The 69,010-nt window shown below is 47.5% G+C and overlaps 2 protein-coding genes and 3 long non-coding RNA genes across 11 annotated transcripts in view; 2 read left to right on the plus strand and 3 right to left on the minus strand.

Moving 5' to 3' along the window:
- Positions 1 to 4,480: 4,480 nt before the first annotated feature.
- Positions 4,481 to 39,121, plus strand: MTMR9 (myotubularin related protein 9). Of its 5 annotated transcripts, none has more exons than XM_075086541.1 (12): positions 4,482 to 5,075; positions 8,591 to 8,699; positions 9,283 to 9,408; positions 16,255 to 16,428; positions 18,974 to 19,191; positions 20,812 to 20,973; positions 23,468 to 23,609; positions 24,185 to 24,405; positions 26,480 to 26,631; positions 27,348 to 27,445; positions 35,812 to 35,926; positions 39,015 to 39,121. In XM_075086541.1, the coding sequence occupies exons 1-12, from the start codon at positions 4,891 to 4,893 to the stop codon at positions 39,104 to 39,106; spliced, it is 1,794 nt and encodes a 597-aa protein (XP_074942642.1). In that variant the 5' UTR covers positions 4,482 to 4,890; the 3' UTR covers positions 39,107 to 39,121. The 5 variants fall into 5 exon arrangements, with proteins under 5 accessions (XP_074942641.1, XP_074942642.1, XP_074942643.1 ...); XM_075086542.1 differs by lacking the exon at positions 39,015 to 39,121 and adding an exon at positions 36,140 to 37,343; XM_075086540.1 differs by lacking the exon at positions 39,015 to 39,121 and having other exon boundaries at positions 4,481 to 5,075; positions 35,812 to 36,102.
- LOC142054247 (uncharacterized) lies at positions 6,314 to 8,658 on the minus strand. The gene is made up of 3 exons (XR_012659467.1): positions 8,542 to 8,658; positions 7,608 to 7,701; positions 6,314 to 6,958 (listed from the first exon to the last, which is right to left on the minus strand). It is a non-coding gene; the product is annotated as an uncharacterized LOC142054247 (long non-coding RNA).
- An 8,458-nt stretch (positions 39,122 to 47,579) lies between the features above and the next one.
- Positions 47,580 to 50,936, minus strand: LOC142054246 (uncharacterized). Its single transcript, XR_012659466.1, has 2 exons — positions 50,335 to 50,936; positions 47,580 to 49,980 (listed from the first exon to the last, which is right to left on the minus strand). It is a non-coding gene; the product is annotated as an uncharacterized LOC142054246 (long non-coding RNA).
- A 3,591-nt stretch (positions 50,937 to 54,527) lies between these two features.
- LOC142054244 (L-threonine 3-dehydrogenase, mitochondrial-like) lies at positions 54,528 to 66,802 on the plus strand. 3 transcript variants are annotated; one of them, XM_075086546.1, is made up of 10 exons: positions 54,556 to 54,619; positions 56,538 to 56,649; positions 59,040 to 59,241; positions 59,597 to 59,639; positions 61,077 to 61,147; positions 61,898 to 62,047; positions 62,137 to 62,309; positions 62,835 to 62,925; positions 63,377 to 63,646; positions 63,874 to 66,802. In XM_075086546.1, the coding sequence occupies exons 3-10, from the start codon at positions 59,058 to 59,060 to the stop codon at positions 64,011 to 64,013; spliced, it is 1,122 nt and encodes a 373-aa protein (XP_074942647.1). In that variant the 5' UTR covers positions 54,556 to 54,619; positions 56,538 to 56,649; positions 59,040 to 59,057; the 3' UTR covers positions 64,014 to 66,802. The 3 variants fall into 3 exon arrangements, with proteins under 3 accessions (XP_074942646.1, XP_074942647.1, XP_074942648.1); XM_075086545.1 differs by lacking the exon at positions 56,538 to 56,649 and having other exon boundaries at positions 54,528 to 54,619; XM_075086547.1 differs by lacking the exon at positions 54,556 to 54,619 and having other exon boundaries at positions 56,630 to 56,675.
- The window catches only part of LOC142054245 (uncharacterized), an 8,371-nt gene continuing 2,821 nt past the window's right edge, over positions 63,461 to 69,010 (minus strand). The window contains exon 2 of the long non-coding RNA XR_012659465.1: positions 63,461 to 69,010. This exon is cut by the window's right edge and continues 1,176 nt beyond it. This is a non-coding gene — a long non-coding RNA (uncharacterized LOC142054245).

Raw genomic sequence — 69,010 nt, forward strand, 5'->3', positions numbered from 1 at the left:
TCCCTGCTGCCCATGGGGCTGAAGCCTTTGCCCTTTCTCCCAAGGGCGGCGAGGCCCTGCAGAGGGGTCTGGACCCACCGCAGAGCTGGGCAATCACCAGCCCTATGGAGTTTAACAAGGGCAAGTGCCGGGTTTTGCCCCTGGGGCAGGGCAGCCCCGGCTGTACAGACGCCTGGGGAGCGAGGGGCTGGGGAGCAGCTCCCCAGGGAGGGACCGGGGGGCTCTGGCCGACGGCAGGTTGAACACGAGCCACCAGCGTGCCCTGGCAGCCAAGGGGCCAACCGCGCCCTGGGGGGCACCGAGCCCTGCATCGCAGCCGGGCGGGGGGGGGGATTGTCCCGCTCTACCCCACGCTGGGGCGGCCTCACCCCGAGTGCTGTGGGCAGCGTTGGGCGCCGCAGGACATTGGGGGTATAAAGGTACTGGAGAGTGTCCCGAGGGGGCCGCGGGGCTGGGGAAGGGTTTAGAGGGGAAACCGTACGAGGAGCGGCTGGAGTCCCTTGGGTTGTTCAGCTGGAGCAGAGGAGGCCGAGGGCAGCCCCATGGCGCTCTGCAGCTCCCTCCCGAGGGCAGGAGGAGGGGCAGGGCTGGTCTCTGCTCTCTGGTGCCCAACGCCAGGGCCCGAGGGAACGGCAGGGAGATGTGCCAGGGGAGGGTGAGGCTGGGCATTAGGGGAAGGTCCTTCCCCCAGAGGGTGGTGGAGCCCTGGCACAGGCTCCCCAGGGAGGCATCACGGCACCAGCCTGGTGATATTCAAGAATCACTTGGACATGGCCCTCAGAGACCTGGTGTGAATTTGGGGTGTCCTGTGCAGGGACAGGAGCTGGGCTCGATGGTCCTTGTGGGTCCCGCCCAGCTCAGGGCATTCTATGACACTCTTCAGCTGAGTATGCCCCATCCCTGGAAACATTTAAGGTCAGGCTGGACGGGGCTCTGAGCAACCTGATCTGGTTGAAGATGTCCCTGCTCATGGTAGTGGGGTTGGACTAGATGATCTTTAAACAGTCCTTCCAACCGAAACCATTCTATGATTCCATGGATCTGCTGAGGATGCTTTTAATAAATATAACTCCCTACAGCACCTTCAGCGAGATGGAGGCCACCCCTCTGAGAAAGCATCTGCCACTTGGTCTGTGGGGTCTGGTGGTTCTTTGTGAGGATGGGGGCTTTGGGGGCCATGGGGACGGAAGGGGTGAACATGTGAGAGCCCAGGCAGTGTCTCTGAGGAGGTCCAGGATGGGTAATACCCATAAGTTGATTGCAAGGCAGAGGGAGATGTATGGAGACCCCAGGCTCCTCTCCTGAAGCTGAGGATATCCCCAAAGCACCAGACGTCCCTATGCAATCGCAGAGGGATCTCCAGCACCACTGTGCATGGTGAAGGACTGTGAAACAGCTTTTCTTCTTGAGCCAGGATAAACTGCACAGGTCAGCAGCACTTTAACAGTCCTGCTCATGTCCTGAGGTGGGTGTTTGTGTTTAGCTCTGGATTCATACCAAAGGCTTCCAAGTCTGTACAGTAAAATGCAGAGAGGATTAGTCCTGTGCTGCCTCCAGGTCATCTCAGCACTGGACTGAAAGCAGCAGTGTAGACATGTTTGTATTTTAAGTTACCCATATGACTCCCATGCCCTGGTAGCTCCAGACCTAGGAGAGACCCCTCTTTTTTGGACGGATTGATGATGTGGATCAGTGCAAACCACTGTAAGGGGAGAATTAATCTTCCTTATTATGAACCTTTGCATATATCTATGAGAAGAAAATGTCATTAATTAGACTTTCAAATGATTCTCAGGTACTAAAATCACCCAAACTGCCAGCATTAATAAGACGTGCAAGTAACAGCCTGGACAATCTCAGAATGAACTCACCACCAGAGGTGAGTATAAAAATTCAGGTCACTGTGTCTAAACACCTATGCAATCCTTCTCATGTGCAATTGCCTAGAACAGGCTGTCATCAAAAGCTGCCTGTTTGCATCTGCACAGATAGTTCCAGCCTGTTTCCATCATGCAGGGACTGAATAACCTTGAACTTGCTCCACCAAAGCAATCATGGGCAGGATGGTACCAAACAGCTATTCACCTCCTCCAAAGAGAGCCCTAGAAATGTCCAATGACCTGATTTTCATGCTTTGTTCTTCTTCAGAGATAAAGCAGATGGAGGCTAAGGAATCGGAGTGAGCAAGACCTGTGGTTCTGCATCAGAGCCCGCATCCAGCATCCGCTCTTGGGGAGCGGCCGTGGCCAACGCAGCTGGCAGAGCCCCTCTTCAGGAGATGTCTGGTATTTGCTGCCAGCGTGAAGAGTCCTTCAGCTTCTTACCACTGCTTAGAGGTTCGCTTTTGCTTGGAAGCACAGGGGTTTGAGCCCTTCTCAGTCTCACAAATACTCTCAGGGTAAATGCTGGATTTCAGGGTTACTCACCTCCGATTTGGGTTTGAGTCTTGCTAGCTTACTGGTTTTGGTGAAACCCCCCGCTAGTGAATCAATCCAGGCCAAAAGGTCCCCTCTGGACCTCAGGCTTAGCCTGGCCACATCAAAATTAAGACTTTTGTGGCCTCCAAAACGGATTTTGCTCGACCCCTGAGCTGCTCCCTGGCATTGCCTGGGTCGGCACTAGCCGGTGCTGACCACATCCCTGCCCACACCTCTGCCACCAAATTCAGTGTGGACTTTTGAATTTCAGCTGTGCCCAAGCTCTCTGGCTTTCCTAAGAAGGATGTACTTTACAGTGATAACCCAGGGAAAAGCACTCGAGCTGATGCATGCCTGACACTCTGCATCCTCACCACCAGCTGTAGGGTGTTGGCAGTGTCACGGGCTGCACCACGCTGTAAAGGAGCAGCTACAGTCCACAGCCGTCCCCTTTGACAAGGCAAAAGTTTCGGGATGATGTCCAGGATGATATTACCGGGGGGGTCTGTCCTGTCTGAGGAGCGCAGGCGTCAGGAAAGCTCAGATTGCAGCAGAGGTTGGGACTCAATGCTTAGAATTAAAAATGGTTATAGCCCAAAACAGGGGGTTGCGCTGGCATGTTTGCTTCTGCCCTGTCCTCCGTGCAGGCAGCAGAGCCTGGAAATCAGAAGCCCTAATTATCACAGAGTTGCAGCCAAAGCAATGGGGAACCTGAGAGCGGGAATAATAAAGCAGCAGAGGAAGGGCAGGGTCAGCTGTGCGGGGGCCTTCGAAGGGCCAGGAGGGGCTGTGAAAGCTCCTTCTGGGCTGGGTAACAGGGATGTGCAGGCTTGGAAATGTCCAAAACTGACACATAATGTCATATAATGTAACTGAGTGTCGAGGGTGCTAGGGCTGGGGATTTGGGCATGTGGGGAGAAGGGTTGAAGTGTTCCTGAGAGGTGTGTGGGGAAGATGGTGACCTAAAGACTGGACCTTATGCAATGTAAGGAGCGTGTCCAGAGAAGGGCAGCGGGGCTGGGGCAGGGTCTGGAGCACAAGTGTGCTGGGGGGCGGCTGAGGGAGCTGGGGGGGTTTAGCCTGGAGAAGAGGGGGCTGAGGGGAGCCCTTCTCGCTCTCTGCAGCTGCCTGAGAGGGGCTGGAGTGAGGGGGGGGTTGGTCCTTTCTGCCAAGTAACAAGTGATATGTCAAGGGGAACTGACCTCAAGTTGTGCCAGGGGAGGTTTAGGTTGGATATTAAGAAAAATGTTTTCACAGAGCGGTCAGGCATTGGAAGAGGCTGCCCAGAGAGGTGGGGGAGTCACCGCCCCTGGGGCGGTTCAAACACCGTGCAGCCGTGGCACTTGGGGCCATGGTTTAGGAGGCCTGGGGGTGTTGGGTTGGGGGTTGGACCTGATGACCCTAGAGGTCTTTTCCAAGCTGAATGGTTCTGTGATCCCATGAACGCACAGGGAGCAGCTCCAGCGGAGGGAAGGAGCAGCCGTGCAGGCGGATCCTCAGTGCGCTGCTGAGCCTCCCCCAGGGCGCGGAGCTGCCTCCCGTCACCCGCTGCGCTCCCCAAAACCAAAACTCCCGGGTGACGACCCGGGACGGAGCAGGGCTCTGCTGGGGAAGGCGCCTGCGGAGCGGGCAGCGGGCAGCGGCAGGGGGCCGGGCTGCCGCGGCCGGCGGGCTCGGCGAGGAGCTGCGTGAGCACCCCAGGGGTATTTCCAAAAATGCAACTGTTGGCGTTATGTCTCAGTTTTTGGACTTTTCGATAAGAAAATGCCCGCTCCCCGTGCCCGCTCCCCGTGCCCGCTCCCCATCGCCCCGCCCCCCTGTCCCCACCTCCACCCCGCTTCCCTTCCCTATTGGCTCCCCTCCAGCAAACCCCGCCCTTTTCTGCCCCGCCCACCTCCGCCCCGCCCACCTCCCTTAAATAACCCGCCTTGTGACGCTGCGGAACGCTTATCATGGTGCCGTGTGGGTACTCCGGACCCCTCGCAGCAACACCGTTACCGGTAAGGGCAGGATTTCCGCCCTTAGAGTGAGAACGCGGGCGGTGATTGGGCCAGACGAATCACGTGAGGCCCAAACATCCGGGGAAGGCGCCCGTCAGTTTCCGTCCGGTGCCGCTCCGCCGGGCGGGGCCCCGGGGTTGCAGGGAGGGCTGGGCCGCGCCGCGCCCCCGCCAGGCACCGAGCACCCTCCCTCCCCCACCGGCCGCCCCCGGCACCCCCCGGTCCGGCCCCGTCCCGTCCCCCCTCACAGCGGGGTTGGGGGACCCCCCCGCCCCTCCCCGCCTCGCCCCATCCCTCCGCGGCCTTCCCGGGGCCGGGCCGGCCTCCCGGAGCGCCGGGTTATGCCCCCGCCGCCTGCGGGCCGTGTCCCGGCTCCCCCGCCGCGTCCCCGCCGCCCTCGGTGCGGTTAAACCCTCCTCTCCCCGCCGCCTCCCTGTGGCCCAGGCCTCCCCGCGGCCGCCTTCCCGGCGAACATGGAGTTCGCGGAGCTGATCAAGACCCCCCGGGCGGACAACGTCGCTCTGCACCGCCCTTTCCACCTGGCCGTGGAGGGCACGCTCTGTTTGACTGGCCATCACCTCATTTTTTCTTCGCGGCGTCAAGATAACGCTGAGGAGCTGTGGCTGCTGCACTCCAACATTGATTCCATTGAAAAAAGGTACGCCTCCCAGTCTTCCCTGCCTGCCCGCGCCTAACTGCGGCTCATCGTGGGTTGCGAAGCGGTTGGCGAGAGCGGCTCCCACCTCGGCCTCTACAAATCCAGGTCTGGAGAGGAGAAAGGGTGCTCAGAGCACGGGGCAGAGTGTTGGCACGGGCAGGTTGATTCTCATTCTGTTTGGATATTGATATTTGGCTCTTGTGTCTTAAGGTTTTTATTTTTTGTCGTATATAGAGTGGCATTTTTATGTTTAAACATCTTTGCCAGCACTACGCTGTGATAATTGTTCAGTGGATTTCATTCACTCTTGAAACACTTTATCAAGGATGCATCTGTACCACCATTCAACAGAGATGGAAGCCGAGGCACTGGTGAAGTGATTTGCCTCAAATCACCCAGCAAAACTGGCATTAGAAGCGGACTATGGACTTTCTCAGCCCCCAGCTCAGTCTTCTACTGCTCGATGGCATCATCCCTGTACTTCCCCAAACTGCTTACAGAAACCAGCAATGCTTCTAACAGCACACCCTTTGTGGGAATGACGTGGTAGAGCTGAGTTGTAGCTGCAGTGCTCCATTTTCTTCTTGTCCATCCCCTTTTGTTGCAGGGACTTGAGGGATTAATCTTCTCACCCTCCTTTCTGGCTGTTTTCAGTATTCCTCTGCCCCACCACGCTCCCCTCATTGAATGGCAGTCCTGTCTCACCTGGTCATTGTCTTCTGCTTCGTCATCCTGGGCCTTTTTTCATTTTGCTCATAATACCTTATTTTTTTGTTAATTACAAAGTCAATCCCCTGTTTTCCTTGCCTCTTAAGGAAATCTGGAAGAACAGATTTCCTTTCTGCCAGCAAGACTGCAGAAGTTGAGCAGCCGCAATTAAAAATACCAGGTTGCCTCAGAATCTGAGAACGGGTGAAGTGCTGGTCGCTGATTAAGTTTGTTCCCATGTTCCTGATTTCTCTGAGCCTTTCTGAGAAATGCTGCATCTTGGCCTGAGGGTGGAGAGGAACAGAGCGATGGAAACATCAGGAAATCTGTTCCCATCTACTATTGCTCATTCATCGGGGCGGTTTGGCCTCATCCTCCCTACTGCTGGTACTAAAGCAGCCATAGCTCAGTTTGGAAAATCGCTATAGACAAGCTTTTCTTTCTTTCTTTTTTTAAATGAGCTTAGTTACTTTTACAGTGTGACTTAAATCTAAATGAGCAAGAAACTCTTTAAGTTATGGCAAGGGAGCAGCACGTTGCTAGTTAGCTACATCTGAGGATGTTGGCAGCCCTTGCTGCCAGCCCTAGTTTCTAGAAGGTCTCTGGAGTAGCCCTCTTCCTCCCTGTGAGCAGCTCTGTGTGACTGTAACCACACTGAAACTGCCATGTAAAAGGATGAGAGTATATTCTCGGTGCTGGGTGGAATGGAATAACAGGACTCTTAAACCAATAGAGATTGTAGAAAGGTTCAGTTTCAGGTTATTAGTGCACAGCTGTGACATTGTGCCAGGTTCATAAAATCTCTTCTGCTTTCGTGATACGAGTGTCTTTTGTACAAAACAATGCTTTCCCTAATTATCAGGTGGTCATCAAATGGCTTCTTAAATTTTTGTAGCTTTTTAAGCAACTTCAGTATGACCTGTAGGGTTTGAGAAGTGGAACAAGCTCTAGCCATCTCCAGTAGTCTTTCTGCTTAAAGAAACGTGGGAAAGAAACACGGCCCTGGTGATGCGTCGTAGCTGCGCTGTGTTACTACGCTGGAGATCTGTGAAGCAGCGCTGCAACGAGGGCGAGCGAGGTGCAGATTGGAGCTGCAGAACTTTTCTGTCAAAACGCCTGTAGTTCTTCCTTCAGCGCTACCCAAATTACAGTTGGTTCTGCATGCTAACCTCTGTCTGTGCAGAAGAAAGAGATAATAACCTTTCAGCTGTAATAATAATTCTAAAATAAAATACAGGCACCTTTTGTAGCACAGGTGAGGCAGCCCAAAGCTTAGCAACAGGTCTTGTGGAGCGTGCACAACTCTGCCCGTGTGCAAGCGTGGCCTGGCTGAGGGCTAGACCGCGAGGGACTGAAACTTGGTCCTTCGGGTGTTGCCTGCGTCCGCTGCTTGCGTTGCCCTTGGCTGCTGCCAGCGCTCCTGTGGTGCGCGAGGAGCTGCAGCTGCTCTTCCTTAGTTTGCTGCTGTGTGAACTAAAATCCACAGTGTTCCTGTGGACACTCCAGGCTAATTAACATAAAGAAAACACTCGGTTTCTGTTCGGGCATCGTCCTTCTCTCAGGTACGTAACGAAGACTGGAGAGGGCGTCTGTGAGCTGCGTTTGTTTTGTAAGGTAGAGCTTTTCTGGGGTTGTAACCAGTGGTGGTAAGACACTAACCTCTCTGAGGTCTGCAGAGCAAATAGCTCCGTGGCATTGCAGGTATAAGAAAACAAACTTTCTTGTTAAAGACAAGGGAGCGTAACGAGCCAGACTGAAATGTTATTTTAAAAATTAAATTGAACTCAAGTATTTTTAGCAATCACCGAAGTTTCAGTGCCTTACTTTAATGAAATTGGAACTTCCAAGCTGAAGCTTCCAGTGTGTCGTGGTTTAGCCCCGTCAGCAACTGAGACCCACGCAGCCACTCGCTCGCTGCCTGCTGGTGGGATGGGGGAGAGAATCAGAAGGGCAAAACTGAGAAAACTCATGTGTTGAGATAAAGACAGTTTAACAGGGAAAGCAAAATAGTAATAACAATAATATAATGAAAAGGAAAAGCAAAGCCATGAACACAAGCAAAGCAAGGAATTCATTCACCCCTTCCCGTGGTCAGGTGGGTGCTCAGCCATCTCCAGGAAAGCAGGGCTCCATCACGCATAACAGTGACTTGGGGGGACAAATGCCATCACTCTGAACGTCTCCGCCTTCCTCTTTCTTCCCCCACCTCTATATGCTGAGCATGACGCTGTATGATATGGAATATCCCTTTGGCCAGTTTGGATCAGCTGCCTTGGCTGTGCCCCCTCCCCTCCTGGCTCCTTGTGCACCCGGCAGAGCCTGGGAAGCTGGAAAAGTCCTTGACTAACGTAAACACTACCCAGCAACAACAAAAAACATCTCAGTGTTATCAACATTATTCTCATACTAAATCCAAAGTACAGCACTACACCAGCTACAGTGAAGAAAATTAACTCTGTCCCAGCCAAAACCAGGACACAGTACTGTCGGAAAATACCTGAACACACCTTTTCTCTTTTGTGACTTAAAAGCTGGGAGGAAAACCTTCTCTTTATCCAGTAATACTTATACTTCCACTCACTGCTGCATCACAAGTATGGAATTAAAAAAAAAGGAGACCACGACGTGCAAATACCAAATAAAGAGGTGGTTTTGTTAGTTTATTTTTTTGAAATATGATATTGCAGCCAAATTACTACTAACGGAATTTTGTCATGAAGGCTTATGTTGCGGGAAGAGGTCTGATACCTCGTCATACCTTAGGAGATCCTGTTCTTAAGAGACTTTTTCTTCATATCTTGCTGTAGGTTTGTGGGCTCATTGGGTACCATCGTTATAAAATGCAAAGATCTGCGAATTATTCAGCTGGATATACCTGGAATGGAGGAGTGTTTGAACATTGCTAGCTCTATTGAGGTAAGAACTCATAATTATAAGTAGCACTTACCTTTTCTGGTCTTGATCTGACCTCGACCTTAACAGCTGTTTTTCCCAGTTAGGAAGGTTGTCATTGATATTCTGGAAGGCAAATGAGAATGGTGGGATATGTCCTTTCAGTTGTTAAAATATTGTTTGTTGCCTGTAGGTTTGGGGGGTTTTTAAAGAAAAAAAACTAAAACAACCCTACTTTTCTTGAGCAAATATCTTGCTGTAGCATTTGGGAAAATGAGGCTCAGCTTCAGCGTGCACCTTTCTCGTCCTGTGGTGCGCCACTACATAGCGTAGCCTGCAGAAATGATACACTGCACAAATCCCCAGTGCAGTTGGATTGTCTGTTATCACCTGCTTTTGTTCGTGCTACTGTTTTTTATGTATGTTAAACTACCCTGCAGGTAGTATTTCAAGCTTAGTGGCTGTATACTTTTGGGTGGCTTAAGTTTACATCACTAATATTAAAGAAAAACCACTATTTCCTGGATGTTCAGGTTGGTTTTTTTTTTTTGCGTAGAATGGGAGTGTGAATGAATTAAGTAGCTCTTTATTTCTCTCACCCGCACAGGCGCTTTCCACCTTGGATTCTGTCACTCTCATGTATCCCTTCTTCTACCGGCCCATGTTTGAAATCGTTGAAGATGGCTGGCGCTCTTTTCTGCCTGACCAAGAATTTGAGCTCCTCAGCTCCGTGGTAAGTTGGATCTTGAGGATTTGCACAGGTACTCAGATCTGCTAGAGCAAGTAGCTTGTGAAGTATTTCACCTGGTGGTGTCTGGAGTGGAAGCTCGGGGTGGTTAAAAATAGGCGTTCCATGCCTGGGTGGAAAGTGAGTGTTGTTCAAATATTTGCTCTGCAAACATCAGGCATTTCTGTTTGCGCTAAATACTCCTGTTGAGTGCTTACGTTTTACCTTGCACAACTGGAGTTTTGAGGCTTATTTAAAGATTACCTGGGACAATAGGAAGGTAGGAAATGTTCTTGTCCTTTGGAGGTGGACCCCCCTGTGGTAAGAACAAATGCAAGACCTTTGGCCTGGGTTTCTTCTAGCTAACTCTGCATCTGCAGTGGGGTGGGACGAAACTTTGTCAACCCCTTAATTGACATGAGGCTGTTTTAAAAAAAATAATTCTAAGGATTTCATAGCTGTCTGGGAAGATGACAGTAGTTACAGATGGCCAATTTGAAATACCCTTTGCTGTAGTCTGTGCTGGGGAAATACTGGGAGTGTTCAGCCAGCAGGGAATTTCCAGTCATATTCTTGCAGGTACCATGAGCACATGTTGATATTATTTTGGTACCTGTAGAAGAGGAGTTGTTCTTGTGGCATTGCCTGTGGTATCTGTTGTTCAAACTTCATTTTAGAATGCTGAATTTGATATAGTGGGAACGCGCTTGGTTGCAGGAGCCTACCTGTTCTAGTAGTGCCTTGGGTTAGCATCTCTGTGTTCCAGATCTTTGTTTCATGTTAAATATGTACACTTGCTGCATCATCGTAGGTTTCTGAGACCACATCCATTAGTACAGCATCAAAGAACATTGATTTTTTTTTTTTTCCTTTTGATCTGCAACCAGCTTGTCTGCAGCACTTATCACTTTCTGTTTATGGCTAATAACTGAATAAGATGATCAGCTTGACCAGATCCATGTGATGAAATGGCTGGAAAATCGAAGGAGTTCAGGGTTTTTTCTGGTTTTGTCTCATAATTGGAGCACTCTCACATGTCCCATCTTCATCTGCTGTCAAAAGACATACAAAACTGACCTGTTATAATAACTAGCACCACAGTTTTGGTTTTAATTTCAGCGGGGGAAGTGTTCAGAGTCTTCTCCTGTTTGGAGGGAAACCAGCAGACGCTTTCCCAGCTCAGCAGAGGAAGCTTGCAGGCATTTCAGTGGGAATCAGAAGGCCAGAAGCTAAAGTGCTATCTGGCGAGAAGGGGGAAGGTGTGAGAGTGGGATTGAAGGCAGCAGAAGAAAATCCCTCAGAGCTCAGTGAAAGATTGCAGGAGGTGGTTCTGCTTCTGTTCTCACTTTGCCTTTGATGCATAGCTGAAATAGTTTTTAGATTTCAGGAACGGAATCCCTTCTGACGGTGTATTTACCGGCATGCGGGTGCTAACATGAATCCATTGATAAGCTCGGGGTTTTTTTTGTTTTCTTTCAGAGGTTTAAAAGTGCACTGATAGCTTGTTTGTGGATCTTTTGCCTTTCCGAACATATGCTCCTTGGAAAGTTTACGCTTAAAAGCCTTATGACTTTATAGCGCTACGTTTCAAGGGCAATAATTCATTTCTTTAAAATATGCATGCCTACGAGCGGGTCATTAATTCTTGGCTTTTAACCCAAAACTTCAGCTGTAACTGCTTTTTAACGAAATGGTGGCAAAAGCCATGTTCAAATGATTTCCATTTCCTGAACAACAGAGAAATATATTGTTGACCAAATATTTCTCGTTCTGTAATTAAACTTTATCTGACAGGCTAGAACAAGCAAATGGCTGATTTATTTTTTTTTTTTCTCCAGTAAGTCAAACGAGCGGAATTCGGAAGGTTACCTCCCTCTCCATTAAATCATCCATCTGGATCTGTTAGGCCTTACCTTCCCCAGTATGGTAATAGCTTGTCAAAAACTGCATGTCACCCACACTGCAGCTCTAGTAATGGATTAATTCCAGGTTTGTCTGCTGCAGCAGAGTTGTTTTAACTCTGACACACCCTATAATGGCCAAGTAAAACTATAGAAGTTAGGATGAAAAAAGTTTGATAATATGGTATTATACTGTATAATAATAATTTGTTAATTTGTTTGTTTATCTTGGCATATGTTGTCCCAAATGTGTTTTTTCTCTCAACACTCGCCCCATCCACCCCCCCCGTGTGATTTCACTGCTTGGCACTGATCTGACAAAGGGCCATCTAGCATTGCCCCTAGAATTTGATAGCAAATGCTCAAGCACCCTACCCCAGCAGCTCAGCTCCAGGGTTAGAGAGGCTGCTATACTATCACAGCATGCTTGCACCTAGTCCCTGAAGGTGTTACAGGAAGGACTGTTAAGGCAAATTACTTCATTGGATCTAAAGAAATTGGAGGAATTAAGTTTCAGCGGGCTGTCATTGGCTGTTGGCATGTATGGTACCTGTTGATGTTGGGAATAACCTACAGCACAGACCAGCAGGGTGTTTGTCAAGCGTATTTCCGTGATTTTTGTGATAAATCCAACACATCAATGGAGTAATTCAGCTGAGAATTAAGTCATGTGAAGAAATCAGCTCAACACTTCACTAAACATTACATCAGAAACTCCACAGTGCCCACGGGCTCCAAATTATTGTACTGCGAGATGAGACTTCAAAGATACTAAGACAAATGTATGAACGGAGTAAAAGATGCACAGGATAGTTAATATTTGCTTATCCAGCTTTTGGTTGTGTGTGCTGAGTTTTTGCTTGAAGCACTGGGGAGTACATGAGATCTGGGTTGGTTCTAGGTATGTCAGGAGAAATGTGTACGACTGCATAACCAGCAAGTGGCCGAATGGAACTGAGAGTATACACAAGGGCTTAATATTTTTTTTCTGAGGAGTCAGAGAAGACCTAATAGGTCAGGGTAGGGAGGTTTCTCTTCTGCCAAATTCTACAACTGCAGGATACTGAAAACTAACTCTGGAAATTCAGTTTCTTCTTAAAGTTAAGTGAAGGGGCCCTGAGAAGTTTGTACACTAACAGGATAATCAACATTGCCACAAAAATCACTTTCTTAATTCTCTTTTTTTTTTTTTTTTTTGCCTCCTTCCATTTTGCTGTGGGAAAGTCCTCAGGGTTTTGGACAGTTCGCCTGTCCTCTATCTTCTGTACAAGCTGAATTTTCTGGTTTGGGGCTCAGTTTGCGATGCTGTGGATAGCTCATATGTTGCTCTTATCAGACAAGCATCCATCTTCGCCTGCAGCTGTTGTTATGCTTCTTGTCCACGCACAGTCTGGTACTGACAGGGCTTCTTGCCTTCTGCCTGTTCCGTGGGGATGGCCTCTGTCGTTGCTGCTTTTCCGGTCCTCCAAGGTCCGTCCTGGTTTCTTGACTTTTGTTCTCAGGCTTATTAGTAGAGCTTGAATTGTTTCATGCTGTTTTGTGGAAAACAACCTCTACAACCTCTCCTAGCAATTATGAGTTTTAGGAGGAAGGATAACTGTTGTTTTAGCCTTTCAGTAACATTTGAAAATCAATACCTCTAAGCAAACGCTAGGCCAAGAAAAGCAGAAATGTGAGATTTAATCCTGTGTTTACAAAAATACTTCTGACCACTTTCTTTTTCCTTTGGAGTCCTCTCGCCTTTCTCCTCACTCCCCATCCTTTGCTGCTTTTAGCCTTACCTGGAATTAACTTTTTTCTTCTGATTCCCTAAAGTACAGATCTCTTGCTAGGAGAAGTAAATGTTAACTTTGTACTTTCTCCGAGCTTCGGGCAGCATACTTTCCTGGTGATGTCTGAAGATGAGGTCCACCCCTTCTCTTTCACTCCAGTCCTTACTGCTTCCTGTAGCTGCAGCTGCTGCACATAGCTGAGTTACCTTGCTCTTCCAGTTAGTAATGGCGCATTTTTCTTCCAAATTGCAGACCTACCCCAAGCAAAAGCCAAGAAGAGACTTGCACTGTTGGGTGTTACTACCACCTGATTCACGTCGGGGTGTATTTTAGCCGTGTGAAGCTGGCGTTGCAGGGGTTAACTGGATCTCTGCAGAAGTAGCTGTGCTGCACAAGACAAATGGTGCTAATTGCTGCCGCGCTTCTCCTTCCCATGCAACAGTAAATTTTAGCTGGATGCCATGACAGTATCATCTGTCTCGTGTTATAAATGGTGAGGAGAGGAGGTTATGGCAGAGTTAAATTACCAAAGTGGGAGATAAATCTGGCTGATACTCTTCCATTCCTTTTCATACTGGTGATATCAGTGACAGCCAGTCTCTCAAAAAAGCATACCATGGAGTTCTGATTCTGCTATTAATCAGTTCTGTACCCATGCATCTTTTTTCATTGTAAACCAATTGCACACCATCATTTGAAATCTGCTGTAATTTAACATAGAAACCCCAAAAAGCTATGAAAAATACCATTGTTGGCGCATTAAAAGCATGAGCTGTGACCAGCCGGCCTCCCTTCTGTGATCCAGAACTTTTCATCTTTGCCTGTAACGTGGTTGCCGGAGGCAATTTAACTTTGCATCTGGGAGAACCTCTGCTTTTTATAAAATGCAGATGTTCAGAGAAACTGTTTTGAGGCTAATGAATAACGAAATAAGCTGACAGCAGGGCTGGTGCAAGACTGCCCGGACAGCCTACTGAACTCAGGTAGCAGTTGCTGTTCTCGGCGATGGCGTACGCACGGTATGTACCTTTCCCAGCATCCTTTTCTTAGGCTGCCACCAAAGGGGACGATTTTGCTGTCCCCTATGCCATGCATCCCGTGCCTTGGATCTACCAATGATGAAATAGTGTTGTGATTCAGATCAGCTTGTTCATGGAAAGACTTCGTTGCCAGAAAACCTTTCTAAACGGATCCTAGTTTTCTGAGCCATTTATATAACCAGGTACCAGTCAGGAGGTGTGAGACCAGAGGTACTAAGCCTCTGGAAGAAAGGGAAGAGACACCTACTTCTGATCAGAGCTGTGCAATTAATGCATGCTAAACCAGCCTTCCTGAATTGACGTGGGTTTTCTGTGTATTCTGTTACTGTATAATTTAACTGTCACGCTCTTCTCTTACTTCCTGTGATACCTGCTTTATCCCCTCGCTGTTTTGTCTAGCTGAAATTTTCTTTGAGCGGAAATTAGCAGAGTTTTTTGGGGTCTCTGCCTGCTGCAGTGGCACACAAATGCTTCCCAGCCTGTACCAAAAACACCTCAGCTGAGGAGTTACTTAAGATCTTCTTTGCTTTCTCACACCTGTGTCATGCCAGTGCATAGGAACTGGGGGGGGGGGGAAGATACCTTGATGGCAGCTGCCTGTTCCTCTTCAAAAGGTTTTATATTACTTTTTAATTTCTTTGTGTCTGGAGCTTTTACAGGTAAATTTGACTGCTATTGTGCTGCTGCTTGTAAGAATTTAATGCTGCTGTTAAAATCAAAATATGTTGTAGAGGCTTCTGGGTCATTTTCCTCACCAAAACCTTCTGAGCAGGTTTTATTGGCCGTAAGATTTACAGGATGAGGCAATGATTGCAGACGCAGCCCAGCCAAGCCACTGTTCTGCCATCGAGGACCATGAGTTCAGCTTTTCTGAGGCCGCAGTTAAGGCAGTATCGGCTGTCCCCAGCCGGGACTTCAGTAAGTGAGGACTCCTCGTCGGTGAGGCCGCTCGTTGACCTTCGGTTTTGCCCGAGATGGAGCCAAGTCCTGCGCCTGATCCTGGGTATCAGGTAGCCGGAGTTCTCGTGCCAAGTGCCGGTGAGGGTGCGGGGCGCTGATATTCAGCACTTTTCGCAAGCGTTTGGCTCTTGGAAGCTGGAAAGTTATGTAACAAGAGTTCACGGTGAGAGCTGTGTGCTTAGGCGCCGCGCTGGTTCCAGGAGGTGCTTTTGGAGGAACGGCTGTAGTGGTTTACGTAAAGCAGAGCCCATAGAAGAGAAGCAGGCTGGAAATGTTAAATTGCGATTTTAACCTCAAAGCAGCTTCATCGTCTGCAGTTGGACGCTCCTGGCTTTCTTGGGCTTCTTTGTTTTGTGGGCAGCGTTACTAACTGCTCTCAGCACAGATAGAGGTTTGAGCCTGTGTTACCTGCATCTAAATCAACCTCTTTTTTTTTCCCCTCAAAATCTGCTGATGTATGAAACATTTCTGTTCTGGGGTCTCTCCGAGAGAGACACATACCATGCTCTTACTTCCGATGAGATTGAAGCTATCTGCAAATGCAGTACGTTATGTTGTAGTACGAACTGCAGACATACTGTCTGCTGTCTCTGTGAAATGACTAAAAGCTGCAGTCACCCATTTCTGACCACGTGGGCTTATTTTGTGCTGTTTGAGGATGTGGATAAACCAGGCGGGGAACCATTGTTCAGCAAGTCCTGCGCCTCAGGAACCAGAGTCACTTGACAATTTCTTTTGTTGCATATGAGCTTTATCTGCATGCTGAGTTATGAGCTGCTGGGAGCTGCTGCAACAAGATATTATGATTGCAGGCAGCATCAAGAGGTGTGGTGAGAAAAATAATCAACAGACTCGCTGCAGAGAATGGTCAGGCTTGTTTGTTCTTGAATAGCATCTCTTTTGCCACATTTTTGTTGGAGACAAGATACGGTGCTGGATTTGATCAGACCAGTTAGTGCGGTTTTCCAGTTACAGGGGGTCCAGATTCCTGGATGAACAAAAGTGATTATGCCAATAGGGACAACTGAGCTTTCATCTGCAGTGCGGATGGAACAGATCACCAACGTTGCTCTGTGCATGCTTTATCCTGAATGTGGAAGTTCCTCTTCCCTAGTATGTTATGCTGTAACAGTAGTAATCTTTTCTGACCCAAAGCCTGTATGTTCTGATCTTTTTCAGACAGATGAATGGCGTCTAAGCTGTATCAATAAGGAATTCTCTGTGTGCTCGTCCTACCCTCCGGTTGTCATTGTCCCCAAATCCATCGATGATGAAGCGCTTCGGAAAGTTGCTATGTTTCGCCATGGCAGTCGCTTCCCAGTCCTCAGCTATTACCATAAGAAGAATGGGATGGTAAGCTCTGTTTGGGTAATTGCTGTACCTGAAGGAAGCGTGTGAACCTGTTCGTTTAATGAAAAACAACTTGTGCTCTAGACTTGAGGCAGTTCATGAGATGTTTGCTCCTTTTATTTTCCAACTTATTAAGTGTATACAGTGAAACTGGTTCTGGGTGATGGGATGAGTAATCTCCATCCTAGAAATAGCTATTAATCCACTTGTTTGGGAGCGTACGTGGCATGAGCTTGCTCACAGCAGTTAGAGCAAGATGAGACTTGTAAAGCCACCGCTGGCACCTTTACTTGCTTTGTCTGCCAAGAGGCTTCATGCTGAAAGGATGGCAGAAAGCACATTGTCCTGTCTCTGGGTGGTGGGCTGTCTGCTCCGTAACAGAGTCATGATGACAGCAAGCGTTCCCGGAGCCAGCACCGCTTCTGCTGTGTAACTGTCGAACAAGCGATCAGAACAATCTGTTCCCCGAGCCTGTCAGTATAACATGTTTCAGGAGTTGCAAATTCTGGCTGTTGCGCAGACTTTACCACCTCTCACCAAGCCAAAATCTAATTGAGTGACTGATACGCTATAATTAAGGAATGCACTTTATGAAATTGTTGAGTAATTCTTTGCATCTCTTGCTGATGTAACTGGTTCTGAGGATGTTGGGATGTCCAACCTGCGGCTTGTAAACTTGATCTAGGCTTCTGAGTCAAATGCTCTCATGTGTTCTTGCCTCCTGTTGCTAAGATTTGTAAGCCTGGAATTAGAGGCTGTCTAGTCTGACTTAGCAGTACCTTTGGGGTGTTTTTTGCTTTGCTTTAAAATCAGCCGCCTGCCAACTTCATAACAGTCACGCTTTCTGCTTTTTCTCAGCTTGAATGAAAACCGTTGAGGGGAAGATTTGTTCAATTATCTCTCTGAATTGTGCATGTTTCAAGTGTGAGGAATATAATAGCGTTTGTCTCGGAGTGCTTGAACTTGTGACAGTAACGCTGTCTGTCACGTTGCTCTCCTGACTCCGAGTTCCCGAGCGCAGCTGGGGTGGCTGACTGGCTGCCCTCAGATTTTAGTTATCACTTGAGCTGCTTGGATGCTTTCTGAACTGAAAGGCATTTACCAAAGAGAAATCTCAGCTCATAAATCTGTGGACCTAATGTTTATTAGTCTAGCCACTGAGTAAAACTGTACCTGAGAGGCATCTTTAACACATGAATGACTCAAGCAATGTAAAAACAAAGCTGGGGAGACACCTTAAAGTGACAATCCTGAAAATGTTGGCTTATAAAGGAGCCGTCAGCAGGAAGCCAGCTCAGTGGCTCAGAAAGATGGTACTACAGGAATAATTAAAGGGATAAAGCCTCTAAGAAGATGTCTGTAGTTTAGAAAGTGGCTTGCCAATGATTGCTCAGTTCAAGGATTTCTAGTGTGTTTTTTAAATAAATTCAGTCCCTGCAAGGGATTGTACTTAAAAGAATGGAAGGATTCAGGGCAAGGGAGAAGCACAGCTGTAGGAAGAACTAGAAAGACACTTCTGTGCATCAGGCAGTACAGATCAGGGCGTTTGCTTGTCTGTGTCCAGGCGTGGTGGATCGAATTTGAAGCAGATGGAGGTAGGAAGTGCGGAGGGGTGAGAGCTGTGCTTGCTGGTGTCACCCTGCAGAGAAGAGATGGAGATCCAGGAGGGCCCCACTTGAATGGGAGTACTGGAGTACTGTGTCCAGTCCTGGGCTCCCCAGTTCAAGAAGGGCAGGGAACTGCTGGAGCAAGGCCAGGGGAGAGCTGCCAAGGTGATCAGGGGCTGGAGCATCTCCCTTGTGAGGAAAGGCTGAGAGACCTGGGTCTGTTCAGCCTGGGGAAGAGAAGGCTGAGGGGGGATCTCATCAAGGCTTATAAATATCTGAAGGGCGGGTGTCAGGAGGATGGGGCCGGGCTCTTTTCAGCGGTGCCCAACGCCAGGCCAAGGGGCCACGGGCACGAGCTGGAACACGGGAAGTTCCACCTGAACACGAGGACAAGCCCCTTCCCTGTGCGGGTGCCAGAGCAGGGGCACAGGCTGCCCAGAGGGGCTGTGGGGTCCCTTCCCTGGAGACATTCACCCCCCGCCTGGACGTGGCCCTGTGCCCCTGCTCTGGGGGTGCCTGCTCAAGCAGGGGGTGGGGCGGGATGAGCTCCAGAGGCCCCTTGCAACCCCTGGCAGTCTGGGATTGTGTGAATTTTACCCCTAAAGTGATACAGGAAGCTTTTTAGGGTTGAACTCTCTCACTCCCATAAGCATTGTTACAATGACACGAGCTGTAAAGGAAAACAGGAGCACCCTGTGTGAATTTCAGCGGCGTGCTTCCCTAGAGAGCTGTTCTCCACACCAGATGTGGAGACCCCGTTATCTAATCCATTGGTTTACAGTTTACATTGACAGAGCCTTAAGAAATCCTCTAATGAAAGGGTATCCTTTGCATAGTGAGTTTAAATCTCCATTCCTGGCTTGGAGCTCAAGTGATTGGTGGCTTTCAATCTTAAGTCTCTCCATTTCCAGTGCCTAATTCATGGTTATTTGTCTCTGTAGGTGATGATGCGAAGTAGCCAGCCTCTTACAGGTACAAATGGGAGACGGTGTAAAGAAGACGAGAAGCTCATTAACGCCACACTACGCCCTGGCAAACGTGGCTACATCATTGATACAAGGTCCCTGAACGTTGCCCAGCAGGCCAGGGCCAAAGGAGGGGGCTTTGAACAAGAAGCGCACTATCCCCAGTGGAGGAGGATTCATAAATGTATTGAGAGGTGGGTGAAATCGCGCAGGCTCTCCTCGGTGCTCGGCTTTGTAGGGTTGCATTGGCAGAGCCATGCTAGCTCCATGAAGTATTTGCTTCTGTAAGAAATGGCCATGTATCCTGGTTCTTGTCAACAGAGTCACGTTCCCTTTTTGGCAAAATCAGGCTATGTGGATGATAAAGGTATTTGGCTTTGGAAAGCCGTGTTTGGCTCCTTGTTCTGAACAATCTGCTGCAGGTTTCAGACATCAGGCAATCTCCCTGTGCCATCTCTTTCTCTGACCATCTGTAGCTGCACTCCAGCCTTCCTGTGTTCCCCTTTGCAGCAGTGCACAGGAATGCGCAAGTCCCTCACAAGAGAATTCTGCAGGTGAGGGTTTGCTCTGTGGCAGTCACGCTCATCTCTGGACATCTAATATTGTTTGGTCATTCGGAGACAGTTACTAAATTAAATAGGCTTTTTGGTCCAATGTTGTTCAGCTGCTCTTGAGCCTTAGTTTTGGGGAACCCTTCGTCCTGCGTGTGGGGTACCGTTACTCTTGGAAAGCAGTCGCTCCCATCATCACTGTATAGGCCGGCTCTTGAGGAGCTAATGTAAGGAATTTCCTGGCCGTTGCTTTGAACTATTTGGTTTTGCTTCTAAAAATGTTATGTGGACTTAAATTTGATGTTGATTATTTTACAGGTGGTCATAAACATCAGATAGAGAGGAACGAATAAACCACAATTTATAAAGACTAAATATCTCATGCTATTATTATTTGGCTTTGTGAGCTTCTTTGATATCTGGTCTGCTAGCTGTATCCTCTGTTACACCTGAGCACATGCTGGAATCAGCGTTAAGGGGCATTTGATCCATCAGCAGTTTGGCACTCCTGGAAGGCATAGTGTGAAACAAGACCAGAGAAGCATCTGGTTTTACCAGCTGCATGCTGAACACCAGCTTCCCAGGGCTGGAGGACATATTGCAACCACTGCAGAAGTGATCAGAATGTGTTCCTTTCCTCCGCTTTTTCTTTTAAATTCTTAAGAAATTAGTCAAACTAATCTTAGTGTGGTCCTAACGTCAAGAAGTCAAGTCCAGTCTGAAGTTTTCTGTGTAACAGTGGAGTTGTGTTCTTATGATGGATGGCTTTCAGGTTACTGTTGCAGCTCTACAGGTTAAAACTCCTCCCAAACGTCTGTAGTACAGAGAATGAAGGTGCAGCACTGGAAGCTTGGCTGGCGCCTGCTAATGTCCCTGCCAGGCTGCAGTCACGCTCATCTGGGTAACGGGAGTGAGACTAGTGAAACACATTTTATGTGGGAAGTCTAAGATATGGCTCAACACACTCAGAGCTCAGGCAAGACAAGGAAAAGGCCGTACTGCTGTAATGCCTTACGAAGCAATTTGTTTTGAAAGGGAAGAGACTGCTTATGTCCACAGAGTGGTGTTAGCCATGGCTCGGGATTCCCAGTGGAAACAGGGTTACTGAAGGAGGAGACGTGACTTCTCTTGGGTTGTACTGTTTGAAATAACTGCATATAAATCGTAGTGCTCTATTTCGAGATCAGTGTATTTCTATAAGCATGTTATCCTGGTTGCTATATTACTGCTTATGTTTTCAATAATATTTTGCTTTTCCCAAAGGTTTAATATTCTGCAGGAAAGCCTCATCAAACTTGTGGAAGCCTGTAATGACCAGTCGCACAATATGGACCGCTGGCTCAGTAAACTGGAAGCTTCCAACTGGCTGACTCACATCAAGGAGATACTAACTGCAGCTTGTCTAGCTGCTCAGTGTATTGACAGGTAAATCTTTTGCTGAAAGCCTTGGATTTCTTAGTTACTGGGTACAGATTGCTTGTAAAATACCTCTACTTCCACTTTAAGTATTAGTGACTGGTCACCATGAACTGGCAAAATACTGTTTCATCATGGTTAAGGAATGCTCCTCCAGTAAATCATGCTTGCATTTTTAGAAGTACAAGCCTGAGGGAGGAAATCTTGACTAAGAATAGGTATTAGATCATCTAGATAAGGTACGTTCCGATGTCTGATGCAACCAGTCTAATTTAGTTAGTTTTCTCGAAGGTTTAATTAGAATGTGCCCATCTGAAATGCTGTTTGGTAGCCTAGTAAAGCGAGAGCACAGCCTTTCTTTAAAAAGTCCTATTTTTTTCAGCAGAAAGTTTCTAATACCCCACCTCACTGATAGAGATTAAAACAACAGTATTTCCTTTTCTCCAGAAATTAGTCCAGTGCTTTTTCCTTTTGAAATTTTTATCACTGTAGTCCTATCTAAGTAGTCCTGTTCGTCCCTTAGAAGTGCTTGTGAGCTCTTTTTAACCTGATATTTCTTTAATCAATACCGCTGACTTGACTAAATTATCCTCAAAATGTCTTCAGACCTCAGGCTGGAGAGCAAAACCTGGCTGTCAGATGCCAGAGTTTGTAAGACCAAATGCAGGGGTCTAAATGTGATTTCTTTGCGGCTCTGAGAGGGGAAAGCCCTTCTCAAAACTCAGGGAAAACCTACCTTTTCATACCAGCTAGGGAGTGGGTTCTGTAGATACAAAAGAGGGCTGGAATGCAGTTGCATCGGTAAAATAGCATTAATGCATTAAAATATGAGCTGCCGTGCTTTTTAAAAGCACTGACAGTGCCTGTGTAGTTCTTGACTCTGCTGGAAAAGGATTGCTTTCGATCAATAGTTCTATCTGTAATTCTTTCCCTCACGGGCATAATGAGAAAGATCGGTGACAAAACTCTTCTGGCTAGTTGGGACAGTGGACAATCTCATAATTTTTAACCTCAGCTTTGCTTTCTCTGTTTACCTGGAGCCGTGGCAGGCCAGCTCAGCATTGACCTGCCTCATTCGGAGCCTGGACATCATAGCTGAGCCGACAAGGATGGTTCGGTTGTATTGGCTGCGGGGAGGGAATGCCTGGGACAGATCTTGCAGCATCTTAAAGGTCTGGGGCCTGAAAGATGAAAGGGCAAAACAGCGTTATCCTGGCGTGCCCCGCTTTGAGGAGCCGTTGCAATTGCGCTTGGCCCCTCGCAGCCTCTTTGTCTGCCGTTGCCTGTGGGGAGGGAGAGGGTATCTGAAGATTATCTGTACTATTGAGGGAGTGGGTTTGGTTTAGATATAAGACTATAGGCAAAGATGTTGCAGTGTTCAAGGTATAGATTTTTATGCTTTCCCACTTCAAAAAGCAAGTAATGTGTGCAGGGTTACTTGCTTGGGAGATTGATCTTTCTTACCCACGCTTTGCTGCTTAGGGTGGATCCCTGCACAGAAAGAAATACAACCTGCAGTTAATTTCCTTTCTGGGTGTAAGAATGTTGGCAGAAGTGAGACATTGGGTCGAGGCTTGGGAAGAGCAAGGGGAATAAATGCCGCTTAATACTATCCAGTCCTTCCCTTAGGACCACATGGATGAGATTCTCATAGTGCATCCAAACACAGCCTGGGATGGAAGAAGAGGGGAGGGAATGGGCTGTCCTGGACAGTCCCCACTGGAGTGTGGGCAGTGACAGGACATGGGCCCCTAGCAATGTGCAAAACCTTCCTGCCCCAGGCTCTGAGCTCCCTCTGCTCCTCACACTTCTGCTGATTCACTTGTGCTGGCTGGTGAGCGGGGAGACTTTGTGCTTGGCTCTTTGACAAGCTTCCTTGCTCAGCACACTAACTCTTCTGTCTTTGTGGAGGCCAAGCTCTGCTGTTTCTTTCTTCTGAAGTGGCTTATTGGCTTACTTTTCTTGCAGTAAACCCCAGTTGAGGCCCAAATATGATTAAGCCCAGGTTTGAGCAAGCATCTCATGGTACTGTTTTGCAGAGCATCTGGGGGGATGGCATATCTTCACTGCCGTGCTTACGGGGAGATTTCAGAGAACTTAGCAAAACAGTAAATGACACAGCAAATTTTGAGATGCATTTCCATACTGTAACTCCAAGGGATACCTATTAAAAATAGTGAGAACCACAAAAGAGATTTTGCTGCACATTCTTGGTCAATGTGGCAAAGGTTCTAGATTTCCAGAATGCTTAGCAGGAAACTAAGCCTTAAGTGATGCAGTTAGTGTTGGTGAGGATCCAGGTGGAGAAGGTGGTAAGCTTATTCCCCACCCCACATGGAAGCCTATGGGAGGGAAGAAAGGGTAAAGAGCGAGCAAAACCTCAGCATCGTCAGGGTAGCAATGCTGGTGTCCACGGGATGCGTTGGCATCCACTGGGATGCATACGTCCTTGGGATGTGTTCTGCTCATTCACACTCTTATTCCTTTCCACCTTCTTTCACAGGGAAGGTGCATCAGTGTTAGTCCATGGGACGGAAGGAACTGATTCGACACTCCAGGTAACTTCTCTGGCACAGATTATCTTGGATCCAAGCTGCAGGACCATACGTGGCTTTGAATCTCTTGTTGTGAGGGAGTGGCTGCAGGTAAGAAATGCCTATGGACAAAACGCAATCTATTCCAGTGGCAGTTGTATTGAGAAATAGCCTGAGAGGCAGCAAACAGGTTGGGCCTTGTTGCAGCCCTGCGTAGTGTGAATGGCCTTTGTCCTGAGAGCAGCATCATTAACTGAGTCATTTGTACCTCTGGCGCTCCGTGGGGCCTCTTGACTCTCATGGTAGTCTTTCAGTTTTGGGGAACTGCCTGTTTTGTGTGCTCAGAGCGAATATCTCTTTAGAGAACACCGTTCAGACTAAACCATGAAACTTTAGTTCTACTCATTGTACTCTTGCAAAGCCTGGTCCTTCGGTGCAGCTACACCAGTTTGTCCTTGGTCAAATTCTCTGATCAAATACAGTGCTATTTACGTAGCCTGAAAAAGGCAGCAAAGTTGGTCATGGTTGCTAGCAGTTTGTAACTGGATGCTTGACGAAGCTACGGCTGTAGAAAATACTAGTAATAGTGTAGTTGCATGGACAGAACTATCTCTGAAGTCTTTTTGCTGCATGTACTCACATCCCGTTACTTTGTGTGTGACGCTCTCTCTGATTCTTGTGTATAGGCTGGTCACCCTTTTCAGCAGCGCTGTGCCCAATCAGCCTATTCAAATAGCAAGCAGAAATGGGAGGCCCCAGTGTTTCTCCTCTTTTTGGACTGTGTGTGGCAAATCCTTCGTCAGTTCCCTTGCTCTTTTGAATTCAACGAACAGTTCCTCATTATGCTCTTTGAACATGCTTACGCTTCACAGTTTGGGACTTTCCTGGGAAACAACGAAAATGAAAGGTTGGTGAGGATGCTTGCTTTCATCCCTTTAAATATCGGGCTGTGTCTGACAAAAAAAAAGTCTCTTGGTTTGAAAAAGGGTGAGAGGGCTTGTCTGGTCTCCCCTAGCAGAGGTGAGCTTCTCTTTTTGCAGTTATGTCCCTCTTACAAGTGGGACATTGTGACTAAAGCAATTTGTGGCTCGGTCGGGGAGCTGAATTTGTCTTCTCCAAGTCCAAGCTAATACCTTAAACCGTCTTCTCCATTTCCATGTGTGGCCTCAAAAAAACCTCCATCCATCACCAGTTTATATAGTTTCTTGTGCAGAAACTCTTTCTATAAAAGAACAAACAGCTAAAGTTCAACAGTGATGTGAGTCGTAGCTGTGGGAGGCAAACTTGTCCATGCAGGCCTGGAGGAGAAGGTCAAGGCAGTCAGAGGCCAAAGCTGGAAAGTCTCGTTCTTACCTTAAGTGTCAGGGGGGAACATGACTGGTGGTCCCGACGCCCCCAGGAAAGGAAGGCTTTGGTTTTTGCATCACGCACTAACTGCTGAAAGCGGAAAACATGGAAGAGGCTTGTTCAGCAGGATCTGCCTCACGGTTACACCTTGGCAAAAGTTTTGCTTGTTTGGCTATGAGCGCCGTGATTAGGTTTGAGGTCTTTTTGGCCATGCAGTACTACAGCTTCAACAGAAGGACCAAAAATCCCCCTGAGCCGTAACCTGTGACTTGGAGAAATGTGAATTGGCAACCTGCACTGGGCGAGGCTTTGAGCAAATGCTATGAGCTTTCAGGGGGATGCTCGTGCAACTTTGAAAGGAAGCAGCCAGGACTGCTGGAGTTTTACTTGTCGGGTAACGATAGGCCTGTGCTGAGCTTGCTTACAAGTTTGTGGCATTTAAGGTACTTGAGCAGACCAGCACCTAGCTTCCGAATCCCAGCCTGGGTTAGATGCTGTGCTGTACCAGTGGGGCAGCTCTAGGCATGCCCTGGGTAGGGAGTAGTACACAGGGTGGAGCCCTGGAGGACTGGAGCCTCCCATGGCAGATGGCAGCTGCCAGAGTGGTTTGGATTCCTGTTTTGAGCTTGGCAGTTCTTTTCTCAGGACTCCTGACTCCAGTAAGAGCATGTCTGATGGTCTCCTGCTTAACTGAAGACCACTGAACAAGTAGAAAGGGAAAAATAGAATTGATACTATAGATAAGGAAGGCAGTTGAAAGCTTCCTGTAAACTTCTCTGCCCTTAAAGTAGTCTTTGCTTGGGAAAGACTCTTATTTCTTCTGCAGGGCTGCTGAACTGGTCATCTCCAAAACCAAGTTAGACTTTAAACCAATAAGATGAAATTTGAAAGAGTATTGAATGTTGCATGTAATAACCTGCCTGTCACATCTGAGTATGTCAGCCTGTGAGTGCAGAAAATGTTTGGAGTCTGATGTTAAGCTTGAGCTGTCTGAAGTATTCACGGGGACAGGGATGTCCCAGCTGGGCGGCAGCTCAATTCAGGCAGAGTGAGGTTTGCCAGAACCTAAGGATTCTGAGGCTAGAGACCCCTGTGTAACTCCTGGAGGTGCGTTTGACCCAGGACGACAGCACTGCTTTCTCTCTGTGCTCTGAGGCTTCTTGCCACCAGAGGGATCTCAGCGGATGTGCCCATCGCACAGTTCCAGCAATAACACTGCTTTTATGTACTCTGAGAGCTGCACTACAATCCTTCCTTGATGCAGACCTACCACACCTCCCGGCTCTGTCTTAACACAGGAGTTCAACGCCTTTCAAAACCTGGCAGTCAAACTGTTTTGTGGAGGTGACTGATTCTTCATCTGGACAGAAGGCAGCCAGCTTCCACCCAACTTGTAAATGTTATTTCCCCATCTTGTCTTCGAAACTAATTGTCATCGGCCAGTTTGAGTAAATTGCTTTAGGTTTACACCCTGTGCCCTGTTGGTGAGAGCTATTGAAGGGATTAGCCCGAATCATCTGGGCTAATAGCATGTGGGAAAGCTTGTGGCATTCTAGTCTGCAGGGTTCTGACAAAACAAAATCAGTTTTTACAGTATAAAAGTGAAAGCTAACTTGTTCCTATGGGTTTGTTAGGTCTAAACTGAAGCTGTCGCAGAAGACTATGTCCCTGTGGTCCTGGGTGAACAGGTCTGAAGAGCTGAGCAAATTCCAGAATCCTCTTTTTGAGGCCAACAGCCTTGTCATCTGGCCCTCCGTTGCCCCACAGAGCCTGCAGCTCTGGGAAGGTAAGCTGGGCTTGCTCTTTCTGTTATTTTGTGGCTACTTGTAAAGCTGCTTAAGTGTTCGCTCCGGTTGTCTCTGCTCCATGCTTAGTCTGTCTCAGCTGATGGGCATCTCACTCCCTTTGAAATCTGTTCCGAGATACTTTTGGCATGTGTCATCTCCAGAGGCAAATGCTTCTCCTTTGGTGACATGCCACTCTTTGCCAGGGAGCCTTGCTAGTACCGTTTAGCTTCTTAGCACTGTATTTCTGCAGCAATACAGCCTAATCTATAGACGTTATGCAGGCCTCAGGGTTTTGTTCTATATCAACCAAGACTTCCCTTTCTCCATACTGACCACGATGGCCAGGATAATCTGTGTGCAGTTAAGTTCCCTGCTGCAGAAACTTCTTCCACCCCATGTACGCTGAAGAGTTAATTACAGTGAAGCAAGCAGGCTGGCATGGCAGGGTGGAGACTGAATATGGATTGGTCTGACCAGTATATGAGGAAAAAAGGAATGAAAACCCCACATTTTATTTCTTTATTACCCTTGTTTAATAGAATGGTGAACTTGGAGAGGAGGGCCAGTATTTCTCAATGCTATTTAGGGGGGAGGGTAAAGGGGGGAAAAAAAGGGTAAACTGCATGCACATTACATGAGAGCTGATGGAACATGAATAAGGTTTCCTCCTTGTACCGAGAAACCCTTCTGACTTGTGCTGTCTCTGGGCTTTCAGGTGTCTTCCTTCGGTGGAACAGGCCTTCCAAGTTCTTAGACGAAGCCCATGAAGAAATGATCAACATTATAAAATACAACAAGGAACTTCAGGCAAAGGTTAATGCATTGAGGAGACAGCTAGCAGAGATGGAAACAGATGATAGGATGCAGGAGAACCTGTGAGCTGGCAGGGCTTTGCCTCAGGTCTTTCCTTTCCAGTCCCCTTTATGTTAAGGACCAAACATGGAAAGTGCATGTGTTGCAGAGCCCTCTGGGTACAGCTGATGCTCAGTCCTCCCACTGCTGAAACCTTCACTTCACACTATGTACCTCCCTGCTTTTTGGGAGGGATTTTTGTTTTGTTTACAGAAGACACACACAACTGGGCATAGTGTCCGCTCTTGGCAGCTTTTCTGTCTCGAAATTGTGTACGGTGTCAGCAGAAGCTGGAACTCTTACCTCCACCCAACTGTTTGGATGACCAGGATGGGCCAAGAGACAGGATGTTTCCAATTTATTTTGGACTTTTTCTAGTTTTGTCGAACTCTCTAAACACTCGGCAGGGTTAGAATACAAAGCTATGTATGGATGGGTAAAGAAAGGCATTCTGTCTGAAAGCACCTTTTCTCTCCAAGAGTAATTAAGGCAGCTTAGTTCTTTAGTTTCCTAGAAAAAATAGAAAAATGGCATAATCTAACTACAGGTTCTACCAGTCTATATGATACTCTCAGTAGGCTTCACATCTAACACTTGGGTTTTTGTGGTTAAGCATTGCCTTGGGAGCAGTTAGTTGAATACCAAACCAGAGCAAGAGATTTCAGTGCAATACAGAACTGAAGTAGGGATTCTGCTGCTAATGTTTAAGCCATGGCCTTCAGGTGGAGTTGTCCCTCGTGGACAAATATCTCCTAAGGAGTAACAAACTTCGTTTATTCTACCTGGAAAACAAAAAGGTTGAGTAGTTGGCGGAGGTGTTCATTGCAAAGCAGCGGCTCAGAGTTGTCCTTTCAACTAGAGCCAAGCTGCCCTCTTGAAGCTTCGGACTGTGCTGGCTGTTTTTGTACATTGGAGCAGCTCACAGCATTGCTAGGGTGCAAGAGCAGCACTTAATCTACAGCTCAACAAAAGGCTTTTGTTCCACCTGGTGCGCTTTCCCCTCTCACGCTCTTACTATATGTTTTGTGAAACATCAAAAGCAGAAGATGGGAGTTGAGGTGATCTGACGTATCAGGTAGCTGCTGCAGATTAAGAGGCTGTCACACTACAAAAATGCTAACAGTTTAGATCATTTGGAGCTGCTAAAACTGCTTAAAGACTTTAGGGATAAGCTTTTTTCCAAGTAACTTTGTATTTCGAAGCTGATCTTTGTTTCTGTGACTGCAATCAGCTTTTATAAAATTGGGTTTTTGCTACAGAATTTTTTTTCTCCTTCAAAAAGACAGGTAAGAGTGGGTCTGAAATGCTAACTCACCTAGGCGTTTGTTCAGCTTGATTCCTTTGGTAGCTGTACATGACCGAGAAGACTTGAATTAACAACAGCGCATGTGGCTGGGATTTTCTTAAAAGGCGCTTGCTCTTAGCCTGTTTCTACTGAAACGAATGGAGCTGCGTTAGGTCAGCGTTGATCCCTGGAAAGGGTTGAGCTTCCGTGACGCTTTATGCTGTTTGGAGGGAAGCTGCCTTTATTTAAAAAACACTTCATGTGAAGATTAATATATGTGAAAAGGCAGGATCTTTAGTTGTCATGGAAGTGTCTGGAGAGTAATCTTCTGCAAAAATCATGTAACCGCTAACTATATTCTAAGACAAGTTCTATAACCGAGGAAGCTGTATAAAATGATGTGATAGTGATTAAGTGCTACCTTAACGTGTTATGCTTCAGTCCTTATTTCCGTAATTTCTTCTTGGCTAACCTAAACTTAGTCCTGAAGTCATCTGGCTTGAAAAATAAAAAGACCCTTTTTAAACCGTTGTCCACTTAAAGCAGAAGAATAATTCCCCCTGCTTGTAATACCAGTTTCTTTTTAGGTTTGGAGGGCAACAGTCTTGTTCACTAAATCAAGCCTGACACAGGGAAATCTTCTCGGGGTGGCTGGTGACCTGTGCTGCATAACAGGGGCGGCACAAGTTGGCCATGCCTTCCTCCCGCTCCCAAACCCCGGCTTCTGGAGCTGCCTTCTGGGTATACGGCAAATGCAAGCCCTTAAAATTATCGCTCACCCTTCAAAATCATGTCTGTGGGATCTGCACTCGCCTGGATGTTGGATCCCCATCCAGTTCAGAATCTGTACTGTTTCTGTATGTCTGAAATACATTAGCAATAGCTAGATGGGAAGGACTGGGAAGGCACTATTTTCCCTATAATAGACTATACATAAAACACACTTAAAGGTTATGCAATTTCCTAACGTAGTAATTATATATTGAGCTAAATAAGAGAAGCAAAGCAGGGTTTGTTTTTTTTTATCTAATTGCCTGGCTGCTCTAGTCTCTCATGCAAACTGCAGGCATCTGAGGAAATTGGGTAACCAGCTGTGACAGCTAACAAAAGGCAGAAAATTCTCTCTGAGCTGGCATTTCATCCTCGACTTGTATTTCAGGACTGAACCCACACCCAAGTGCGGCGTGCTTGCCTTGGCTTAGTGGTAGCGTGGATCACAGCCTGCATGTGAAAATGCTAGTGTCGTTCTGAGCGGCCACAGCCGTTTCACAGCCCCGATTCCTCTGCTGTGCATCACCCTGTAGCCACTGCGAGCTGGAGGCTTAAGTTAACCTGGAAATAGTCACCTTTGGGAGGTGTTACTGGAGCAATCCTGCAAGGTATTGCCTGTGGCGGAGTTGAGACAAGCTGCGTGGGCCCTTGCAGGTCCTCCTGGGAGAAGTCGGTTCACGGACCTCTTGTGTCAGGCTGCTTGCACATTCCCCTTTTCATTCTCAGTGCTTCCCAGGCTCCAGTCTGGTGGCTACTGGTGTAAGACACAGTGGAGCACTCCAGTTCTTTGCTTACCTGCATGTCCATCATATTTATTCACACATTTAATATTGAGGAGCAGCTTGCTTCCTCCTAGCGGGGGGATGTCTGCCCCCTGCAGTCACCGACACCCTGTTTGCAGGTTACCTGCGTCTTCCTGAGCCGCGAGTGCTGCGGCAGCGCCCGGCTCTGGCACTGCAGTCTGACGCTGCCTTACGCTCTTGCTGACACCCCTGCTTCTGCTCTTTTGCACACAGGTATTTGTATAATAAGCTGGACGCTGAGGGCCCACTCCCCCAGTCTCTGAGGTCAATTAATGCGGACGCTCTGCCATTTACCAAAAAAAACCAAAACAAAACAAAAGGGAAAAAGAACTAACTTGCACAGTTTTCATAAGGGAATATGTACCTTCAATATTTTGATTGTATTGATCTAACTCTTGAATGTGGCCACCGGTTTAAGTGCACTATTGTCCATGTTGCATATGATATAACTTAAATTGCACTGTACAGCATATTGGCGTCTCATGTATGCTTCGCTAAAGCCTTGGGAAGTGCTATCGTGTACACGTTCCTGTAGGAGGGGAAAACGTCTATACTAGCACTCCCTTTTTCTTCGTAACTGTGTGACATTGAATAGCACCGTGTGATGTGCGCTACGTACCTGTTAACTAGTACAAATTTAAGTGATGAGTGCACTTCTGTCCAAACATCTGGAGTTGCTAATTGGACTTGGCTGCTGCATCAGACTTGATTTTTTTTATTATTATTATTTTTAAAAATGAAATAAGTAACAGGGCTGGGAGTTGTGTGCTATTGTTCGATGTATGCTGTATGTGTACGGGATCCCAGCCGCGGTGGTGTTGAATATATTGCAAAAAAAAAAAAAAGAAAAAAAGGTAACAAATCTGAGAGAAACTATCATGGCTCAAATTGCTTAGCCGTTTGGGGGGAGAAAAACAGATAAAAAGTGGCTGTAAACTTTGCTGTAGATATATTGAGAACATAGTAGAAATGTCTGTTCAAATTAAAACCTTGAAGACGCTAAAAATTTCTTTATTTACAGTGCTGAATCTTCTTTATGAGTACTGCCTTCGCGTTCCGTTGGAGGGATGTGGGTGTGATGTGGACGTAAGCTCTGAACCTTTGGTTCCTTCCAGCTCACGCGTGTTTTCTTTTGCAGCTGAACACGCTGTGGCGGTAGAGGAGGGCGTTGTGCTGCAGGGCTGCATGGAAAGGAGAAGGTTGAGACCCTGAGCCTATACCTGGCTTGCGGAGCTCTGCTCCCATGGTTTCAGTCGTTTGACACCAGCTCTGCACATGATGGATAAACAGTGCAATGAGCTAAGATTTTCTGCTTGTATTGAACTCTGAAGAGAGGCAGGGAGATGTCTTCAAAGGGAGAGCGGTTTAGACTGGAGCAAAACCCTGCAAGCAGTCCAGCGGTAGACCTGAGATCATGGTTACCTATATATATATTTATTTTTTTTTTTAAGGGAGGTGGGGGACTTTGGTATAATTCACAGGGGAAGGGAGCAAAAAAGACACATACAGCTCTTGGGAAAGAGAGGCTGTGAACCATGAGAACTCCCGGATCTCTCCCGGCTGGTGGGTCAGTAGGCTGTGAGCCACCGGGCTGTCTGTTTCCCCGCGACATCATTTGTGGTCTCTGCAGCTCCTCTGGAAGGTGGAGAATATTTGTGGGTTTGGCATTTCAGCAGATGGGAGACTCGGGGGGGGGTGTGCTGCCCGGCAGCTTGCGCAGGCCTGTATGACAGCACAGTGAAGGGGGCTGATGTGAAAAACGTCCCTGTTTCTGCAAAATGTTTGCAAAAGTCCCAGCCAAAAAAGAGTGGGTCTATTTTAAAATATTTTTAGCTATAATCAGGCAGCCTGGTTTGGTTTCAGCTTGCTTTTCGGAGGTGAGGGGAGAAAACTCTCTGATCAAATGCTGAAATTTCTTTTTATTTAACTTCCCTTCTTATATTTTCATTTGCGCATGGGGAATAGGGCATCATTAGTCTAACAGTTTAAAACCAAATACATAAAGACTCTGGAATTTTCAGAGGATGTAAAGCCATGTGTTGGATTCAAGCTACAACTGAGATGCCGCTCACGACAACGCGATGTCTTTAAAGAGCTTGTACTGTGCGAACAGGCTGTTCAGGGCAGCTGTGATGGATTTCTTTAGTCCGTGTTAGCTATGCATAAAACATGATTTCTTGATTCAATGTGCAGAAACACCTGACGGAGTGGAGAAGGCAGAGGCAGACTCTCCTTGGTGCCTGGTCTGTGTTTCGCTTCAGCTCTAGCCTGGCTTTCCGAGCCTCCTTAAGTCATGCGGCGTCGCATCTGTCCCATCTTGCCCCCTTCTAACCCGTTCACCGGCTTTGAGGAGGCTTTGCAGGGTGGGGAGCAGGAAGGCGATCACATTCCCGCAAGCATCGTGAGAAGCAGCCGCTGACCCCTGTGGATGGGGTGGCCACGAGCTCACCTCATGCAATATTGGGTTCCTCTGGCTGGTGGTGACTGTGCAGAATCCCAATCCCGGTGCCTTGCACATGCTGTGGCACCAACAGATCCTGAGGAAGCTAAAACTCAGCAGATTGAGGCCATCGGCATTTCTCTTTTTGAAAACTCAAGTGTTCTTGTTTAGTGCTGTTGTAGGGCGCTCTTCCATGCTGCCAGTTTTTCCCCAGGCAGTGAAAGAAAACAATGAGGAGGAACTACTGTTGGTGCATTAAATGTAACTCAAGGATGCTGGACTGTGTTGGCTTGCTGACAGTTTCTCCTGCTGTGTAAATGTCAAGACAAGCCTGTGGCATTTTGTCTTTCAGAGCCGGAGATGATGATCCTTTGACGCTCTGTTGCAAGTGTGTTGCTGATGGCTTTAGATTACTTTATCTGATGCTGCAGGTCACGCTAATGGAGGGTTTACTTTTAAAGCTCAAAATCTGCTCCCTCAGCATCTTAAAGTACTGGCAGACAGCGTGGCCACTACACAGAAGAGAAGAAAACCCGTTTCCCATATAAATAATGGGGGGTTGGGCAATTTTTGGTTGCTAATCTAATGAGCCAAACTTGCTTGGGATAAAATAATCAGGGGAAACAAAAAAATAGATGCAAAGTTGCTGTTGAATCCCTATGGGAATTTACCAGGTCGTGTAAATTCAGCGTTTGCTCCTGCTGCTTTTTAGGGAAAATATACTTCCGTGCTCATTTACACAAAACGAGTTGAAGTTCCTTTTTTCTTGGTACTGCCGTTTACCTTCTAGCCAGCCTTAAGCATCGAGGCTCACGGCTGTGCAGGTGAGGCGCTCCGCTGTAAACGCTGAAGGCTTTAGCGTTGGGGCGCAGTGTGTGCGGGAGGGCTGCAGCTCTGCAGACGAGGGATGCCGTACGAACAAACCGTCCCTTAAACGGGTAGTTTAATTTCCTGTGGTAAAACGTTATGTCAAGCCTGAACACCACGGGGCGTAGTTATTAAAATCAGGTTTGTTTCAGCTCGTACGGTTAGGTTGTAACAGTTCATAGGAACTGTTATTGTACGTGGAAGATCCATTAGCCGTACGGCAGAGCCAACGGCAATATTCCCTTTGAACTATAAGATGGAAACTGTAGAACACGTTGAGTATTTGTTCGGGGGGCTGACTGCCACACCCCAACGCTGTAATTTTGAGTATTTGATCTGAGTAGCTAGAAGCTGATTCATTCCTTGCCAAAGTGTAAAGCTAAAGCTAGCAGTCTGGATCATTTATGCTGATTTAAAAGGAGGTATAATTACAGCCCCTCGTCTTAGAGCTTGCCCGGAGGCTTTCTCCCCAGCCACCTTCATCTCCAGGAGTTTCTAGCACCTACGCTGTCAGGCGGCGATTCATACATTTGGAATGCCTTTTTTGAAATTATTCAGATAGTCTGAGCTTGGCATGTGGGTCTAGGATGTAAATCTTCACACGAGGAATATATGGGGGGGGAGGAGAGCCTCCTGCATGGAGGCGGGTAGTCGAGTGTCTCGGGGAAGACGCGGATCCAGGGTTTGCACATCCCCGTGGTAACGGTACCGTACAGGGTGACGGTGTCAGGCTTGAAGGGTGTAGCCTGTGATCACTGTGTGGAGGAAAAGAGGTTCTCGGCCTTCTGGTAAGTGGATAATTCAGAAGTACAAGAGCTATGGGAAATCTGCTTCCTGGTCTGTGACCAGAGAATTGGCATTTTCTACAGTGGTCAGTGCTGCAGTTACCAACACCCTTCTTACATATATCTTTAATTGGGCATAAAATGCATGTAGACAAGACCTGTTTAAAGGCTTGCTTTATAGTCTTTTAAATCGTACCATTATTAAATAACGTATATACGTTGTTGGGACGGTGTATGTTTTTGCAGCCCTCTGTATTTTGTGGTAGATTGAATTGTAACACTTCTAAAATGCAAATTTTAGTCTCTTTCCTGACATGAAATAAATGGTTGTGATGCCCCAGCAAGGTGAGTACCACACGTCTACAGGATGTTTCCTGGTTTAGCTGTTTTCTTTTGGCTTCCAGTTCCTTGATGGTATGAAGAAATGAAGGCTTTTTTGTCAACAGCTTTCTGGCAGGAATAAGGGTTGTTTCAGAGGTAGGGTTTGTTTGCTTTTTTTGGAGCAGAGAACTGCTTGCCTTTTCTGTACTGTGCTTCGTCTCATCACCTGCCATTTTCTGTGGTGCTTGGGCCACCTAAGCTAGGGTGGCCATATCCTGCATGGTTGTGGAGCCGTGAACCCTGTGTTAACCAGTGTATTAGACGTGGTGTAGGAACGGCTTTGAGTAAGCGCAGTGCTCGGTGCACTGGACTGAGACCTACGCTTGACCTGAACCTCTTCCCTGAAGATCCCTTGATGACATTGCTGCTAGAGTAAGGAGGATTCTCTCTGTTTCTTATTTAATTAATTGTTTCAGGGAGAAAGCAGCAATTTGGACTACAGTGGGGTAAGTACAGGGCTCTGGTTTCTACTTTTCCCTAGGTTTGGGAAAGAAAAACAAACCAAAACTGTGCCTTGCTGGGCAAAAGGCTGTCTTCCACAGATCCTTAAGGGACACTTGCGCAACATCAAATACATAAAGTATCCTGGCTGCGCTGCCAGCAGTTGGCAAGGCTGTCATTTCACAATGGGGAAGGCTTTGGCAATGCTGAATTGAAATGCTGTGGCTCTCCTCTACCTCTTTTTCCCTCCTCACTTGTGCTGGTCCAGCTGTTTGTGATTCCACATGGCACGCTGGATTGGAAAAACCGGTAAGGAAAAGTAACCCAGCCAAGAGGGAAAAGCCTTGCAGCCTGAGTCAGCATCTGTGGCGTTAAACCTGGCAGCGGCGCTTTTAGTAATTAAGTCACAGGGAAGATTTGTAAGGTGAAAACCCATGTGGCTTAATGAGTTGTCATCTAAGGCTCTGTCACTGCAACTGGATCCTCATGTAGACTGGAAGGACGATTGATTTTTTTTTTTTTTTTTTCCCCTGTTATTATGGGGGTTTTTTTAGGCACTGGACAGAGGTTTGGGAGGGCGAAGTCCTGCCACTGCTACAGATTGCTGGTGTCATCTCAAGCGAGTTACTTCATCTGCATCAGTCTTGGCTGAAGAAGTGCGCTTTCTGGGTGAGTCCAGGCGAAATTCCCCATTCTCACGTGCCTCGTGTGCGTTTAATGTTTGGGGACAGGGACTGCTTGGCTCTTCTGCAGCTTTGATTAAAACCAGCCTTGAGGCACTAAGCAGGGTCTACGGTATGGAGCATGTAGTGAAACCCAGGTGGAGCTAAAAGGGGAGAAGAGAGGGTATGCCTCGATCTTGGCCCACTGCTGTCATTACAGGAAGCCACCTGCGCAATTGTCCACAAGACTGAAAACATCTGATACATGGAAACACGAGGCTCGTGCCTGCAGAGTATGGTACCGCGCAGAGCAGCAAACCGAGGGGACAGCATGTCTCTGTGCAAGAGCCCTGCTGTGTCTCCAAGCGTCCTGAAAGGCCGGGAAGAGCTCCGTTTGCACGGCTAAGCACACCGAGTTGTGAGGAAGGTGTGCAGATTCAGCCAGTGGGCAGAGGGGGAGCAGGGGTGAGATCTCGAAAACCTGGTGAGTAGGAGGGGGTGGGAGCGAGATTAAGCCTGAGGCTCTGGGAGAGGCTGTTGCAGAAGGCTTTGAACAAGACAAAAGGGGAGGAAGGACGCGGCTGCATGAAGCAGAGCCGGGAGAGTAACAGCAGCACTCTTGGAGCCATCAGCTCCATGGCCCCGCGCTGCTTATGAGAGGTCGGACGGTTGTCATCTGCTGCTGGAGACTCCCAACAAAGTCATCCCCAGCAACCCCAGTCCCCACCCTGGCCCTTTTGGCAGCACTACACACAAGTCCCAGCTCGGAGGAGTGCCTCGCTATGTGCTGTGCAAAAGATGCTCTGGAGTTCGCCCGTTTACTGTGTTTTAATGATCTGCTCCTCCTAGAAGGGAATGGTCTGTACACTGCTATTTCTTGGGCTCGCGTTATACCCGAGGGACGCCATGTTAAACTCTTGTTATTTTGGAACCGTTTGAGGGGGGGAAGAAAAGAAATAGTATTAACTACAATAAGATCACTCAGAGGCGGGCTGCAGACACTGCTCTCCAAACTAGGAGCATCCTTAAATCTACAGCTCTGCTGCTGTTAGAGGATGGCACCTCCTGAATGACAGAGAAAGAAAGGGTGCTGTGCTATGAGGATCAACCCATCCCCTTCCCTGAGTTAAAATCAACCTTTTGCTGTCCTCTCTCCCTTTCTTCAGCTCCCTGGATTTCTTTCTGATGAGAATATTGCCTCAGCACCCGGCCCAGATCTGGCTTTCCCTTCCCTGTCATCACAGCCTCGAGAGGCTTGTTGGAACGTGTCCTGCTCTCTTCCCCTTGGCTCTTTTAATTTGCATTTCCAATATTCCTCACTTAGCGTGTTTCTGACTTCAAACTGGCTTTTCCTGTTTGTGGTCTCTCAGACATGAATTAAAAAAAAAAAAAAAAAAAAAAAAAACCACCAAAACCTGCAAAACCTTAAAATTCAGATATGATGAAAAATATAAAACACAAGCTTCTCAGTAGTTTGTAACCCTTCTGTCCCTGGAGCGCTTTTTGGGGCACCTTTTGTCATGCACCGAAACTCTGTGAGCAGGACAGACACAAGCAAGGACTATTGAGCTACAAGGCTTGTGCTGAACGTGGATAAATACACCCAAAGTGTCTTTGCAGCCCAGACAGGCACCCCTTGGGTGGGAGGGTTGGACTTGGAGTCTGTCATCCACGCTGCTGAGATGCCGTTATCCATCCAGGGTTGGGATTTCTCCCCTTTAGGGCTTTCTGCCTTCCCATGTTGAGGTTTTTCCACACGCACCTTGGAGCTGCTACCTATTGCATCTCGACAATCCTGCCTCTGTCCTCGGTTTTACCTTTCTTATCTTGCAGGACTCTGTGCTCTTTCTCACAGTTTGGCAGTCTCCTTGGTGCTCAGAGGCAGGGTTATCCAGCTGGGCCGTATCAGGGAGGCCTTGGATCGCAGCTGAACCTGGAGGACAGGGTGGTTTCAGGGCCAGCTTGCTGCAAGCTCCGTCTAGCCTGTGTTTATGCCAGTTTAATGCTCCAGATGGTTCCCTTGGTGCCAAAGGAGGCAACTGGGTTATTAAATCACTCCTGTTTCTTTGTCAGTTGGGGGGATCTGCCATCCTGGCACGACACTGGTGTAGAAGAGAACTTTACATTGAGTCAGGCTGGCAGATGTGGTAAAACCACCAGTAGGTGACTTTAGGTGCTGCGTGCATCATCCTTCCCAAGCAGAAAAAGCCCTTTTGCTCAACTGCATGTGTGTATCAGGGCCCTGATGACAACAGGATCTTTTCTTTTTACCTCTGCAGTATGCAGACCCGAGGGAATGGCAGGGAGATGTGCCAGGGGAGGGTGAGGCTGGGCATTAGGAGAAGGTCCTTCCCCCCGAGGGTGGTGGAGCCCTGGCACAGGCTCCCCAGGGAGGCATCACGGCACCAGCCTGGCGATGTTCAAGCAGCGCTTGGCCAAGGCCCTCAGAGACACGGTGTGAATTTGGGGTGTCCTGTGCAGGGACAGGAGCTGGGCTCAGAGCATTCACTGATTCTATTTGCTCTACCTCATACAAGAATTAAGGTGCATCAGATGAAATTGTCAGGTGGCACTTGAAACAAAAGGAGATGGTGTTTGGCAGGGCGTGTGGTTCACCTGGGGAGCTCATGGCCATGGGACATCATAGATGCTAAACATGATATGGGTTTAAAAAGGAGCTAAATATGGGAAAGAAGAATCCATCGAGAATTATTTAACACAGAGACATCAGCTGCCAGTGGATGTCCTTGAGCAGTGCAGTATCAGGATGTCAGGGGTGCATAGCTGTTATTTTTTCCTCCATGTACTGTGCCCTGGTTGGCTGCTGGTGGCCTTTGAGACAGCATATGGGACTCAGATGATCCTTTGGTTTGACTCAGTTTGCTGAAGATACTGCACAGTCCATTGTGGATGGAATGACACTGCTGATTCTCCCATAGCTTTGCTTCCCCGGGGGCTTTAAATGCATTTTTCAAGGCACTGCAGTCCAACAGAAGAGTTCTTTGTGTTTATTTTCCTACTGTAGCTTTTCCTCTTTTAAAGAGAGACAGCTGGTTCTGTGAATGGTACTTAACAGTTCTTTCAAACTCAATTAGGCACTTGGGAGCCAGGAGTTGTGAGTGGCTTCAACAGCAAGCAAAGGATTTCCCCCCCCCCCCCCCCCCCCGCATCTTCTGTTATATCATGATTTTGCAAGATGTCCACACTTTGTGAGCTGAGTTTTTAATAAGTGGCCATTTGTTAGTGTCCGAAAGCCTTGGAAATAGTGGCCAATCCCGCTTTGTTTGCTCTATTAACTTTGAAATGCTCTGAAACAATTTCATTCATCATTTCCCTTTTAAACTGGGGGGGGCCGCATGTTAAAAAAAATCAGGCTCTGTCCCAACCCTGTACTGATTTGAGTCTTGTATCTACAACAGATGCCAGGGATTTTTTTTGGCAGACGTGGCAACAAACCATTCTTCCATTTGAAATGGCCAGACAGTGAAACCGAAATGCTTTTTCCCTTTTGTAACAAACGCGTATCAGGGTGCAGTGTTTTCTGTAGGGTCGTCTGCTCATGCCCTGTGGCTGTGCCCACGCACTGCCCAGCCAGGCATGAAGCGATGTGATTAATAGCTGTCACATCCGCTTGACTCTGCCTCTGATCTTTAGGGTGGGGAGATCTCTGTGTGTGCATTGCAGGGTTTTATTTTGCTGGCAGAGCTCTGTGAAAGGTTTCCCTCCCAGGAAATTGTTTCTGATAGTTTAATGTTGGTCTTTGTCCTGACTTAAAATTAAGTCCTCAAAACCCCAAAAAGTATACACTCATATTTTTGCATGACATTTTTTCCTCTATTTAGTTAAACTTGTCAAATTATTTCCTTTAGGTACCTTTAACAAAAATCATTTTAATATTTCAGGATTCCTTTTTGGGTTGCTGAGCTAAAGGTTCCAGCTCATTGAGCTGTATGCTCACAGGGGCCTGGGATACTTTATATGTCGTATTTTCATGCTCTGGACTCCTGCCCAGACAACGTCTCCCCAGAGCAGGACACTGCCATGAGAAACAGAGCTGAGCTGGCTTAATGCAAGCATGTAAGGGTGACCGCGCTGGTCAGAGAGAAGGCACAAGCATCTCCACGCTTGGTTTCCAGCAACCATCAACAGAATCACAGAATCCCAGACTGGTGGTGGTTGGGCACCACTGAAAAGAGCCCGGCCCCATCCTCCTGACACCCACCCTTCAGATATTTATAGGCACTGATGAGATCCCCCCTCAGCCTTCTCTTCTCCAGGCTGAACAGACCCAGGTCTCTCAGCCTTTCCTCACGAGGGAGATGCTCCAGCCCCTGATCCCCTTGGCAGCTCTCCCCTGGCCTTGCTCCAGCAGTTCCCTGCCCTTCTTGCACTGGGGGGCCCAGAACTGGCCGCAGCCCTGCAGCTGTGGCCTCACTGGGGCAGAGCAGAGGGGGAGGAGAACCTCCCTCGCCCTGCTGCCCACACGCCTTTTCATGCACCCCAGGGCACCGCTGGCCCCCTTGTCCCCAAGGGCCCGGTGCTGGCTCAGGGTCACCCCGCTGCCCCCCAGCACCCCCAGGGCCTCTCAGCAGAGCCACTTTCCAGTAGTTCAGCCCCCAGCCTGTGCTGGTGCAACAGGGGGTGTTTAAGGAGAGAATAGGGGGAACGGGCTATTTCCCAGACTCCAGTCATAAGGGGCTCAACAGCTTCTTGAGGCAGAAGTCTGGATTGTCGTATTTAACATTCACTCTGGAGCCATCCTCTGCAAATTGCCTCCTGAATCCATGTTCCCTTCAGGGCGTGGTGATCAAGCACTTGCCTCTCCTGTTTATTTTGGAAAGGCTACGAATGTGCGGCACCCAAAGCTGCAGTCCTGGCAGGCAAACAGTGGCCTAAAGTCATGCAACTTAATGCTGACATGACTTTGACATGACACTTTGGATTTAGCTCAAGAAAATGCTGACTTCTGATTTCAAGAGGAATGAAAATGGAATTATTTTAGGCAAAATCCCCTTTTTGCCCCCAAGGACAATTCTTTTTTTTTTTTTTTTGGATTTGCTGAGATTGTTGTTTCTGTGGATGGAAAATTCTCAACATGCTTGAGTTGCCAAGCTCTTGTTTTTAGCTAAAGCATATGCTGATGTATGTTTCAATCTTGCTCCGACAAAAAGCTGTGGATAAATAGAGCTGAAGGCAGCATGCAGTTCCCTTCCCCATTCCAACAGTCCTCCTCCTGCCAACGGGGGGGATGGAAAAATGTCGTTCCTGCAGACTGAACTGCAATTGACAGCAAAATTAAACTAATTAGTAAAACAAAATATAATTCCAACTCTTTCACCTACAGGGGACTTTGCTGTAAATGCAGAAAGATCCTGAAAAGTTGATCTACGGTGCCCATTCCTGAGAGACGTTAGTTGAGGGGAAGGAATAAACTGCCTTTATTTCAATAAGAGGACTATTAAACTTTGAAAGCAAAGTTTTTAGTCTCATTGTGCGGGATTATGAAGATTAGCTAATAATTCTGTATGGAAAATTGAATTCTTAAATGCTTTTGCCCCTCCCTAGCTCATAACGCGATGCCGTATTGCCCTCGAGCAAAGGCAAGAAGTTCTTAAGCCGATTTTTTTTTCACTGATGCTCTGCACGCTACTGCTGGCTCCTCTGATCCGTCTTAACAGCTGTGAGAGGCTGGTGAGTCTGTGGGAAAGGTGTCTGCCTGTTCTTGGATGCATCGAGCATGCTCCTAGCACTTGATAAATGATTTTGCAGCTGTGCCAAGGACTCTGTTTTGCAGAGGTGGCCATTTTAGATGTCTTTTTAAATGCTTTTTAACTTTTCTGTCCTGAAGTTTCCCTCTGAGGTCTTCCACCAGAAGTCAGCTTTATTTTAGATTGAAAGTTTTGAAGTTAATTGAACAGGGCACTTTGGAGATGAGGGATTTAAGTCCATGAGACCGTGCAGATTTCATAAATGCACGGTATGTTTTTAGCAGGCTTTTCTCAGGTTGATTCATGGGGGATTCAAGACCAATGAAACCCAGTGGTTCCCTGGACCCTAATGACCTACAATGAGCAGTTGTGCATCTACTCCCTGATCTGGCAAGTCACAGGTTTTGCAGGGTCTGAGCCTCTGACAGGGAGGCTTTGCATTACATTATCAGATGAAACCTGAGTCCTTTTCATAAACCCACTATTTATTCTCCAAAGTCTATTTAACAAATGCGCTTAGTAAATAGAGTTCGGAAATTGGTTTAAACCTGATTTCAGGGTTTTCCTTCTCTGCTTTGTTCCCTGGCAGAAGATGACCCCGGTGAATGGCATGTCCTCTCAGGCTCTAACTGGCCTCAGCCAACACCACCTGAGGCCTCTTCTTAGCCAGCTGTGGCCGTGGGAAGAGAGGAGGAAGAAACCAAGATGTTGGACTCGTGAACATCTGAGTATTTCACAGTACACCATTTTCTGGGTATTTAGTGTTTCAAGGCCGCTATTTGGTGCTTCACAAGTTTGTCTTGGGCAGACAGAGGTGATCTTCCACCCTTGTCCCAGAGTGCCTGCCTTGGTCAGAGCTGTGATTATGGCTTACTCTTCCACCACAGTGTTCAGCGCTTGCTCTGCCACACTGCTGAGCCCAGCTGCCTCTTTCCACAAGAGCGCTGGAGGTGGGATATTCTCTGCGTGGCAATACTGGTGTTTCTGCTAATTGCAGAGGCTGGTTTTGCACTGACTAGTAAAATAGTCCAGATGTTGTCCGTAAATCATAGAATCATTAAGGTTGGAAAAGACCTCCAGGATCATCAAGCCCAACCCCCAACCCAACACCCCCAGGCCTCCTAAACCATGGCCCCAGGTGCCACGGCTGCACGGTGTTTGAACCCCCCCAGGGACGGTGACTCCCCCACCTCTCTGGGCAGCCTGTGCCAGGGCCTGACCCCTCTGGCAGGGAAGGCATTTTTCCCTCATCTCCAACCTAAACCTCCCCTGATGCAGCTTGGGGCCGGTTCCTCTCGTCCTGTCACTGGTGACTTGGGAGCAGAGACCAGCCCCCCCCTCACTCCAGCCCCTCTCAGGCAGCTGCAGAGAGCGAGAAGGGCTCCCCTCAGCCCCCTCTTCTCCGGGATAAACCCCCCCAGCCCCCTCAGCCGCCCCCCAGCACACTTGTGCTCCAGACCCTGCCCCAGCCCCGCTGCCCTTCTCTGGACACGCTCCAGCCCCTCCAGGGCCTTCTTGTCCCGAGGGGCCCAAACCTGAGCCCAGCATTCGAGGTGGGGCCTCCCCAGGGCCGAGCACAGGGGCCCCGTCCCTGCCCGGCTCCTGCTGGCCACACCAGGGCTGACACAAGCCCAGACACCATTGGCCTACCCCCATTGTGCAAAGCGCCAGTCAACACACGGAGTCAAGATATTTGTCTCTGTTGCCAGTCCACAGAGTGGGGTGCCAGACATTTAACATCAGCCAGCACACATCTTAGGAATAGATGGGGTCTTTTATACAAAATGATAACGAAGAAGAAATATCTGATTGGTTATTGGTGTAAAAGTTCATCTGCGCGTGCTCTAATTTTAGTTTAGCTCATTATATTGTGGTGGGCTTATATTTACAGTTAGATTCTCCTCCCAAGGATGTGCTTTTTGGTATTATAATTACCTGAGGTAACTAGAGGCCAGGCCTTCATCCTGTCTGCTACCACTAAGTTACTGTTTAACTTTGCATCCTACTGTGGTCCCTGCTGGTACAATGCCTAGCCCCAAGGCAGGCATTTACAAGTCTTTGTTTTAGGGACTTTCTGTTCTCATTGTCATGGTTTCAGGACAGACAGTCATGGTCATCTTAACCTTTTGACATCACAGGGAGACTGTGTCTAGAAGGGGCCTCTCATGTCATCCTTGCACTAGGATGACATCACCAGCTCTGCTGCTGTGAGACAGTGGATGCCCTTGTCACTCCTGACAGCTTGTCTGCGACAGCGAGGAAAGGGCTAGAGTAATGCAGAACCTTTCCTGCTCAATAAATGTAGATCGTAATTATAAAGGAGTGTATTCCGGTCATAGCTGTGCATTTACTAGGTAAAAGTATTTATCAAGAAACTGTGTAATCCATCAGCTCCCCAGGGAGAGTAAACCACCCAGGAGACCATGGTAGACCACTGAGATGGTCACTTCCCCTTTTGCTGGTTTCTGAGGAATCTTGGTTTCAGATGCATCTTGGGTTCACTGTCAACGCTGTGATGCATCTTCCTAAGTTATAAAAACCATAGCACAAAGGTGTTTTTCCAAAACCTTCTGGTTTGCCTTTTGTGGTTTCCAAAATTCTCTTCCTCAGGTTCAAGGGATCTGTCCATACACAAGAGTTACTAGAGTGGCCCGCTTCTGTTTAGCTGAGCGTCCCAACAACTGCAGTGGTTGCCTCAGAATAGTGCAGCAGATGCTGCCAGCCTCAGATGGACACGGTTTGGGTTGGAAAGTTATCAGAGAATTAGTATTGTTGGGTGGGTGAAAGGAAAAGGTATTTCTGTGACTTCAGAGTATCTTCTGTAAGGCAAAACTCAGGGCTTTTCTCCCTTACTGTAACTACGTAAAGGATTAAGTCCAACTTCCTTCCCATTAAAGTCTGCCCTTTCTCATGGGGCTTGAAACCCTGCTGTGTTTTCAGGTACTCGCTAGCTCAGGGACACAATGAACAGCCCAGCTATTCAGTGGAATATTTGGAAGGCCAGATCCAGACGAACCTTGGTAGAGGAGGAAAATTAAATTAATTGCATTAATGACCATTGTTCTTTGTGGTGTGTGATAAACTTGGTGTGAAGCTTCGTCTGAATTTTTAAGATAGTCTGGTTTTCACATCTCACAGGGTACATTCCTTAACCCTTACTGTATTGCAACATCTGCTCACCTCAAAGACGTGTATGAGCCTGTTTTCATACCACATTGTGTGTTTAGAAGGATACAGACCTTTAGGAAAGCAGGCTATGATTTACCAGACAGAGAAAACTTACTGTGAACCAACTCTCTTCTACTGGCCTGAGAGCTGTCGGAAATGCTGGAAACTCATCCTTGTCGTTAGCGGCACTAGTTATGCATCTTGTTTCCATAGCCTGCTTAGATGAATCCTTGTGCGGAAACCTGCACTGTCAAGGCCAGTAAGGAAGAAAGACGGATGCTGTGTGCACCCCAGGCACTGTTAGCGTGGATCTAGTTCTGCAAAAAGAACTGCCGAGGGTATATATTGTCTCCCTCCTGCCTTTGTTTTTGGCTGTGGTTACTCATGTTGGTTACAGGATGTTATTTGGCCGTCACAGAAGCTGTGAAGGGCAGGGAGATCGGTTGGGCCTTACTCTTTCTGTTCTGAGCATTCCATGTGATGTTCTTGGTGTGCTACAGGGGCTCTGCTGGAAAACCGGGAAAGCCAGGGAAAGGGAAGCGAGAGTCACTGTGCATTAGAGCACCTGCCTGCCCCTCGTGAGTTTGTGTGCCCACTCTGAGGTGTGAAAACCCCACTTAAGGGTAAACATCAACTTTCTGTGGACTTCTTGGTGATATTATGGCCTCTGTACAGGCAAGTGTTCATGAAGGGTATGACTTAGGGCCCGATCTTTGCCCTGCCTGGCTCATTACCTATATATGCAAATATATCTGAAATAATTTTTCTTATATTTGGGATGGAGCCTTCATCTATTTTGCTTGCTTAGATGTGAAACTACAAGACAGTGGGTAAATAGGCATGTATAGGAAAGTCTTCAGGGAACAGAAGAGGCTGTTTCCTTCCCCAAAACAGCAAACACATCTCTCCCCAAGATCTAGGAATTCCTACTAGCTGATTGCAGGGCAGGTCAGGGCTTCCTGAGGACTGTGTAACCTTCAAAATGTGAATCAGTGGCCTTTTTGGTACATTGTCAGGGTAAACAACTGTTCCCTCATTATTTTATATGTTTCTCGGATATTAAATAAATCACAAACAATTCTGTGGGTGACACCAGAACTGGAAGATTTTTCTATATGCAAACGGTCACACTGCAAAGGCTTCATTGCTGCAGAAGTAGCATGCATGGGGAGAGATTCAGACCCTGAATCTGAAGAGAGGAGGTTGTTAAGCCTCTCCCTTTGCCCTGAGACAGGATCCACTAAATGTACATCTTTGCTGATGGGGCGTACCTAACCTGCTCTTAAATCTCTTAGCAACAGAAACTCTGCCACCTCCCCAAGTGATCTTTTCCAGGGCTTTCCTTACAGCTAAAAGTTTGTCCTAATGAATAATCTTGCTGCTGTTTGAGTACATGGCTTCGAAATCAATATATTTTGCGGTTTTTCTTGTGGTGGTGGTGGTGCTTTCTTACTATAAGATTGGCCCCTTGCCTCCTCCAACCACATCTGCTTTTCGCAGGACCATCTCTGTTCCCTTTTCCTTTCCCCCTTTTTTGATAATTCTCATTGCTATGAACCGTCATTAATTGTGTCCCATCTCTCTTGTAAAATCCTTCATTATAAGGGTGGAAATTAGCATCATGGATATAAAAGAAACCAGTCAAAATATTTGCCGTCAGTTCATTGGTGGTATTCATGTGTCTCACACTGCAGTGGACAAATTACTGTCTCTAAGGGGAGCTGCCCATGCAGGATTGCTGTCCTGTATTCACAGAAAGATGTTGATTATAAGAAGGCAGCAACACAAAAGCATCTGGGGAGCACTGAAGGCTTTATGCTGGTATGTTACTGTGCAGGATGTCATACGCTCCCCTTACGCAGAGAAACGTGACTGCAGCCACTGCAGTCTAAGATGTTGTCCTGGTTTTGGCTGGGATAGGGTTAATTTTCTCCACCGTAGCCAGTATGTGGCTGTGTTCTGGATTTGTGCTGGAAACAGCGGTGATAGTGTGGAGATGTTTTAGTTGTTGCTAAGTAGCGCTTACACTGGCCAAGGACTTTTTCAGCTCCCCGTGCTCTGCCGGGCGCACAAGGAGCTGGGAGGGGGCACAGCAGGGACAGCTGACCCCAACTGACCCAAGGGATGTTCCATACCATGTGACATCATGCTCAGCACATAGAGCTGGGGGAAGGAGAAGGGAGGATGCTGGGAGTGATGCTGTTTGTCCCCCCAAGTCACCATTAGGTGTGATGGAGCCCTGCTGTCCTGGGGATGGCTGAGCCCCCGCCTGCCCATGGGAAGGGGTGAATGAATTCCTTGGTTTGCTTTGCTTCCATGCGCAGCTTTTGCTTTACCTGTTAAACTGGCTTTATCTCAACCCATGAGTTTTCTCACCTTTACTCTTCTGATTCCCTCCCCCATCCCACTGGAGGGGAGTGAGCGAGGGGCTGCGTGGGGCTTGGTTGCTCACTGGGGTTAAACCACGACAGATATATGCACGCAGTGCTGGAGTAAAACCTGCTGCAGAAACTCCCACTTTCTCTGACCAGCATGCCTGGAGAAAATGTTACCTTTCATGCCATGATCTTGTTGGACAGCCAGGCTGAAAGATGCTATCAGCAGAAGCGTGCCTCCCTCTCAGCCTACCTGAAGGGCTAACACCTGTGTTTTCACTTTGTAGGAGCTCACAAGAACTGGAATGTTGCCAGGTGGACAATCTTAAAAACAAGGCATCCACGGTTCACACAGTGCTTCACCTCTCATTTAAAAAAGATAAAGCAAATCTAATTGACCCAGACAGCATCATGCTCTTCCTTTTAATTAAAAAGAATGACTTCTAAATAAAATCTTCCCCATCTATTCTCCTCCAAGAATATGGCAATCCAGTGTGACGCACATGTTTGGGTGCAAAAGCAATGCCAGTCTCTCAGAGAGGGAAGATTACAACTGACTTTGATCGGTACGAGGTTCTCCCTTGCCTGCCAACAAAATGTGACACCTTCTTGTGCACAAGCACAGCCTGTGTCAGATCTGCTCGGGACGATGAACATCAGGGTTAAACCAGTTCAGCACCAGCCGCAGGGAGAACATGTTTCTTCTTTTCACATTCTGTGCGGCTGACCTGTCACCAAGGCGAAGTTCAGTCTCCCTCCGTGGTGACTCTTTAGATATACCCCGGCACACCTGGAGACAACAGGAACTCGTATCTAGAACTGCCAATTCACTCAGTAGTGCTGGCTGCTTTGGTCTGAGGGATGTAAGACCATATAAAGTCAAGGCAAAGTCCACTTCCTCATTAACCTGTCTCTTAACAGTGGGCAGTGGCAAAAGCTTGTAGAAAAAACTGTAAGAATACAACCTGGCATACAGTGATCTTGCAGTACTACATGCCTCTGCCTTCTGGTGATCATAGCATGTCTTGTTCTGTTCTCCAGTTCACACTGGTCTTCTGAGCCAACCTCCCTGCACTACTTTCAGATCAGTATGATCCCATGCAGTCATACCCCTCGCAACACATTCTTCTATGAACATTTTTAGGAGATATAAAATGAATCAGGTTGTATCACTTTTTCCTTGTGTGGAGTCTGTAACTTCCTTCCCCTGGCATCTGAGCTGTTTTTCCTTCTCCCAAAGATACATGTTATAGTCCTAAACTGCTGCATACACTGCCTCTTATGGGAGTTATACATGCTTGGCTGAGGGCAGAAATGGGGTCCAAATCAGTATTCATCAATAAATATGGTGCAGCACATGATCTCGGTGAGCATAGATCAGCATGGCTCTGTAGGTTTACCCAAGTGAGTGATCTGGTCATGGAGGAATCTGCTAGCATCTTAATTGTGTGATTGACCTGGATCCAGTTTCTTGCTGAAAAGCTATAGCTTGTTTTCTCTGCTTCCCATGAGCCTTGCCTGGTTCAGTCCATGTGCTCAAGGGCTGTTCTGCATTATCCATGCTCCTAGTCAGGACTGCAGCTCATTACAGGTACGATTGGCTCTCCTAGGCTCTATCACCAGGTCCTTGACTGCCCAGACATCAGAGAGGGCTGTAGTACCAGCTCATCATTCATTTGCTAATCGCCACCTTCACATTTCAAACTTCCTCTGCTACCTTTCCTGACTTTGCATCCTTCCAGTGGCTCTTCTGCATGAACAGTTACTCCCCCTTTGTCAGATCGCGGTTTCCAGTGTTCCCACTCTTACTTGAGGTCACCAGCTGAGTGGCAGGGTAGGACCCATTAGGTTCTACAGTTTTTCTGAGCAAGTTTGTGCTTCCTAAAAGAACAATACAAGGAGGTGGCTCCTCCTTCCCCATCAAGACCAGCATGTCACATACATGCAGAGTCCTAACTGGCTTTGCTGAGGCCTCAGCCCAGCGGAATGAATCACCCGGTTGGTCTTAGGTGCAAAAGCCGATGTAGGCAGGACTTTCAGTCAAGAGGATCTTCGCTGGAACAGGGACTGTAGGAATCGGTGTGTTTGTGCTATCTGCACAGCTTGACAGTTATAACATGATGCTTCAAAACTGGAGATACACCTTATCAGTACACACACACACATTTACAGCCCCAGCTGGCAGCTGTTCAGCCAACTCCTGTGCCGCTTCTAGCATATCGTGAGAGAATCTGCTGGCTGCTTTTGTGCAGGAGATGGGTGTGGGTATTCCAGGAAGAAAAGCCATCCTATCAACATACTGCTTTTCTAAGTAGGAGGCCATGTAGAGAAGTGGGTAGAGTGCAGCTCCAAGTTTGTGGAGCTGCATATCCCCAGCAAGGATCCCACTGTTAGACTCCTGGCTAAGTCTAACGCTCAGATACTGTTAGGTTCTACAACTGAAAACTAAAATGGTCTTAGAAAGTGAATTTGCTTGATATCAGGTACATTGAGCTGGGATAGGATGGCACTTTCCATTGGAGACATTTCTTTTTATGCTGTTTTGGAACATGACTGGTAAATTTTTATACAGTACAAGAGTGGAGGGCTGAATGCTGCATGGGTTATTAACTTAGGTTCAACGTTTTTGCATCTCAACCACAGGAATTCATCCTGTGATCTGACAAGTCTTCTGAAGAAAATGCAGTCCTATGTCTTCCCTTCCCATGCCCTCCAAAGCTATTTGTGCTGAGGTTTTGGAGCTGTGCTTCTTGCTTACAAATTCAGCCTCTTCATTTTCCTTTCTGGGGAAATGATCTCCTCTGAAGCACCTGTGTAGGTATTGCACATCAACAACAGAGAAAGCAACTTCTACAAATCCTTTTCTTACCCCAAATGTATCACTGTAAAGTAGGTTCTGGGGTGTCAGGTGCCTTCCAAGTGGGTCCCGCACAGAGAGCCATCTGTGTGCAAGGTCTCTGGACTGTCTCCCTTGTCTCAGGTTACAGCTTTCATCATGCAATGCTGTCTTCCTTTGCACTTTTGCACCGGTGTTTCTTCTTTCCACATGACTGGGAGGTGCAATGGTAGCTGGAGCAAAGGGCTCCCTTGGGGGCTAAATTAGGGCCCAGAAGGCCCTCCTATGAGTGCCCACTGGCCTGGATTGCACAAAGGAGGTGTGTTACCTGAGACACCAGGATCCCTGCTCTCCAGCTGGTAGCCTAACAGGAAATCCGTGGAGCGAAGCCTGCGGTGCACTCTCCTGGAGAGGCTGCTAAGTCTCCAGTGGGAAGTGACTGCACACAGCAGTCAGCTCATGCAGTCGTCTGGGACCTCTGTACACCAGTTCTGCCCGTTTTATCCAACACTCTTTCTTCACGCAGTCTCTCCGTAGCTTCTCCGCACTCCTTGGCCCACCTCAGTGCTGAGTCTCCTCTTCTGTTTCTCAGCCCGTCACGTGTTATTTGTTGCCCCCATCTGCTGTACTTCTCCTCCCCAGCCCGCCTCTGCCTGGTTTACTTACGGCAGATGTCCTGAGCTGTCTGTTCTTGTTTGCAGACAGCCCACTGAAGGGCGGTCCCATCTGTGGGGGCTGATACGCAGCCACTCCCCAAATTGATGTGATAATACCATAACACTGTATGGAGGCAGCGAGGACAACGTTGCACGTTGCTTGGGTGGGACTGGCAGAACATCCTTCTAGAGAGGGGACTGACTTGGCCGAAACTACAGAAGCCCAGTAACGTGCCATGGTTCAAGGCAGTCCAGGCATTCCGGATTTCCTAGACAACCGGTAACGCTGTATGTGGCAGGAAGTTTTTAACGATCAACCAGGAGGGATTAGAGAGCCTGGAGCAGTTTGTGCAAAGTGTTTAAATCTGATCTGGTGTCATGCTTTCTAAAACTCTTAGCAGCATTCTGGTGTGCTGGGTCTTTGCAGCCCAGGAAGCACAGCTCAATATGAGAATCCCACCCATAAATCAAGGTTCTCCTGCTGTTTCTGGCTGAGGAGTAGGTGACTTCTGACAGCACAAGGTGCTGCTGGCAGGGAAAGCTCATGTGTTGTTCCCCTTCTCAGGGGAGTATTGTGACTATGTGGATCAGTAGGATGTTCTCTGGAGGACAAAGAGGAGAAGCTCCTGGCAAACAGAACACTCTGTTTGCTGGATCATTGATTTGATGGACCACAGCAAGTCCTGAACAGGGGATGTAGTCAGCAATGCCTGCTTCAGACAGAGGTTGATTGAATCCTCCTTTCCCTGAACCGATCCTCACAAGTCTCCTCATTCCAGCAGCAGCTGTATAAAGAGCTTCCACAGCGCCAGACCCTTCTCCTCCTTTCTTCTGCTGAGCTGTACTTCTGGCAAACAACATTACTTCCCCCCCCCCCTTATTTCAAACACTTCTTTCACAGCCATAAACAATATTAACTCCCAAGCAATCTTGAAGAACAAAGGCTTTGAGATAAGGTTAACTTGCCACAGAGCTGTTTATATGACTTTTTCTTTCCATTCCCTCCTGCTTATGAATTTCACCCCTTGGCAGGCAGGTTGGGGGGTTGTTATGTAACAGCTTAGCTACATGTAATTAGAGGGCACAAAATTATAGATGAAGCAGGCATATTATCCAATGTAGATGCTACAAGCTTACCTAAGTTTGAAAAGCATATGGGTGAGTTTGTGGAGGAGGATAACGTTAATTACGAGTGACTGTAAATATAGGGAATGTGAAGATACCATGTTTGGTTCAGAAAGTCACACAGAATCACAGAATCACAAAATGGTGGGGGTTGGAAGGGCCCTCTGGAGCTCATCCCGTCCCACCCCTGCTGGAGCAGGCACCCCCAGAGCAGGGGGCACAGGACCGCGTCCAGGCAGGGTGTGAATGTCTCCAGGGAAGGGACCCCACAGCCTCTCTGGGCAGCCTGTGCCCCTGCTCGGGCACCCGCACAGGGAAGGGGTTTGTCCTCATGTTCAGGGGGAACTTCCCGTGTTCCAGCTTGTGCCCGTGGCCCCTTGGCCTGGCGTTGGGCACCACTGAAAAGAGCCCGGCCCCATCCTCCTGACACCCACCCTTCAGATATTGAGAAGCACTGATGAGATCCCCCTCAGCCTTCTCTTCTCCAGGCTGAACAGACCCAGGTCTCTCAGCCTTTCCTCACGAGGGAGATGCTCCAGCCCCTGATCCCCTTGGCAGCTCTCCCCTGGCCTTGCTCCAGCAGTTCCCTGCCCTTCTTGCACTGGGGGGCCCAGAACTGGCCGCAGCCCCGCAGGTGTGGCCTCACTGGGGCAGAGCAGAGGGGGAGGAGAACCACCCTCGCCCTGCCGGCCACACGCCTTTCCATGCCCCCCAGGACACTGCTGGCCCCCTTGGCCCCAAGGGCCCGGTGCTGGCTCAGGGTCACCTCGCTGCCCCCCAGCACCCCCAGGGCCTCTCAGCAGAGCCGCTCTCCAGCAGGTCCCCCCCAGCCTGTGCTGGTGCGGGGGGCTGTTCCTCCCCAGGGGCAGGGCCTTGCACTGGCTCTTGCTGAATTCCCTGAGGTTCCCCTGGGCCCAGCTCTCCAGCCTGGCCAGGTCTCGCTGGGTGCCAGCACAGCCTCTGGTGCATCAGCTGCCCCTCCCAGCTCGGTACCGTCAGTGAACTTGCTGAGGTTACGCCCCATCCCATCGTCCAGGTCATTGATGACTATGTTGAACAGGACTGGACCCAGCACAGACCCCTGGGAACACCGCTAGTTAGGGGCCTCCAATCAGGCAAGTCCTTCAGCTGTAGATCACAGAGCTTTGTGATAGTCTTGTGGGGAAACAGCTGCTGTTAGAGACAAAAAGAAACTGGACTAGGATGACCTTTGCTTGATTTGCTGTGGTTGCTTTAATGCTCTTAGTTCAGTTCAGCGAGTGATGAGCAATACCGGCCTAACCACAGCAAGGAGCAGATGAGGCCCTCACTAAGCTTTGCAAACTAACCACTCTCTATAAAAAGGCTGGTTTTCAAGGCCATTTATTATAAGCAGAACATTGAGGCATAAAGAAGTCAAGTGCAGTAATTACATTTGTGAAGTATGGGTCCTTTCTGTTTGCTGGACCCACTTGATTGTTATTCATAGAATGGAACCACTTTTGTGTGGTGTTGAGCTTATCAGTTTCTGTTTTAAAAACGATTAGTGCCTGAGTCATGTTTACCCTCACTCTCAGTACTTAGTTTCTGTGTTTGAAGGTGCTCCTGAAGGCAAACCAACCCCCTCCTTTCACCTGGATTTCACATTTAAACATATATTTTTGAAACTTTACCTATTTTTTCTGAAGTCTGTTGTATTTCAGAGTGTTTTGCAGATTATAGTCTTTTTATTGTGCCTAATTTCTTTCTATAGTGGGGAACAGGGGAGATGGAACACCTTCCATGTAGAAAGGCAATTGTCTAACACTTTATTTCTAAAGTCTTGCCATCAGTGTTCTGCCATTAATTACCACAGAATATAGTCTAAGAGGACTTTCCCTTTCTCTCTGCTTCTTCATAGAGCTCCTGATTATTTTTTTCTAATAGTCAAAAGCCTTTCTGGCATTTTAACTCTGCTAAATGAATGTGCTCCTGAACCTCTGTATGAATTCCTTCTTGGAGGTAGAAGAATTTTCCATCTGTATGCTCATCACGATACAGTCTTATTCCCATGTATATAATCCTGCAGAATTCACCATTTTGCCATGCCCCCTGCAACAGGTGTTTAACTGAAAGGTTTTCTTTGGCAAAATATGCTGGTTGCTGGTCCTTCTTCTCACTAGGAGGGATCATCTGCAGCAGGATTCATCCTGCTCGAGGAGCTGAGCAATTGGTCACCCAATTCCCAAGAGAAGTTTCTTCACCGGATCTTGAATTAGTTCCTTGATTTAGTATCCTGATTTTTCCCAGCCAGACAGGCTCTGCGACATTCTCACCTTGCAGCCCAATATGGAGGATGTTTTGTCGTTACAAACATTACTTTTGGCACCGGTTGCAAACGGCTGACCCTGGGGCCAGGTGGAAGCCAGCCCCGACAGCTCCCCTCACCTCAGACCCTCCAGACTGGTGCACGTCCTGAGCTTCTCTTTGCAAACCTGACCTCAACCAGTGCCATGTTGTCATACCATAGCTCGGCTGCTGACGCTGACCTCATGTCTTGGGGCACCTCTTGCGTTTGAGCTTCCCCAGCATCCCCTCGGTGCCACCGAGGCCGGGGAGCCTCCGCCCGCAGCGCCCCGCTGAGCCCAGGCCTGCGGGATGGCCACCCCTCACCAGAAGCAATGCTCCGGTGCATGACATCACGCCTACGTGGCGTCGCTCTGACGTCATATCACCCCCCCGCCTCCCATTCGCCGATCTCCTCCTCGGGAGGCGGTGACGTCTGGGTTCAGCCCCGCCTCCCCCGCCGACCCGGGGTTTCTGGGGGTACGGCGGCGAGGAGAGGCGGCGGCGGGAGCTCGGCGGGGCCCGCGGGTGAGCGTGGGGCCGGGGGGCCGCGGGGCCGCCCCGCTCCGCGGCCCGTGACCGAATGAATGAGGGGCGGGCGCGGGGCGGGAGGGCGCTGCTCCGGCACGGCCGATCGCCTGAGGGGCGGCGGCGGGCGCCGCTTCCCGCCCTGCATCGCTTCACCGCCGGCGGGGGGCGGGCGGGCCCCGGGCCCGGCATCCCCCCGCCACCCCGCCGGTCATCCCGGGCTGGGGCTGGGGCCGGCGGCGGCAGCGGCGCTGCGGCCCTCACGCCCTTTCCTGGCCCTTCTGCATCTCACCAGAGACCCGGCGCGGGGTGACGGGCGCTCCTCGCACCCGTAACTCGCACCGGCCTCTTCCCCTCATCCCTGGAGGCCCGCTGCGAAGCACATCTTTCCCTCTCCGCTCCAAGAGCATCGCGCCACTCAGTAGCGGGTATAATCTAACTTCTTTTTTTTATTATTACCGGTCGCTGAGGTCAGATTTCCAGCTGCTCCCTCAGCGTGTCAGGCTGACGTCGTTTCTTGGCGAGGTTTGCCGGGGGTACGGCGTCATCCCGCCGTCGTGCGTCACCTCGGAAAAAGCCAGCCGCCGAGGTCTGTGAATGTTGTGTCAAGGTTATTTTAACTGAGGTCAGCCAACAGCTGCCTGCCAGAGGGAACAGCGCAAGCCCGGCCGCCCCTCGGCCCTGCCCTGGCGCATCCACCCTGCCGGGGGATGCAGGGAAGGACAACGCGGGGTCTCCGTACCCCAGTTCGCGGCCCTATGAACCAGAGGAAGCGCCAACAGGGGACGTGTGATGGCTTTGGTCTTTCCGTCTATCCGGGCTGCGTTAAGTGTTGGTTGAGCTGAGAGTTATCTTGTAGTTGTAGCTTGAGCGCTCCCAAACGCGATAGACTTCCCAGTCGGTGGCACTTGGGCACCAGGGAGCGAGGCTTTCCCGTGGGACAGGCAAGGTGGTGTCCGCTTCATTGTCAGGATGCCCAAGGTGGGCGGTATCTTTCCATTTGAGCACTTCTTCATACAGCTGGAAAAAGGAGAGGAGCTTTCCAGTGCACAAAACCCTTCCTCAGGTCTGAGGCAGAAAATACGAGTGCTTTGGAGACGAGCGTGAGTTGAGAACGGTAACTGGGAGTTTAGTGCCTTGCTGTGGACCGTATATCCGAGGATATTGGCTGTTTTGAAAGTACTGGTGGTTGGGAATCTGCGAGACCCCGTGCCCTGGAGAGTATCTTAACTTTCTGTGAAAGAAGCGAGTTTGGGACTTCCCTGGTCAGCTCTGTGGAGGAGCGTCCCGTGGCGTCTCAGCGGCTGTGCAGCCCCCAGAAATGCTGTGGGAGATTTGGGGTTCGGCTTTGACCTCTCTCTCCTCCCTCCCCATTTTCTTTGAAGCTTATTGTTGTGGGATTTTCCAGACCAAACCCATGAGTTTCTTATCTTATCACCATAAGGTTCTATTAATAACTAATATATAAGAAACTGCTAGCTTCTATAAACATGTTTTTGTCTTTTATATGAGTGACAGGTGCTTGCTGCTTATATAACACTTTGGAAACCTTGCAAAGGAACAGCAGCTGGCAGTTAACTTGCTAAAAGTCATTCTATGAACCTGTTTCTTTTTTCCCCCCTTCTCCCTTTCCCCCTGCTTTAATCTTCTTACAAAACTCCGAAATTTCCTGCTATCCAAGGGAGATTATTGCTTTACATTTGAACATGTGTTTGCTTCATACTAATTCGTTGCACTGCAACCGATTAGTTTTAAAACCCGTCCTTCAGAGATGACCCTAGGTTGTATGGGTCTGTTGGTTAAAGAGCTGGTTGCGTAGCTTCGGAGTCCTCTGCTTATCACGAAGTTACAGACGTTTCCCTGGCTGCAGCTGCTGTCACACGCGTGCCTTTTTTTTTTTTTTCTCTTTTTTTTTAAGCTGTGGGACAACTCCTACTTTCTGTCAGGTTGTGATTGGCTTTCAAAAGAGGCAGTGTCCTATAAATTGCCATCTCCGCTCTGCTTCTGCTCTATCACCAGCTGAGGGGCAGGTGAGTACAGAAGGCAAAAAATTCCAGTGCGTATTGCTTAATCCTTGAAATTAGCGTTGGTTGGTAATTTAAATTAGTGGGGTGGGGGAAATAACTTTCATGTTTCAGGATAAAGCTTCCTCATTTTTCTTCATCTAGGAAACAACAGGGTTAGTTTTCAGTGTCAGTTTGGGTCAGTGAGTAAAACCAGTGACTGAAAAAGCTAGTCAGAAGGTAGCATAGGGTAGGGGGAGTTCGAATATGTATTTGTATGTATTTTTTACTTCAGTTCCTAACGGTACAGAAATATTCCTCTTTCGGATAGGAGGAAGGAGAAACCTATCAAAAACTTAAGTTTTTTAAATCAGTTAAATGAATACTTTTTATGTTCAGAGCTGATAATCGCTTCTTGAAGTTATTTAAAACTGGGAGTTCTGTTCCAGCAGAATGGGCTTTTCTGTCCACGTTGCTCTTGCAAGGTAATCACTTTGCATTGGGGCTGCCTTCACCTCGTGGTTGGTTTGGGTAAGCGTTTTTAAGGGGTGCTATTAATTTCTTTATATATCTGTGCACTTGCTGGCAACTTTTAGAAATTAATAGCTAGTTACACCATTTTTTCCCTCTTCATGTTGCCCAGGCTGAACAGCCCCAGCTCTTTCAGTCTATCCCTGTAGGAGAGATGCTCCTCTCCCTTCATCATCTTTGTGGCCCGGCAGCAGTATAAGCTGAATTGTATTAATGGATGCTAAAGAATCAAGATAGGAGAAAGGTGTCATAACCTCTTAGACAGCAGTTATTTACCTCTGGGATTGAGTCCTCAGCAAACGGGGCTTCTTCCCTCTCAGTGCCCAAGGAATAGCTTGCTGGCTCTAGCTCTGTAGGTGGAGTTAGGTGTAGGCATCTAGGGTTGGTGTATAACAAGGAATTGCAAGAGGCTTGTGCAAAGCTGGAGAAGATTGCTTCTGGAGCACTGAGACAGGAGAGATCAGCTTTAACAGATCAAGCCTGTAATCAGGGAGACTGATCCCTCTGACGGGTTTGGGGCTGTGAGGTGTAGGGGAGGCTTGGCTAATTCATCAGGATACTGACTGTGTTTCTCAAGGCAATAAGCAAGTGAGCAAACAAGTCTAGGGGGGGAAGGATGCATCTCGGAATAAGCCTCTTTAATCAGTTTTAATATGCGAATGTGATTTTTAATAAAGCACTTTTTTGGGGAGATGCCCTATGAAGCACGTGGTGGGTAGTTTAGCAAGCCTGCTGTATTTAAATAGCAGGACTCCCTGAAGTATCTGGAAATTCTCAGCCTTGTGCATTTGCCATAAGTGAAAGGGAACACCCATGTTAATTACATGTTTGCTTTTCTGTGCATACTAGAATTGGTAGTGCTGGAATTCATCTGCATTTCTTGTGGCCTTCCTTCACCCTGACTCTTTTTTTTCATATGTGCAACAAGAACACATATGAGAAAGGAATTGACAGGGTAATCCCAAGCAAGCTAGTTTTAAATGTAAAATGGGAGTTTACTCATTCTGTCACTTCGGGAAAGAGAGTTAAAAGTTGTTTGAAGGCGGGTAAGGAAGAATTTAAGTGACTGCGTCTTTATAATTGTATTTGAAAGGAGTAAACTGGAACCTCGGAAAAGGCCATTTGTGGGTGCATGTGTGATTTATTTAGGGTGCGTTCTTCTCCATTTCCTTCCCCAATAGGAAAGATTCCCTATTCTCCCAATAGGGGAGAAAGAAAACCAAACTTGCACGTAGCTTGGGGTAACTTAGGGATATTTTTGTAGTGTGTTATTAAGAGTGACTCACGTCTTTTTGTCTGTTTTTATTTTTCTGTGAAGTAATGAGTCCTGGGTAAATACTGCTTCTCCTTTGTTCGCTTCCCGGATACTGTCCATCACGCGTTATTAAGTTTGAGCAAAGCAGTGCTCTGTTAAAGAGATTTACTGCTGCCTCTGTTGGCTTAGCTGAGTCTTGCTGATGCAATACTAACAAGGTTTGCTTATTCACGGCAGCCTACAGGACTTTCTCTCAAAAGTACCTTCAGCGAAGCTGTGTAATCATAGCAGCTGAACTGGTTGAATTCTGTACTTGTCTTGTGCTTGAAGTCATGGTTTATAGTGACCGTTTTAAAAGGGCTTAAATTTGAACCATATTCTCACTGTTCATTTCCCGGACTCTGTGCTGGGGCTGTAGGTATTTTCTCAAGCTCACTCTGGTGAATACATTACCCATATTCATGTTACTTCACAGGCTGCTTCTAGCAGACGTGGCTCTTGGTTGGCACAACAGCTACGGCTTGGATTGCATCAAACTTCTCTGAAACCCTTCACAGTTTTCTGAAGGAGCGTGTAAAATGTTTAATATGGTTGAGTCGTTTTTCACTAATCCTTTCTCTTGTTCTCACAGCATATTTGAAGGAGGAAGATGCCAATTGTCAAAAACGTGAGCAGAGCTGTCAGCCAGCTGCTACAGAGCTCTGGTTGTGGATGTGGGATTTCCATCGTGCCTGTTCGATGCATCGGAGTCTCACCCCGCCAGGTGGCCTCCGATGCTAGCTTTCACTCGGTTTCTTTTTCCGACACTGATCATCCTCGGGTGCTAATTACAGGTCAGCATTCCTGTCATAACTGTACTCCTGCCCCACCCTCGCAGTTGAGTCCCCCATTCCCCTCCTCCCTCCCTGGTGAGCAGAATACTGGAAATAAAAACACTCAGATATCCTGGAATTGTGGTGGTCTTTTCTGGTTGGTGATAGGATCAGAGACCCACGTTGTGAACTTTCCTACTATTTTTATTCCAGAGTCTACTAAAACCAGTTCATTGGGTTTCCCTTGAGGAAAAAGCTTTTTGGCCCACTGAGAAAAACAGCACTTGTTCCTGAAGCAATAAATGTGATTATAGAACTCCGCATTTTTTCGTATCACTTTTTCTCTGACTTTTGTCTCTTGTGCATTGCCTTTTAGGTGGTCTTGGCCAGCTTGGAGTAGGACTTGCTAAGCTTCTGAGGTATGTCATGATTCTCTGACTTGCTGAGTGAATTCAAGCTTTAGCCATCACTTCTAGAAGGAATGATTTTCTGGAAAGTGGTTTTTCAAAGAATGCTAGTGACAACTGCAGATTCTTTTTTGCCTCTTAGTTTTGTAAATGACTTTATATTTTTACTGTCTTTTTATTTTTTCACTGCTGTGTTTGGTTTAGGCTCGCTGACGTACTTTCTGTGTGTACGTTGGTCATGATTCCCAAAATAACATAATTTTGTCTAAAAGACTAGCTGCTGAGTTCAGTCTGCTTCCAGTTAAATGGAATTATTCACAGCCTGAATCCTCAGAGGGTGGTCAGTTTTCCTTTTCTCTTTTTTTTGGTCTAGCCAAATAAGGCTGGATTTGAGTGCTCAACAGAGAGACAAAGGCTGTGATTTTATGCAGGTACTACAGGAGAGAAAAAAGTACAAACATCTACTTGAAAAAATAAGTAGTCCTTTGCTAACTGCCCCGCTGCTGGGCTTTGCAACTCCAGACTTCTATCTTTCTGAGAATTTCAGTTAAGTAACTTCAGGAATAACGTGCTTTATTTGTGCAAACAAAAACAAAGATTAGGATACAAGACCTTGAAGTTTTTTGCGATTTGGTGAGAGATGAACTGATGCAGCAAAAGGAGTAAATTGAAAATACATTTCTTCTGTCTCTTTCTTTTCCCCTGCCTCACTTACAGTGTTACCTTATTTTTTTCCGTGGTATCTTTTCAAAAAATGTAAAGCACTGTGAGAGCTCTCCCTGGTCCATGTCATCGTCCATATCCACACCTGCTCAGCTCCAGAGTATCGTTTGCCCATAGACAGTGTTTTGTTGCAGAGGATTTGGGCTATGACCAAAAGCGAGCACGCTCACTGCATCCGACGCTGTGATACAGTTCGAATGTTTTCTACCATTTCTGTCATATATTTAAAAAATCATCCAGCTAATGGAAGGCTGGAATGCACTCCAATGCCGTCAGACTTGCTCACTGCGACAGCCTTGTGCTGATTAGGAAGGCATGAGGCAGAGATTACGCAGTTGTATGTACTTTGCTGGTATAAAGATAGCTGCAGTTACAGCAAGCCCAGTGACTTTTTGTTGTCCGCAGGGGAGTAGATTATCTCTGGGTACGATTTTCAGAAAGAAGAGGGGAGGAAGGTCTTTCTTCTCGATGTATTTTCACTTTCTAAAAGATTTCTCTGTCCTTATGCAGTCTTTCACTGCTACTGAGGTAGTTTTCTATTTTTCTAAGATGCTGTATTAACATTTAAGGGACTAGTGGGTTTTTTTTGACGTGCAATAGCTGATTTCATTGCGGGAATTACTGTGCTGCTGATATATCTTCCGATAAACAAAATAGCAGCATAGCAACTGACAGGTTATCTTGAAGACCGTGGACTCACTGTACTCTGTGGGTATTTTTATACAGGAAACACTTTGGAAAGAACAATGTGATCTTGTCTGACATTAGAAAGCCTGCGGATAATGTTTTCTATAGTGGTAAGTGACTGAGGGAGCAAATGGAGAAAATCTTGTCTTTACCTCTGCTCTTGATAGACTAATTGCCAAAGTCTAAATGATACGTGAATTAAGCTGAGCAAGTCGCTCTTCAAAATTTCTGGATAATGCCTTACTGCTTTGAAATCTTGCCATGACATTGATTTGCTCTGTTAGTTATTCCCTTTTCTGAATATTTTTCTTTGCATTTTTTCACTGTTTCTTTGCCACTTGGTTGACCCGAATACCTACTTGAGTCAAGTTGAGCTTGGCCGTTGTGCTCGTGCTGTAAAAACAGATGCATTTATTCTTTTGGAGGGAAGAGGTTGGAATTTGTGCTTTGTTTTTCCATGCTCAGACAATTTTAATGATAAGACGGATGTAGAGTCGGTTTTCCGGATTCTTATATTTTCATTAGAAACTTGCGTAAGTTTCTCTTCATCTTTAACATTTAATGATGTATTTAGGTGTTTGAATAGTGTACGCTAGGTGCTCCCTGTTTTCATGCATTGACTGGATAAAACAGGGGTTCTTTCATCAGTCCTTTGTTGAGGTAAAGGTAGCAGTTTCCCTTCATTTCTCCTGTGTATTTACTAATTTATTGGCCACTGCTGTTAGGAGGTGTGCATTCTGCTGTGCAGTCAAGTCCTCAATAGAGACATGGTCGAGAAGCAGCAATTCTGAGTGTTATCTAGAACTTTTCTTGACCTCCATTCTTGGCATTCAGTTTCCTACTGGTCCCATTTCTTCTAGGTCCTTTTATCTACGCAGATATCTTGGACTACAAGAATTTACGTGAGATAGTGGTGAATAATCGGATAACTTGGCTCTTCCACTACAGCGCTTTGCTCAGTGCTGTTGGAGAAGCAAACGTCCCTTTGGCCAGAGCGGTAAATATTACCGGTATGTGACAAGGGTTTCAAGTTCATGACTTCTGCAGAGGCTTGAGAAAGTGCAGTGTATGTTCTGATAAATCCCTTTGTTTGTTCCAGGTTTGCACAATGTTCTGGATATTGCAGCTGAGCATAATTTGAGACTCTTTGTTCCAAGCACTATTGGAGCCTTTGGACCCACGTCTCCTCGAGATCCAACTCCTGATCTCTGCATTCAGAGGCCAAGGACAATCTATGGAGTCTCCAAGGTTCACGCTGAGCTCATGGGAGAAGTGAGAATTTTTAATTTTTATTTATTTCATGAAAGTTCTGTGAGATCTTTGTTGCTTTTGGAAGATTCCTCACTGTGGTGGTTATTTTTTCCCCCCATTTTTTCCTTCCTTCAGGCTTTACTACCCAATAGTAGTCTGAGGCAGCTCTTAAGGACAAATACCTTCTGAGTTTTGTTGGAAAAAGTACAAAAATTGGAAGCTGGCAAACATCTGACTTTCGATATCGCTTCTTTCCCTGGCTCTTTTGTCCATGAGGTCAAACGAGGCCTCTCTGCCCCCTCGGCCAATATGAACAGCATTGCATAAGTGACAGTGTACAAAGCCTTGCAAAAGCGTGCTAGACAGCGACGGCTTTTGCTCAGCTACCTGGCGGGGAATGGAGGCTGTTCAGTAGGTCTTTTTCTTTCATCCCTGTCATGGGACGGTCACAGAACGAAGGTTCATCTTGCGGCAGGTTTGTCCTGTGAAATCAATATGTCGTGTGGCCTTGAGGTGTAAAGCTCCGTTTCTCTCCTCCTCCCATAGTACTACCATTACCGGTACGGCCTAGACTTCCGCTGCCTGAGGTATCCAGGAATTATATCTGCTGACTCTCAGCCTGGCGGAGGAACAACTGGTAAGTGGCTTGTGCGTAGTTCGCAGCAGTGCAGGCAAGAACAGCAAAAACATAAGCCAATATGGTCATTTTTAATGTGTTTGTAGAAATGTAATCTGTGGCAGTACAGAGCATCAGTGTAGGGATGCTCTTTCGACAGCGTTACAGTACTTTTGTCCGTTCCAGCCTAGGGCATAATTTCGTAGCCTTTACGTTTAAACAGTATCTGAGAGATTTTGAGTTAATTACGCTCACTGAGACCATTTCCTTTAAAAATATTTTACATTCCGCTGCCTTGGTGCAATGTGCAAATGCTCAAATAGCATCGGGATAGTTCGGAATGACTTTCACAATGTAAATTGTCCACAGTTCTGCTGCTAGACTTGGGGGTGGCCTGAGGATTGTTGACTGTCATGAAGTGAACAACAGGTTGAAGCGGATGAGTACACGCATCCATTGTTCTTCTCTACAGATTATGCTGTCCAGATTTTCCACGATGCCATGAAGACCGGCAAATTTCAGTGCAACCTAAAGCCGGACACTCGTCTCCCTATGATGTATATTGATGACTGTCTGAGAGCGACTCTGGAGGTCATGGAGGCCCCCGCAGAGGCACTGAGCATGAGGACATACAACATCAGTGCCATGAGCTTCACTCCTGAAGAGCTGGCGCAAGAGGTGCAGAAGCATGTTCCTGAGCTCCAGGTGACCTACAATGTGGATGAAGTCAGGCAGGCCATAGGTTAGTATCAGCTTCTTTGGCAGCGGGTAAGAAAAAACAATAGGTGGCTCTACGTTAAGGGCAAAACAAAGTTTTTCTTTTTAGGCACTTGCAAATTGCTCCAGTTCAAGTCTAACAGTTTGAAATTCAGCTTTAATAGTTCAAATGGCCAGTGAGGATACATCTTAAAGTTTGAAAAAATTTTTCTTAAACCTTATGCTCTGTGTTCCTTTTTCTTTTCACTGCAGCTGACAGCTGGCCGATGAACTTTGATGACAGGAACGCCCGGAGGGATTGGGGTTGGAAACATGATTATGATCTCCCTGAGCTGGTGACTACAATGTTCAGCTTCCTTGGGTCTGACTCCAGGATTGCTCAAGCTAACTGAAATACTTTGTAAGATATTTCCAGATTTCCACAAAGGACCAGGAAGAAATGGCTGAAATTAGTTTATAATTTTCTGAGTCTTAGAGCATGTTGTTTATTATTATTTTTGTAAGTAGCAATAGAGTTGGGCAGGAACATATTGTAGCAGGAGTGTACTATTAGGTAAACAACATCACGTTTGGCACTGTTTCCAAGCACAGCACCAATGACAAAGGTGGAATTCTTGAACTTTCACACTTAATCAGCTAGAAAAACAAAAAAAAGCAAGGACTTACTCCTGGCTGATGACTCGCCGATTGTTCCGGCTGCCTGCCTCTGCTGTGGCGAACAACCTGGGGCAATATGTCAAACCTGGTGTTTCAGGCATATCCTCGCAAAGTTAACGATAGGGTTTCCATTTTCCTGGTGGAGGATGTTAGATCATAGTAAAATATGATCCTTTCTGTTCTTTGCTTGCAAAAGAGACATCGGAAGAGCTACTTCATGTTTCCAAATTGTAGGGGTCGTTGCAATTCCAGTTTGAAGTCAAACTTTGGTTGATCGTTCCTATACATATATATATATATATAGAGAGAGAGAGAGAGTGCTGTATAAACATACACTTTTCTATACATAGGGCATACAAAGTAGCATTATTCTTGTAATGCTTGTAAATGTGAAGGGGAATAGGACTTGAATTCTCATTAAGCTTTCAAAAAATAGGGTTTACAAGCTAATCTTTGTCCTGTTCTTTGAAAGCGCTGCCTTCATTTTAACCTTGGAGGTAGATCAGAAATCCGAATTGCTGTTACGTATATGTGAATCTGGGGCGTATTTCAAGAAGGTAATGCCCGGGTATGGGTTTATGGGTAATTAGCACTACTTTTGGTCATCCCAGTTGTTTGCCGTGCTAGCACGATGACGTACTGCCTGGAGCAAGTTTTAAGGGCGGGCTGATGATGGAGCCTTACGGTAGAGTCAAGTCAGCCTCTGAAATCTGTTCACATTCACTATGTTTTCCGCGTGCACTGTAAGTGTATTTGTAGATGCTATTTATGTGTAACTGTCACACGCTTTTATTCTTTAGAGAGGGATCCAGAAGCTGAAACCATCTTCTAGCTACAGTTAAGGGCCGTTCTGCTCATTGATTTCCATGCAGAGGTGATTCTGGGATTAACAAGGGACCCTTAGCAGGTGCATGCAAGGAAGATCTGTCTAGCTGAAAGCTACTTAGGAGACTTTGAGGAATTACAAACTGTGGAAAGAGAGAGAGAGACAGGAAAGCCATTTTGGGTCAAATACTGGTTTCCATGGATGTGAATCTGTGCCATGGGCTACTATAGCTATGGCATGCCTTGGGAAGCATATACATCTTTTGTTTTCAGAATGACTGGAAATTCCCTATATGAAGCTCTCCCTCTTCTGTCTTGTATACTCCAATAGTGTGTGTAGGGAAACACAGTCAAGTATCTATTTTTTTTTTTTGCCTACAACCTGTTTGCCGTGTTTTCTGTGACGATGCTGTGGCAGTTGTGAGTCCGTCGCGCTCTCTGTAACCCTGCGGTGATTCCTCAGTAAGTGGATAACCGACATGACCAGATTTCTGTCTCTTTGCAAAGGAAACTACATGGTGCAGGGAATATGTTTTTCTCATGAAAGGAACCTTCAAATGGAAGATTCTGTGGTGAAACCCAGTTATTTTAAGCGTTAAACTTGTATCTCTTGACTTTGTATGTATCTTACTTTGGCAAAGTACGCGCTTCCCAGGTATTTAAGCTCAGAAACCTCTAAGGTTGTGGCCTGTTATTGAAACTTTTTTTTTATACTGTTTACGTTTCTGAAAATACAAGTTTTTAAACTTTGGCCGCTGTTGTAACTATCACATTGTTCAAGTGTAATATTTGGCCCAATGGGCCAGCAAAGTTGGCCCTCCGTTCATACCCTCCAAGGAAAGACTGGCTCAGGTTTTGTCCTCAGCCCTGCCAAAACAGGGTTATCTCCTAGTGAACTGTCGCGCTGAGCCGTCAGGTGAAGGGCTTTAATATGAGCTGAAGTGTCTCGTCCGTTCCAGTCTTTCATACATCAGACCCTGGGAACTCCTCGTTGCCTCCGTTCCATGAGATGTCTAAAATAAAGACGTGTTGACGGGTCTCACTCCATTTCTTTACATCAGTCAGAGCGATGGGGTCTGCTCCCCTCACCCTTGTTCAAGGCTGCAACTAACACTGTCGAGAGTGAAGAGCAAGAATGTTCTCTTTCCTGAAACGCGCTGTCCTTGCTTGTGGCATTGCATGAAAGCTTTGCGTAAGGTGTTGCAACGAAGGTGAAATTCAAACCTACGGCTTTTTGAACAGAAGTTTCTCCTTTCTTTTTTTTTTTTTTTCCCCCCTCCTCTTTTTTGCAAAATCTGAAATAAACCATATGGCAACAGAGAGTTGTTTGGAGGTAACAAGGTGGTGACAGTCAGGGAACGTGATTAGAGATGTCTACAGGGTCTGAGTCCTGTTTGAAGTTCTGGTTTGTGACCTGTGACCAATGACACGTATTTTTTCCCTATCTTGCCCGTTAACTTCTGTTGTAACTATGTTACAGTATTTTCGGTATTATACATTTTGTACCACATCAGATTGATTTAACTTTTGCTACCAGTTTGAAGTTTGACTTCTGGGCAGAGACTTCTCTCGAGACATTTGAGCATCGTAGCTGTTAAATTACCTTTTCAGGAAAAAAAAAAAGAAAAGTTAAGACTATTTTTTCAACTATTGCAAGTTGTGGATAATGCCTCCTTTAATAAAATCCTATGCAGATGTATCCTTGTTTTGTCATCTTTGTTTAGAGCACGCAAGAGCAGTGGTGAAGGATGCTGGTTAGTGCTGAAAGATGCGGACAGCCCCGGGTGCCCAGTCCGTGCAGTGACTCTCAGCCATTTGTATGTTCAACTCTCTGCTGACGGTTCCAGTCGCTCCGTACAGCGCCGTTACCCTTCAGTGAGCCACGAGGCAGGTGTCCGGGCTGCGCTTGTAGGCGGCGGCTCTCCAGCAAGTGCTGGCTTTCAAGTATTCCTCTGTCACTTCTGGATTTCTCAGCCCTTTCTGGTGTTGAGAAGCCAGTTGGTCTGTTCTTCAGTTATGTTTTCTGTCTCTCTACATCTGTGCAGCTTTGAAAGGGCAAGAAAAGAGCAATGGTGTTCTGAGGGAGGAGCTTTAAAACACGCACCCCAAGAATTTAAGAGTGTGGGGTTCTCATTTCTGTGTCTGTGCAGGTCTTGACTCCAGCTGTTGCACAAACCAATAATGTTGGTCATTGGGAGAAGGTTGTGCAGACTCCTAATAATTCACCATGGGCCCACCCTGCCTTGTTAACCGATGAACAATCACTCCCTCCAGGTTAAACAAAGCCTTTCCCTCCTCCTACACCTCAACTTTCTAATGATGGGAACTTCTTGGGGAGGAAGCGTTCCACTTGACCACGATTTAATGACAAACACAGGCATTATGTTTCTTGCAGAACAGGTGAGGGTGTTACAGCACCGTGCTCTTCCCAGCTACTTCACTTTGATTAACTGGTTTGACTCTTGTTTACACACCTCAGTCTGGCTTCTATAAGTGCTATAGGTGATGGTGCTTCATCCAAAGCTGCTGTAGCTGAGGAGAGGATCGTCATTACCCTTCAGGCCCTGCGAAAACAACTCTTCTGTTTTTCTCCTTTTCCCTCCACTCTGTTCTACAAAGACTTAAGAATCATCGAATCATTAAGGTTGGAAAAGACCTCCAGGATCACCAAGTCCAACCCCCAACCCAACACCCCCAGGCCTCCTAAACCATGGCCCCAAGTGCCACTTATACACGTCTTTTAAATACCTCCAGGGACGGTGACTCCCCCACCTCTCTGGGCAGCCTGTGCCAGGGCCTGACCCCTCTGGCAGGGAAGGCATTTTCCCTCATCTCCAACCTAAACCTGCCCTGATGCAGCCTGGGGCCGGTTCCTCCCGTCCTGGAGGAAGGAGTATTTGACCCTGTAATCATATTCATGCAGCAAAACCAAAAGCCTCCTAACCTTCTTGCTTTTAATTCTCAGATTGACTTCTCCTTGCTGGCTTACCCTTGGAGTCAGCAATTGGCTTCATTGTCCTCACTTTGCTGTTCCCATGTAAGAGGGAATGCAGAGAGCTGAAGCAATGCTGACACCATGGTTGTCAGTAGGCAAACGCTAAGAAAGCTTTAAAGGAAGGAGCTCTGCTCCTTCTCAAGGTATGAGTGCTGATGGAGCGTGCTTGTTCAGCCTCCCCCAGGTTTTGAAGTCGGTACTGAACTGTGCCTCTGTGGCGATGCGCTATTAATACCCAGGCTTCTGAATTTGAAACAGGACCCGGGGAAAGGGGCTTTCTGTCATGCTGAAAGTCACCGCCCAAGCCTGGGACAGAAATGCGAATCCTGCCTTCGTCTGGGTCCTGTTGCAGTGATTAGTTCCTAAGGTGTTCAACTTCCTTCCTTTGTTTCAGCCCATACAGATGCAGCTTCTTTCCACTCTTGGCTGCTTATAATCATAGAATCACAGAACCATTAAGGCTGGAAAAGACCTCTAGGATCATCGAGTCCAACCATCAACTCAACACCCCCAGGCCTCCTAAACCATGCCCTGAAGTGCCACGGCTGCACATCTTTTAAATACCCCTGGGGATGGTGACTCCCCCACCTCTCTGGGCTGCTTCGTCAGCGAGAGGTGCAGAAGAGGAGGAAGTTTCTTCCCTCAGCGAAACAGCGTGAGGGCTGTGGGTGAGTAACCTCTGTGCTTTTGGGAAGCCCCCCCTTCTGCTCCTCAGGAGGCAGTCAGGCTTTAACATACCCTTCGTCGCAGGCTCTGCGTGCCGCCAGGGAAGGGAAGTCAAGCCCCGGGGAGGTGGAGAGAGGAGATCACCAGCCAGAGGACAGGAGGGTAGCTCCGGGGGCTGGGATGCCCGCCTTGCCACCCCCACTCATGCCACCCCATGTTTCGGGCAGGGTTGGGGGCTTTCCTGTT

Source organism: Phalacrocorax aristotelis, chromosome 3, assembly GCF_949628215.1.
Source record: "Phalacrocorax aristotelis chromosome 3, bGulAri2.1, whole genome shotgun sequence".
In the NCBI taxonomy this organism is placed as follows: domain Eukaryota; kingdom Metazoa; phylum Chordata; class Aves; order Suliformes; family Phalacrocoracidae; genus Phalacrocorax; species Phalacrocorax aristotelis.

Excerpts from the sequence above, each read along its gene's own strand:
- MTMR9 (XM_075086540.1), top strand. The coding sequence starts at position 4,891 with ATGGAGTTCGCGGAGCTGATCAAGACCCCCCGGGCGGACAACGTCGCT. Across the intron at positions 16,429-18,973 it reads ACCATAAGAAGAATGGGATG|GTGATGATGCGAAGTAGCCA; the intron begins GTAAGCTCTGTT and ends TTGTCTCTGTAG. Across the intron at positions 27,446-35,811 it reads ACAAGGAACTTCAGGCAAAG|GCACTGGACAGAGGTTTGGG; the intron begins GTTAATGCATTG and ends GGGTTTTTTTAG.
- LOC142054244 (XM_075086545.1), top strand. The coding sequence starts at position 59,058 with ATGCCAATTGTCAAAAACGTGAGCAGAGCTGTCAGCCAGCTGCTACAG. Across the intron at positions 59,640-61,076 it reads GGACTTGCTAAGCTTCTGAG|GAAACACTTTGGAAAGAACA; the intron begins GTATGTCATGAT and ends ATTTTTATACAG. Across the intron at positions 63,647-63,873 it reads TGAAGTCAGGCAGGCCATAG|CTGACAGCTGGCCGATGAAC; the intron begins GTTAGTATCAGC and ends TTTTCACTGCAG.